The 55,529-nt window shown below is 41.4% G+C and overlaps 1 protein-coding gene across 1 annotated transcript; it reads left to right on the forward strand.

The window, feature by feature from the left end:
* The first annotated feature begins 23,091 nt into the window (after positions 1-23,091).
* Positions 23,092-23,964, forward strand: LOC148526491 (olfactory receptor 13C9-like). The gene has a single exon (XM_088470152.1). It carries the CDS (start codon positions 23,092-23,094, stop codon positions 23,962-23,964), a length of 873 nt encoding a protein of 290 aa, XP_088326278.1.
* The last annotated feature ends 31,565 nt before the right edge of the window (positions 23,965-55,529 follow it).

The raw sequence follows: 55,529 nt of genomic DNA on the forward strand, positions 1-55,529 counted from the left end.
CGTAGCTCCTCTCATTTTAGCTTCCTCTGCGGTAGCCCCTCCCACCTCCCGTTATGCGTCACAATTTGCGGCATCTTCCATATACTATCCTTAAGCTTTGCAGCAACCCCAATTTCTTTGCCTCTGCTTGCCTCCTCTGCAATTTTACCCCCCCCCTGCCGCACCACCTCTTCAGCCACCACTTCCACCTCCCATCCCACACACAGTGCCATTGCCCCCCGTATATGTACAGGCCCAGTCAGTTATCTCCTAATCGTGGCCCACACATTCCCCCTCCTGTTTTGGTCCTGTCGCATCCACCTGTAACTGCTACTTTGTCCAAGTTGCCGGTGCCTCACCCGTCTTCATCAGTTTTAGGTTCCGATGTTGTGAGCGGTCTATCCGGAGTGGTGTATGTTTGGTCCTTTGTTGCCCGTTCTGGGTCAAGACGAGTCGACCCCGGTGACCGAGACAGGGGAGGCGTCAAGAGGTAAAGCTGGCGAGGCGGTTCCTGGGCCATCCGGTTCTGGTGATTATGAAACTGCTATGTCTTTTTCTGATTCTTCTTCATCCTTATTACACTCTTCTGGTTCCCCTGCATGCCCCCGTAAGATTGCTAGAATGGTAGCGCGGCGTTTTGGCTAAAAAGTCAGGTTGCGTGCTAGGGAGGATGATGAGACAGGGGCTAAGGCGCAGGAAGCAGGTGCGGTCACAGTCCAATGTGCAACTTCTGCGGTACTCCGGGGTTTGCGTAAAAGTGTCAAAGGCAGGATTCGTAGAGGAACATTCGCGGACCTTTGGTCGCTCACGGTTGTAATGAAAAAGGTTTTCTCTAAGGCTAATAGGACGGGGGGCTTTGGTAGGATGCCTTTTGCTTCTTTAACACATGTTTAAGGGCATGCTCATTTCACGGCGTGTTACTTAGAGACCAGGGCGGAAGAGCATGTAGACACTATCAGATTTTTATTTATGATGCTGTGCATGTTCGTCCGGTCTCGCGATTTAGCGTGGCGCGAATATGACTCTCAATTTAGGAAGAAACATGATGGTTCTCTTGTCATTCCGTTTGGGTTTAAGGACGTAGAGGTATGGCGGGCATAGGCCACAAGGGAATTGGTCAAAGCTAGATATCTAATATGTTTGGCTTCTCTTACTAGATGGGTAAGGTTATATCCATGTAGGGAAGATGCTTTGTTTTGTTAGAAGGTTTTTTCATATGGTTTTCGTTTACCTATAATAGGGCCGTTGGTATTTAGACATCACAGAACTTTTGCTCCGCCAGGGATTTTCCGGGGGAGTTGAGGGATAAAGTGGGTGCGGAGGTTTTGAAGGGGAGGATGGAGGGTTTCTTTCCCTGTCCTCCTTTGCTTAACCTCTGTATATCCCCTGTGGGTGTGGTCACTGTAAGTGCCAGGTAATTTACGTTTTATACAACATCTTATATCCTCAGGGCTGTTCCATAAACGATGCCATACCTGAGAGTTGTTAAGGGTTGTGTATCAATCTTTCGATGATACTTTAGGCTTAGAGCGCATTTTTGCTCATGGCGCTTTGATGGCGAAGTTAGACATAGAAGCTGCATTTCGTTTGTTGCCTATGCATCCCGAAGCCATGCAATTCAGGGGTTTTCGTGGATTCCTATTATTTTGTAGATAAATGTTTGCATATGGATTAGCGGGTTTCCTGGGCTTATTTCGAGAAATTCAGCTCCTTTCTTCAATGGGGTCTTCATGCCGGTACAGGTCAGTCGGGCATAGCACACTATCTGGATGATTTTCTCTTCATAAGTCCAGGAGATAGTGACGTTTGTTCTGATCTCCTTTTTTCTGTGCAGGCGTTGTTCCAAGTTTTAGGGGTTCCTAGGGCTCAGGAGAAGATGGAGGGTCTGGTGTTTTGCTTATCATTTTTAGGAATCGAGATAGATACAGCGGCGGGTTGTTGTAGGCTACCGCGTGACAAAGTAGAAAAATTGCTGGAACTTATGGCAGTTTGCTCAGCAGCAAACTCAGTTAGGTTATGTAGAGTTCAATCACTTCTAGGTTCCTTAATTTTGCTTGCCAGATCATTCCCATGGGTAGAGTATTTTTCAGAAAATTGGAGAGGGCCATAGCCGGGTCAGCATGGCCGCATCAGCATGTTGCCTGTCGGCTGAGATAAAGGAGGATCTTCTACATCGAAACAGGTTTTTGTTACAATTTAATGGCAAACGTATTTGGTCATCACCTCCTGTGGCGAACAGCATATTGCAACTTTTTACTGATGCGGCGGGGTCGTCCGGTTTTTGGGATCTTTTCAATGGTGTAGGGTGTGCTGCCCCGTGGCCGTTTGATTGTCGCGAGGAGGGCTGGACAAGTAACTTGCTGCTGTTGGAACTGTTCTCAATTGTCATTTCAGTTGAACTCTGGTCCGCGCGACTTAGCAACTGTCATGTAATATTTTGGTGCGACAATCTGGATGTGGTTCACGCCAGCAGCAACCAGCGTTCATCCTCACCTTTTGTGTTTTCGTTTGCTTTGACATTTAGTTTTGCGCTGCCTCAAGGCTAATATCAGATTTAGAGCTAGGCACGTACCAGGTATATTTAATGAGATTGCTGATGCTTTGTCTCATTTTCAATTTGCATGCTTCCGAGCGCTTGTCCCGTCGGCTTCTGACGTTGGTTTGGTGTGCCCCTCGTTTGTGTGGCAGATCATCAGGCCAGCTTAGAGGGTTTGGCGTTGCAATCGCTCACCCCATTTACTTTCAGGGCTTACTCGGACGCTTGGCGTACTTGGTGCACACACATTGTGCACTTCTGGAGATGGAGGGTTAGTAGCCGGAAGATTTGATTTCTTCCTTTGTTTGGGTTAGATATCAACAAGGTAGATCCAGGGCTTCTACTGGGTCTGCTCTTGCGGGGGTCTCCTTCTGTTGCAGGCTAAAGGTTTTTCACTATCCCACCAGGTCTTTTGTACTAGTGAAGGCTGGGAGGGGTTGGGTGAAGGGGGCACCCTCGCGCTACTCCCGTGTACCGGTTTGAATTGCAGCTTTTGTCTGATTTGTTACAGTTATGGGGAAGATTTATTCTGATAGGTTTAGGCTTCTCCGTTTCGCCTTGCTTTTGCAGCTACATTTTTTTGGAGCTTTTTCAGGGTTAGTGAGTTGTTAGCTTTCAATAACGCATTTAGTTCCTTTGGGTTTTTGTTAGGATATCGCTTTTAGAGATTCGGCTGTGCCTTGCAAGCTTCGATTCTCTGAAACGATCCAACCGGAAGGGGTAAGTGGGTTACTTAAATCAGCATCGGGACGTGATTATTTGTCCGGTTCATTTAGCTTCACAGTACATGTTACGCCCGCCTCAATGGTTACTGCATGCATACCACACACCCCTCACTGAGTACCACTTCACAGGGGGCTTTAGGACGGGTTTAATGGAGTCAAGGGTAAATCCTTCAGATTATCGTACCCATTCATTTCGTATTGGTGCTGCTACTTGCGCTGCTCTATCCGGGGCGTCTGCAGAGTTTATTCAGCAGGTAGGGCGCTGGAAATCGGCTGCTTTTAGGAATAAGTGTGTTGCGGGAAGTTATAGATGCGCACCTTGCTTTAACCCTAAAATGTTGTTTACCCGCCAATCGTTGAACGGCTAGCGTTCAACAATTGGGGGTGTGAAGGGATTTTTTAATTTTTCCTCCCGTTAGCCATGATCTGGCCCAATTTGGTTCACGGGTAGGTTTTTTAAGTTTTTCTTCTTCACTCGGGTTCCTGTTTTCCCCACTTACATGCATCCCTGCTAGTCAGTTGCTATGTGTTTGATTAAGTTGTGTTGTTGGTCTTGGGTTTGGTGTGGTTCTCATGGTTAAGGTTTTCTCTTTTCCACAGATTTTGGAAAGGAGGATGGACAGGTGTGGCTTGTGGGCCACTCTTATATCTTTTGGGCGGAAAAACATGTGTTGGCCCAGAGTCAGGCCTGATGGCCTAGTGGTTTTAGTATTCGATGGATTGGTTTGATAGGATTGCGCGTTGAGTCGGTGTTGGCTTTGATTGTGTCATCAGTGTCGGAGTGGGGAATCCCAAAATTTTTAGTGTTGCATGTTGGAGGCAACGATGTGGGTCAGTTGAAAAGTGTCGAGTTAATTGAGAGGCTTCGTGAAGTTTTGGATGAGATGCGTTTGCGATGGCTGACTGTTCCGATGGTGTGGTCTGAAATGATGACTCATTTGAAGTGGAGTGAGGTGCATAAGCATGGTGCATTGGAGAGGGCTTGTAAGAAAGTGAATGGCGCGTTTACAAGGCATGTTTAGTCCATCGATGGAGTGGGATTTAGTCATGGTTTTTCTGGTGGGTGAGCTTGGGAAGTTTTATTTCGGAATGATGGTGTGCATCTGAATGCTTTGGGTACAGCTTTGTTTGTGAAAGGCTAGTTTTTCGTTTTGGGTGGCGGGCCAGTCTCTCTTAGGGCCTGGCTTTGGCGGGAGTACGCTGCAACTCAGTGGCTTTAGGTGGCGTAAGACAACTTTGTGGGGGCACTGACCCTCATTACCCCTGGCGAATTTGTCCTTCTCTGTACGGGGGGACCCAGGTGCTGGCTGTACGGAAGCACCTCGGATTGGCCCAAGAGGGAAGTGAGACTCTCACATCGTTAGTACGTCTAGAGGGAGGACGTTTAAGTCGTCCTCCGAGTATTTGATCAAGGTTGAAAGCTAGAACTGAGTCTGCAGCGTCTCTTGGCCACCCTGGTTAGGTTGATTGATTAATCTATAAATAAAAGCTGTGACCTTTTAGCCAAGCTCTGGTGTCTGTGTCTTTATTGATTTTATAGCCTAAGTTAAGTAAGCTATCAAGGTGGTAAGATATGTTGAAGCAGTAAACCAATGTAGATCTTAAGGAAGACGAAATTTGTATAGAATTGAGGATAGATAAGATTGCTGGTTTTCTGCTGGGTGTTGGTGTTTATGACAGCCTTGTTGCTGGGTAAAAGTGAGTATGTCAGATGGTTGGATTATCCTATGGGATTTGTTGAAAGGAGGAGTTAGGTTGGGACTATTTAAAGGGCTGCTAGAGCTCAGCCCAGTCTCTTTGTAGTGGATCTTCTTAACCCACCATCCCACCCATTTTGTTACGTTGTGTATAATAACCTTTCTTTTCCCTGTTTAGGGTAGGCACAGCACGGCGGGAGTACGCTGCAACTCAGTGGCTTTAGGTGGCGTAAGACAACTTTGTGGGGGCACTGACCCTCGTTGCCCCTGGCGAATTTGTCCTTCTCTGTACGGGGGGACCCAGGTGCTGGCTGTATGGAAGCACCTCGGATTGGCCCAAGAGGGAAGTGAGACTCTCACATCGTTAGTACGTCTAGAGGGAGGACGTTTAAGTCGTCCTCTGAGTATTTGATCAAGGTTGAAAGCTAGAACTGAGTTTGCAGCGTCTCTTGGCCACCCTGGTTAGGTTGATTGATTAATCTATAAATAAAAGCTGTGACCTTTTAGCCAAGCTCTGGTGTCCGTGTCTTTATTGATTTTATAGCCTAAGTTAAGTAAGCTATCAAGGTGGTAAGATATGTTGAAGCAGTAAACCAATGTAGATCTTACTGGAAAATTTACTACATATAGGTATCACTTATTTTTTAAATACTGTTTACTTAATGTTGGTACAGTGTGCGTGTGTATATACATATATATATATATATATATATATATATATATATCATGTTTTGGCAAAATCACCATCACAAGTTTTGTTTTCTGTTTTTTTTTTGTAAATTGATCAAAACAGCTAAAATTATTTGGGCCTGTTTTTGTTCCTACAGAATTATTAACCTTAGTAATCTTAATTTCCAGTCAATTTTGACAACCTCACAATATTGTTCAACAGAGCAGCGGCACAACCGTACGGCAGTTATTGCTGTTTAGAAATGTTGAGCAAATTAGTAATGTATTAGCAATCACCAATTGAACCAACTTGTAAGTGCTTTCAATAGAAAACAATATAACACAGAAATTTACTAAGAATCACATGTGGAATATCATTGCTCAAAAGTAGTAGTAGTAGTTAACAAACAGCAAAAAAAACAACCTAAACCCTGTGTAAAATAGCAACAGCAGAAGTGGATGTCCCCTACATTAGTCCACATGCCCCCAGCACATGCCTATTCTCAGTGCCCAATCTGTACCTTCCTCCTGGGGGCTCTATGTAACAGATGACTTGCACTCTGTGCCCTTGTAAAGCCCCAATCAATCAGCCTTTTTGTTGAAAAGCAGCATTCAATTCCTGTGCGGTACAGTGGTGAATACTTTGGGACACACAGTTAAATATTGAGCGGGTTGGATACAGAGCAGGTTGCAGTGTGGGTTGGATACAGTGTGGTGTAGACAGGGGCAGATTGGGAATTGAAGTGGCCCTCGAAAAATCTCTGAAAGTGGCCCCATGTATAACTATTTTGTAGTGGTGATTGTGACCTTTGTAGTGCTTGCCCAAAAAGGGGTTTTGACCTTGTTACAAGGGGTGTGGCCTAGTGTGAAATGCCATGCCAGCAAGCCACTCCTCCTATTTTCATCACACTAAGGGAATGCACAGTTCTCCGAAAGCTGCTGGGCATGCCCACAGTCTTCTTCTCCAGTGATACTGCACGCATGCGCATGGCATCTATTCACTGCTTGTTCAACTAAGCAGAGCTGTGGATGAGAGGGGGCCTCCCAACCCCCCACCACCACAGTGGGGGAAGCTCTGCCTCACAAGACAGTTATAGCCTCATCTTGCAATGTTAAGAGATTCTCCATGTGCTGCTCTGCTTTCTATGACATGTGCTGGTAGGCTGCCTTTCATGCAATTGCATCACTACTTGCAGGGCCAGTTCTAGGCCATGTAGAGCTTAAGGTAAAAAAAATCCCATTACTTCCCCCATTAAAAAAAAAGCCAATACTGTGTTTTGAGCATACTAAATAAAAATACTCCTTACCAATATGGTGGTGTCTCTGCAACGAGGAACCTCTAAGGTCATTAATTCTTTAGTCGGTTTTAACTCTTCATGTAGGAGATCACATGGTCTGGAAGATTCCTGTTTGTATAGAAATATATCTAATGCCAACATTATACAAAAGAGGTTCAACAAGGCTCACATTCCTTGTGTCACCTACTGTCCCCCGTGTCTCTCCAGCCTCCTGCCTTGCGCTCTACTGCTACCCCTTGAGTCTCTCCATGCTCATACATTTCTATAATCAACATTCTCCTATATTACACCAGCAGCACCATTAACAGTATCAGTACTTTTTGCACAATACTGGTAGTGCCCATACACCTAGGGGTAACCATTTATACAACAACAGTGCCAAACCCATATCAGCATTGTCCACACATTATTCTAACACATGTATCAACTGTGCTAATATGTATGGCTATACCAGCATTGCCCACAAACATAACAGCAATGCTCATATTGCTATACCAGCAGTGCCCATATACATAAAAACAATATACATTGCAGCAGTGCCCATATATACGTACTAGTACAGAAAATCCCCCTCATCACCTTGAGATAAATCTTCCCCTATTAGCCAGTGCAGCCTGGATGAAGCCTATCAGTCTTTAAAAAAAATGTCCTGCAGGTGCCGATGACAGTGCTGCCTGCAGAGTAGAATCATCTGTGCTGCCCGGTCTCCCGGCCAGCCCAGATTGTCCCCACTTTCTTATACAGTAAAATAATCAATGTGGAAGCTGATGGCAGCCCTTGGATCACTTAACTTACCTTACTGCTGGATGTGGACCTGCTCTGCCTGGAGTGTGGCACAATGTAGCTGCAGTTCTGCTGGGTGGGGACTTGGAGGACTCTCTTCTCATGTTATAGCAGGCAGGTCACTCTGCTTGCTGTGACATGCAAAAAATCCATGACTGGTGATGTGCTAAGGGGGTGGGGCCACATTTGACAAGCGGCCCCACAGACCAATTGGCCCACCTAAAATCTTCTTGCTAAAGATAATGGCTAATTCACCCCTAGGTTCACATACAGTGCAGGTACACATGCCAGCTCTAGGCTAGAAGTAATAGTCCATTTACTGTGGCAGGCAGGAGTGTCTGTGAGGATGATCTGGGCACTAGAGTGTACACACCACATCCTCAGCTGTGCCAGTGTGTGGCTACAGCAGCCTCTGGGCTGGATGAGAGTGCAGGGAGATATTGACTGAGAGCTGTGAGAATGGCTCTCAGCTAATCAGCTGTCTGCTCATAGGTTTCAATGGGATTGAATCCAAACATGTGAGATCCAATACTAGGAATATAGCATTTTGTCTTGTCTCCAGATCTGAACATGGCAAAGAAATCTGAGTCACAGCCTGGATCCACTCAGATTGGATACATTTGGGTGGTTTGGTTTCCTGAAAACCAAACTCGCTCATCTCTAATACTGTATAATATAATTATAATATATTTATATATACTGTATATAAACAGAAAAGGTACATTTTATCTTTTTGAACATGGTATTCTATTGTAAAATGTATTTTTGCTACAAAAAAAGGAGAAATGGAGGGAACAATGCACACCTGCAGTAGCCCACTCCAACTGATGACTAAAACACCAACTTACAGAGATAACTCTACAAGCAAAGTAGAACAGGCCAAGTAAAGATTGCACCTACTGCAGAACAACCACCAAGATGGCGCCAGCCATTTCCACCAGCAAATGCACCACTTTTTCCAAAGGGTGTCAACAACAACAAGAAACAGTATCAATTTCGATACAAAGGTAAACCAAGCAGGTGACAGTGAGATAAACAGCATGATGAACCCGCTGGACCAGCAAAAAGGAAGTAATAGATTTAGAAAGCTAACCTATGCTCCCCGGTACACTCCAATGCACCAATGTAGGAAGGTACTGAAATACTCAAAAAACACACAGAAGGCTGACTACCCCATGGGCTAAAATGTATTCATGTAAAACCCATAGGCCAATAACCCCATAAACCAGAAGGACTCCAGATGTAATTTAAGTAAGCAAATGCAGACTTCACATCAGTTTGAGTGAGCAAGCAGCAGGGCCCAAACATTTGATCATGGACAGAGGCCCTGGTTCAGAGCTGGACGCTATGACAGAGCGCTTGCTCTGAATCAGGGCAGGGCTATTTCTTTTTTAGAACGGCCTCCTGGCCGCTCGCATAGCTGTGGGTACCACCCACAGCTATAGCAAGTGGCCAGGAAGATGGTCACGATGGTCAAGACCATCATGACCATCGGGCTAGCGACGAGACCCTTGTGGTAGGGTCTCATTGCCGCAAGCCCCAGAGAGATTTCGGCTCAAACAGAGCCGAAATCTCTCCCACTGACATCACTCGTGATGTCAGTGGGGCCGGCCCCAAAGGGAGGCCTTCCCATGGGAACACCTCCATCTGGGCAACCACTCCCCCGGCCCGCCCACCAAAGGGGGTGTGCATCACTCAACATTGACAGCACACCCCCTTTGGTATGAGACCCGGAGCGACGGAGTGCCCGTCGCTATCCGGGTCTTGCGCATGCGAACGACGGAGCTGGCTCCATCATGCACATGCGCACTGGCCCACCATTGACCTGGTTGTGAGTGCTCAGCGCTTGTGACCGTGTCTGAATCAGGCCCAGAGTCTCTTCAAATGACTTGTACTTTACCCAATAAAACTCGGTTGGAATTGCATCATTGAAGGATGACCTAGGCAGATAATATGTTGAATGAGGTGAAACTTACCCTGGTCCTTCTTGGGAATAATACTAAATGGGGACAGAAATAAGTTTGGGAAGGGAAGAGAGTCAAAAGGCCCTGCTAGCACCTTGTCCTCACTTCTTTCATAACCCCATTCACTGGGCACCTGCAGGAAATTAAAAGTCAAGTGCAAATTCCTGGACCTAACACTGGATACAGGCCCTCATTCAGACCCACTCGCAAGCGGGCGCACGTACGTTAGGCGTACGTACAAAAATATTTAAATTCAATGGCTCGCTCGTATTTTCGTTCGCATCTAAAATTCCTCCCTAAACTCTGACGACCCCTCCTCTAACTAACGAGCGTACGAAATAGCGAGCGTACATCCCCGAAATGGCTTGAAAGGAACGCACGCACACGTATAAACAGGAAGTGGCCTTGTCAGATGTCGATTACCTGCTCCTTTATTCTGCCTACCTCCATCAATCGTATCATGCCAATCAATGTATCAATTAGCTTAATTGTTTTTTTTTTTTCAACACAATGCAAGAAACTTTACTCTTGTCCGTGTTTGTGTTTACCCGCAGAATACGTACGGATGAAACATTCGCTTTTATTGTTCAAAAAACATGTGAACCACAATTAAACAATTGTACTATTGCTGTGGATCCCCGCATATTTCCCTGGGTTGATTTCTTTATTTAAATTTGCTTACGCATGTCACTGCATCAAGCCTATCATAACTCTCCAGAGATTTCTGGCCCTGTCGAACACATGACTCATACACTAACCAATAAAACTGCTCCTGTTAATTTCCAAAATACATTAGCCAATCAGAAAATTTTTACACACTTTATCAAAAATGATTTTTAAGAAAAACACCATTGCCATCATGAGAGCCTCCGCATTCACCAGGCGTGAGCTGCTGGTGCTTACGAAGGTCATGGATCGCCGGATCACCAGCCAGCCTCAACCCATGACCAACCGGCAGAAGCGCTCCGCGTATGCGGAGGTACGGTCCCGCCTGCGGTCCTTCGGCTCACGCCGCAACATCGGGCAGCTGGAGCGCAGGTGGTCCGACCTGCAACGGCGAACGCCCCGCTTGCTGGCATGCTTTCGCATGCAGATCCTGGCAAGTAAGTGTTATGTATTGTGGTTTTAATGTTTGTGTTTGTGGGGCAAACTGCGTGTGCATGTTTTCCTGTCTGTTCTATTTATTATTTGTACTCATATCTGCGTGTGCATGTTTTCCTGTCTGTTCTATTTATTATTTGTACTCATATCTGCGTGTGCATGTTTTCCTGTCTGTTCTATTTATTATTTGTACTCATATCTGCGTCTGCATGTTTTCCTGTCTGTTCTATTTATTATTTGTACTCATATCTGCGTCTGCATGTTTTCCTGTCTGTTCTATTTATTATTTGTACTCATATCTGCGTCTGCATGTTTTCCTGTCTGTTCTATTTATTATTTGTACTCATATCTGCGTCTGCATGTTTCCCCTCTATTTCTGATTTTTTAATTCTACTGCTATTTTTTTTTGTTTTTTGTTTTTTTTTTAATTTTTTTTTTTGTTTGGTTGCCCGGATTTGTCCATAAACTAAACACAATTTCTTTGACATATTTTAGGGGGACAGCCAAGACTCCGCCGTCAACGTCCGTCCAGACGGCGTTCCCGCCCACTCTCCCCAACCCCCAGCCAACACTCCACCCCAAATCTTTCCCCTATTCCCCACTCCTCCCCATCCTTCCCAGACCCTCTCCCGGAAATGTCGGGCCTCCTTCCCCTCCGTCCCACTTCCCCCTCTCCTCCACCCACCCCTCTTCCAATTACCCCCTCCCCGGAGTCCAGCATAACTCCGCCCCATTCTTTGGGGAATGACGGATCCTCCGAGGAGGATCATGGAGGTTTTGCCGGAGCTCCCGATTTGTCTCCCGGTATGTTTTTTTAATTTTTTTTTTAAAGCACAAACTGTTTGTATGTAATCATGTGTCGTGCCTTTCTTCGTGTTTTTGTGGCTTGACTTTTGTTGATTGTGAAGGTTTGCCTTTACCTCTTCCTGGTGATTTAAGCATACACATATCATACCTGTGGGAATTTGTACCTAGGCCTTGTATTTTTGCCAGCCCACCCTTTTTATTTTTGTTTTTGGGTTTAGGAGTGATTTGTTTTTTTTTTTTAATTTTTCTGTGGATTCCCTATTGTTGTATTAACCCACACACTTTTCTCACCCACAGAGGAACAGAGGCGTCGGCAAGAGGTGGCGGATGTTGTGGGGCAGATGCGCCAACATGTAATCGGCCTTCTGGTGGCCCTCGACCGGCTGTCTGGCCTCCTTCGGCATTAGTTTTTTTTTTTTGGTTCTATTTTCCAAATAAATTTATTCAGACAAATATCCGTTGTGGCTCATTTTTAAAAACCAAAACCAAGATAGTTTAGCCTGACATAAGTAGACTGTTCCTGCAAGGATTTCCCTTTTTTAAAAGTTAGATTGTGTTTTGTCTTTGTATGTCAAACAGACACCAGAAACACATAACAGTAACAATGTCATTTCCCTTTTTGGGTGTAGTGTCAATTACAGATTTCTACATTTTACAGGTTCCTAGTTGGTGCGCAAGCTGCTTAGGCCAATCTTACAAATCCCAAGGTTGGGCCAGGCTTCCTTTGGGTGTGGGTTGGGAATCTGAAAACATATTTCAGTTTAGCTCAACTGGCGTCAGTACTGGATTACCCCTTAGTCAAATGTAACTTGTGTTAACCTGGTTACACTTGCTGTTAACGTCCCAAAAAAGGAAGACCATTTCACTCTCCAAACATTTATTCACAACATAACAGAGAAAACAAAGTGGTCACTCCCAAAAAAAGAACACAGTGATAAATTCAAATACAACACATACCAAGAAATAATTAAATAAAAACAAAAAATCAAGAACTGGTTGACGAAGGACCATGCCAACATGATTCCACAAACATGGCGTTGCAATATGGGTTCCAGAATATATGCCCAAAAGGACCAGATCCAGGTTTGGTAAGGGTAGCAGGAAGTAGTGAGCGTTGGAGTGCCAAAGATTATGTGAACAAACAGAAGATGGTGAGAAAAAAAACACAAAATTAGATGTTCGCAAACAAACACAAACACATTAGGTATAAACACTGTACTTTTGTTACAACTTACCTAAAAAATCAGGCCACCACATCATCGCGTATGGCCCCCCCACATACTGACCTACGACCAACCTCGGGGGGACCATCCTCAGGTAAGGCATCCTCTGGCTGCATTGGGACACCACTCCTTATGGCAATGTTGTGAAATATCCCACACAGGACCACAATTTTAGACACCATATCCGGCACATACATGAGCTCGCCACCAGAGCGGTGGAGGCATCTGAATCGGCCTTTTAAAAGGCCGATACAGCACTCCACCACTTGCCTGGTGGCTGTAAGTGCGGAATTATACGTACTTTGTGGCCCTGGTGTGGGAGCCAAATAAGGAGTGAGCAGCCTGGACATGCAAGGGTATCCACTGTCTCCTGTGAACAAAAAAAGACCACATCAGGAACACTGTGTATCAAGCTTAACATTGTTATGTACTAAAGGTCTCCACTTACCCAGAAGCCACGCATCACCAGCTTGTAGGTTGGTTAATTTCTGCCATATCCCTGATTGCCGGATGACGAAGGAGTCATGAGCACTTCCGGGTAATTTAGCATTCAGGGACAGGATCTGGAGGGAGGCATCACATACCACCATTACATTCAGGGAGTGATAGTGTTTCCTGTTTCTAAATATGGCCTCCAGCCGTGCTGGAGGCTGAAGTGGTATGTGAGTACCATCCACAACCCCTATGATGTGTGGGAAGCCAGCTATTTGGTAAAAATTGGCCTTGGCCACACTAAGGGCACCCATATCCAAAGGCATTTTAATAAAATGATGGAGGTGCTTGAAAAGTGCCTCCATCACTGCCCTCAGGATCCGGGAAAAGGAGGATTGGGAGATGCCCGCCACTATTCCCACCGTTGTTTGAAACGATCCTGAGGCACAGAAATGTAACACCGCCATAAATTGCGTCAGTGGTGGTATTGCTGTTGGACTGTCAATTTGCCGCTCAAGATCACTTTCTATTAATGAGAGAGTGTCTATGATGATTTTGGGAGGTAGACGGTAGCGTCTTAAAACCTCATCATCGGGCATTCCAAAAAGGGTGACACGTGTTCGAAATATCTGGGGCCTTGCATGCCTACGATGCCTACGCCTGGGACGAGTTTGAGGTTGGTCGTCTTCCGGGAGCAGGGCCAGAACAATTCGCCCCAGATCTACCTGAAATTCAAAGTTTACAATGTAAGGCTTTTGACCCACCCCAAAAGTAACAAAAAACAACTTAGCTTTCTGATACCATCCATAGCTGCTTACATGCCGGGGTATTGTCATGATACATATAAACTGTAAAAAAGCCAACAATGAGACTTCAAAAATTTAGAGGGTGTTTTTTTTGTTTAAAAATTGTTGCAAGCCAACACAGAAAATAGCGGAAACACACATTTGGCCATCGATGAAACGACATTGCACACCGTACGTCAAATAGGGTTCAAATGGACCCAAAAAATGGAAAAGGGAAAAGCAAAACTGGATTATATGATGAATAAGCCGTCAAAAATGCGGTAATTAATTCGCAAATGCAAGTCGCTACACCAACAGTCAAAAATGCGGTAATTAATTCGCAAATGCAAGTCGCTACACCAACAGTCAAAAATGCGGTAATTAATTCGCAAATGCAAGTCGCTACACCAACAGTCAAAAATGCGGTAATTAATTCGCAAATGCAAGTCGCTACACTAACAGTCAAAAATGCGGTAATTAATTCGCAAATGCAAGTCGCTACACCAACAGTCAAAAATGCGGTAATTAATTCGCAAATGCAAGTCGCTACACCAACAGTCAAAAATGCGGTAATTAATTCGCAAATGCAAGTCGCTACACCAACAGTCAAAAATGCGGTAATTAATTCGCAAATGCAAGTCGCTACACCAACAGTCAAAAATGCGGTAATTAATTCGCAAATGCAAGTCGCTACACCAACAGTCAAAAATGCGGTAATTAATTCGCAAATGCAAGTCGCTACACCAACAGTCAAAAATGCGGTAATTAATTCGCAAATGCAAGTCGCTACACCAACAGTCAAAAATGCGGTAATTAATTCGCAAATGCAAGTCGCTACACCAACAGTCAAAAATGCGGTAATTAATTCGCAAATGCAAGACAAAAAATGGACTTACCCAACTCGAATATATAAGATTTCCACAAAAAACTTCTTTGGGTCCGAAAACCAAAAAAAACTAAAAAAGATGAAATGAGTGTTAAACAAATTAACGAACCACAAAACAGAAGAATACACCAATTGGCCACAAATTTGAATGCACAAAACTTACCAAATCAGGAAAGGATGTGGAAAAAATGAAAAAAATGCGAACGGAAAAACCAAAGAAATGTAGCAAAAACAAACAAAAAACCAACTCTGCCAAATCCTCCAACCGCAAACAACCAAATCCAAACCACTTAACCGACAACACTCCAACAACCCCACCTCGACTCCACACACACCAAGCCATAAATAGTGTTTATTTTCCCGCACAAATTAAGGATGAATCATAGGGACGCACAATCAATGATGCGGCCGCAAACTAAGGACGCATGTATAAATACGTCACGAAATCACATAGAATTTCTGGATGATATCATGCTGGAAGCAGAGACATGGCTTCAAACCAGGGAAACAATGGTCAAAATTGCGGCGGTAAGGCCTTCATGCATTTTGTCTCCATGATTATTTTAAAACAAATATATTGGTCAAGTTGTGAAGTGGCTAAATCTGCATATTTACCCAAATAGGTGAGGAGGATGACATGGAAGAGACTGCTGGCCCCAGTCAACCCGCCAAAGCTGGCAAAAAAAAAAGGCAGCCACATTTCACAAGCAAGGAGATGGAGGTTTTGATCCAGAAGTGCGTTGACATCCTGCCCCAGGCAGCCAGGAATATGAGCCAAAGCCAGAAGTGGAGAATGTGGGAGGAGGTCGCCGTTGCTGTCAATAGGGTGGATGATTATGTCCGTCTAGCCCGGGATGTCAAACGGCGGTAAGTAAACACTTTCCCATCCTATAAACAAACCCCATTGTAAAAAAAAGGATAATGGTTCCAATTTCATTCCACAGATGGGCAGACTTCAAATATCGTCTCAAACAAAAACTTGCCGACAGGGCTAGGCATGCAAGGGGGACAGGTGGGGGTCCCACCCCTGTGTCATTGGAGTTGACAGACTTAGAAGAGATGGCACAGGGGTGTGTGCAGGCTGTGGAGGTGTTTGGCGTGTCCAACATGGATACGGACATGCCAGACTTTGCGGCTCCTCATGTTGGCCAAGGTAAGTCTTGTGATGTCACCAACTCAGAAATGCTATTGTGCCAATATGTAGATTCTAATGTGAGTCTTTTCTCCAATTTCCTAACAGAGACAGAGGCGGATGAGTCTGCTCCAGAGGGGAGCCTTGGGCGCAGAATTTCTGCTGGCTCTGCAGGGGAGGAACCAGTACATCCGGCTGAGGACCCTGCAGAAGCCAGTCCAGGGCGTGCCCCCTCGCAGGCAGTGGGCCTCCTCACAGAACTCAATTTTAAATCGGATTGCCATACGGAGATTCTGCAGAGGATGGACGCCAGTCTGCTACGGGTGGCTGAGGCCCTGGAGCAAAATGCTGCGGCCAACGTGACCATTGGTCAGGCCCTGGCGGAAAATACCAGGGCCAACATCCGCATCGCCGATGCCCTGGAGCAGCTCGTTCGCCAGCACATGGTGGAGCCGACCTCCCTTCCTGCCGGAACATCCGGATCCTCCACCTCTGGCACAACATCAGCCAATCCTCCAAATGTGCCTAGCCCTGTGCCTAGTCCAGAGGCCACAACATCTGCCTCTGGACAGGCCAGCCCGATGGCATCCCGGACCCGGTCTGGCGCCCACCCTCACCCAGCCAAACGGGCGAGAAAACGGTGACAGCAATGGCGACTTTTCCCACACTCCTTCTGTGCTTGGCTCATATTCCTTTCTGGTCAAAACTTCCCTCTCCTTTCTTGTGAAATGTTTTTAAATTTTGTATTTACGCTTATGTTAGTAGTTATGTTATATTTTTTTTTGGATCAAATATCTTGGCAACAAAAAAAGGCAATACAATATTAGGCCAATTTGTTTGTGTGTAAACAATAAATTAAAAACAAAACACTGACATTGTATTGTGACATTATTGTACAAATGGGTTACATTTAATCCTGGCCTTAAACGCAAAAACTGACCCTCTTTAAAAAAAAAAAAGGCCTCTTTAAGGAACGTTTAAAAAATCACATAGCGATGCAAATTCCACAGTAAACCAAAAAAAAGGGGAGCAAATTAAAAGATGATGACATTATTGTTACAATAGGCCAAATACCACCAAATTGTGGCCAAAATAAAACCCCAAAAATGTACGCTAATTGATTGTGTAATCATGACATTAGCAGCTCTGATTTCCACCTGCGTACGCTTTTGTGCTATCCCAATAAACTGCTTTCCAAACACATACCAAGCCGGATTTCAATCCAACACTAATTACTTTACTGACCAGCCGCGATTAATCGCTGCACCATCGTGGAGTCCCGGGACGGAGGAGAAGGCCATCGCCAATGTGGTCGAGTAATCCTGACCCTAAGCTGTGCGAGCATTTTGAAGGGAAAGCGGATGTTTCAGTGACGTATGAGACGATCCGAACACATTTGACGTTCGCATCTGCTAATGTATGTACGCCCCAAAAACGCCTCGCCACGCCTGCGTTTTTTCATCTCCACCCCCGTCAACACCCAAAAACGCCCTGTTCTGTCAATCACATTTGACATGTCACTTCCTGTACGCTATTTTAGGAACGAGAGAAAAAATGCTCGCAATCTGCCGTACGCACATGCGCAGTGTAACACCGACGCATGCGCGGTTAGTCAACATCGGAACGCAACGAGCGTACTGTTGTTAACGTGCGGCTCTGAATGAGGGCCACAGTTCCATAAAACCTTCACTAAACCCAACTTGTAGCAACACAGCATCATTGGCCTTTGAGTACCACAACAGCCAATGTAACATTGCTTCAACTTGACTCGGCATAGGGACTTTACTTAATAGGAAGGGGAGGTGCTGACAACCTTGTCAGGCCAGAGGGCATCCTACTGCATTCCTTAGCAGAATTTAAACAATTGTATCGGATGTAGCGGTGTTGAAAATTAAACACAAGGTCCACTGCGCAGGTCACGCTATTAAAAGCAAAGCACTTACCCCATACAGGCACATGTAGAAGAGTGGAGAAAACCAGGATGACAAGTGGAAGACGCATCTGAAATCTGGCTTATGTAGTTGGATTGATCCCCTCCAATCGAACATCAAAAGCAACTAACCAGAGAGCCTAGACTCATCATCCAGAGGGAAAACAGTAAAATTATGAAAGGTGCCCTGCAGTCAAGATCCACTGAGCCAGCAGGAGAAATAGGAGCAGGAAAATTGCATAACTACTTCAGGAGATGGTTGATTTGGGACACAAGATAGAGGTAGAAATCACATAACCTGTGCTTAGTAAAAGAGTCCACCTATGTATGATTCTTAGGTACCTTTCAATCCACTGGCTAACAATATATCATGTGGCTCTTTAAGAAAAGATCCTCTCATAGGACGTGGTTTAACTGAAAACAAAATGAGAGAAAAGTGCATATAGTGAAGCACAGTTTAATATACACAAACATGAAACAACAAAAAATTAATACAATTTAGCAGCATATGCTCCTCTAGATGAGGTGTCCCAAATAGACATGAGAATTGCAATTACCAGGTAGGCAGTACAAATGAGCATGTAGTATGTATCTCTCAGTGGAAGTACTGGACATTCCGGTGGGCACTGCTCACCTCACCATCCATCCTGCTCTGCAAGACCTCCATCTGTACGTGGTATGCATCGTGTCCACCGACGCATTTTGACCCCTTGTTCTGGGATCTTTTTCAAGGTGAGTTTCAATGGTCAATGCTGCTCCAAGTTCCCTACAGTCCTTAAATACCGAGCCAATCCAATCACCGTGCCACCACTGCAGCTGATCCCTACACTACAACGTCAATGATCCTTTGCGGCGTCGAGCACGTGTTTCCTGTAAATCTTACATCATATCCGGATTCTCCGTGATGTGAGTTTATGGTTCACATTTCCAAAGATGGACAGGACACTGTATTTCCCCGGTTGCGTCATATCCGGTCTTGTTCTCTGGTGTTTATTATTGTTGTCATGGTTACATATCCAACTCAGAGACTTACACTCCTTTTTTGTTATGTCCGGAGACACAATATACAATCGTGTTATATCAATCCATGTGGAGACAGGTTCCATATTTTGGTCCTCAGTAAATCAAACACAATGAATTACTAACATATAAAAACAATATTTGTAAAATCATTAAAATTGTAAATTTAATAAAAGTGCAAAAGCATTCCCAGAAAAGACTATAAAGTGCAGATATGCCAAAGTGGTGCAATAGTGCAAAGTTCTTACATGTATGTGCAAAATAGTGCAGAGACAAAATCATAGAAACCATTTGACCTCAAAATCGAGGTTTAGGCCCCCCGAATCCAGGGTTCTTAATTCGAAAATATTTCTCATCTCAGCTTTAGCTAATTGTTTGGCTAAATCTTTTCTCCACCAGTGGCCTTTGATGTTCTGTAGGCCCATAAAGCATTTTATCTCGTCTGCGTTGCTATTATGGTGTTTTTTAAAATTACTGGAGAGGGCAACAGTTTCTAACCCTTTGCAAATATTTTGCAAATGTTCCACAATACGGACCTTTAAAGGTCTTGAGGTCCTGCCAATATAAAAGAGATTGCAACTAGATCCTATTGCATAAATTACACTTTTTGTGTTGCACGTTATTAAATCTCTTATGGTATAAATCTTCCCATTAATATTGGCTTCTGTAATTTTATTTTTTCCATCCCCTTTGATCCCCCTACGTCCCAAAAAAGCCCCATAATGATAAAAACCTTTAGATGTAATCGTCCCCTTATTTTCATTTCTGGGTAAAGCACTGTTCACTAGGTGAGAACCTACATTTGGGGCTTTTCTATATATGCATCTAGGTACTTTTGGTAAATGGGGACCAAGTATCGGATCCTTTTGTAATAATATCCAATGTTTACGTAAGGATTTTTGGCTACTATAAGAGGTCACAAATGCCCATTAAAAAGCTGAGGACTTGGTCTTTGTTTTCCTTATGTTATTCTGTATTTGTCCTACATCTTTGATTGTCTGCTCAATATCATTGGTGTTATATCCGGATGCTACAAATTTTTCTTTCATCTCATTACCTTGTACTTTGTAAGTATCAGGATGGCTACAGTTTCTTTTTAATCTTCTGAGCTGAACCCCCAGAATTGAAAGTAACCAATTAAAATGATGACAACTATCCACTCCAATATAAGAGTTAGAGTCTGTGGGTTTTGAATAGTTCATAGTATGAATAGTACTATTGTCTACCGACACTGTAATATCTTAAAAATCACTGAACTGGCACTCTCTAAAAAAGTGAATTCAATATTCAAAATGTTATTAATGAGATAATTAAAAAGTCCTTTAAAAGAGTGCTTCCACCTCTCCAAATAAAAAAAAACATCATCTATATATCTTGACCAGGACACCAGATTCGCTCCATAAGTGTTATGATTCCAAATATAGACATTCTCCCATTGGCCCATAAATATGTTGGCATAGCTTGTAATGAACCTGGTGCCCATCGCGGTCCCCACCTTCTGAAGATAAAAGACCTCATTAAAAACAAAGTAATTATTAGATAAAATTAACTGGACTCCTTCAATTAAAAATTTTTGTAGGCCAATGTCCAAATCACTCTCTCTCTCAAACATCTTGTAATAGCCTTAATACCATTCTGATGGTCTATTATGGTATAGGGACACAAGTTGCTGTGGAAGGAGCCCCAGATGAGGAGAGGCATGCCCCAAGGCAAGGTACAGAGACCCAGCATGTGCAACCAATGGGGTATGTGAGAAGCTCTGTCAGCTGACAAGGATTTCCTGGCCTCTTTTGTGTATCTGTGGTGGCCGGTTACATGACCCCATGGTCACTCAGCCTGCCCTTGTGATTGCAGATGATCCAATGCTGTGTCCTTGGATGCACTTTGGATCACTAATGCATGCAGGAGGCAAGATACCTCCTGCTGCATTATCATAATAGTGCTAACACACCTGCAGCAAATCAGGCCCTATGTTTGTGTCCCTCTTTTTCCATATGGATCAACTTGAGGTGACTTTGCTGCATAGTTCTCTATGACTATTGATTGATTAAATCTGGAGAGCAATGATAGGTAAAGTTATGCCTTACCAAATATGGTTAAGGTTAATAGCGTGGACAAACATACGTTTCTTTCTTCCTCACTCTCTCTGCATTGAACTTGTATTGAGTAGGGTATTAGACCTACTGTAAAGCGAGCTATTTTACTGTTCCAACTCCTCTGAAATGATGACAATCAGGAGGTATTATTTCCATTATTGCTGTCTCTGAGAATGAATACACCTGCTAAGTGTGTTCCTGCCCTTGCTTTGAACTTTAACGGGTGGTGCATGGCAAATATTTCCAAAGCACCTCCTGTCAGAAAGCTCCCCATCCATTACTTTAACACCCCCTCCAACTAGTCAGCATCCAGTCTGTACCTTCAGTTAAAGATTTAAATATTGCTGCAGCTCAAAGCAGTCAGTGCCCTTCACTGCTCCCAGATCGATGATAAAGAGGCCAGATTGTCAACTTGCACCCAACCTCTGTCTCCTATTCACCCTCCACTAGTGACATGCTCACTCAACACTAAAGAGCAGAACTTTAATAATTAGTTATCCCACACTGTCAAGTATCAATGTCCTCTGCTCCTTGTGTGGAACCAACCTCTCAGCCAGCAGCCAGGTAACACACAATAGCCATGTGACGCTTAGTGATTTTCTCTCTCTCTATATATATATATATATATATATCCTGATGTTTGGCTCTTCCTTCCCACAGGAGACATGCACTGACATACTAGATGGTGTCTGGAAGTATATCTCCGGGATCATCACCTTGTACTGTGCTTGTAAGAAGAAATTGAGCACAATAGCAACCCAATTTTTGGAAGCTGTGGCAGTAAGAAGATTAAACCGCTACATTATAGAAGTACAGAGATAGAGAAGATAAAAAAGGGATGGAGATTCATGGAGGAGATGGAATGGGTGGAGTTGAAAGGAAGTGAGTGAACAGAGACATCCTGAACACAGCCCATTGGTGTCACTATGAATGACAACATATTGCCAAGGCTGGCCCCAATTATGACAGCATCCAACTCCAGCCTCACCACCACAGGTAATAGTTAGCCCTGTCCCATATATAAGAGGGCAGATCCAACTGGCAGTGAGGCCCACCAGGCTCCAAGTTAGACCAGTACAAGGCTGTCCAAGGCTCTTTCATGCATCAGATCTTCTCTGTGCATCCACAAAGTGGCCACCCAGTTGCCACCCAGAAGTGCCCATTTATGGACTTCTATGGAGCGAATTGGCCACTCTCTGCCAGAGCAGAAGCACGATGAGGCAAATACACATCTGCAAACACTCTTTGAATGCATTCACTTTTGAACTCAATCAGGCCCAAAATGTCTTATGGAACCACAAGTAGTGATACCAGCAATTGGGGACACAGGTGTACCAATCATGTACATTACGCTTATATCCATCATTATTATTAACTGTTGCCATAATGAAACGTATATGAATAATTTGTTTTTCTTTGTTGTTTAAGGTTAGTTTGCATTTTTTAAGGTGTATGTGCACAAAATGTATGCAAAATGTTTTGAAACAAATATGTACATTAAAAGGAACCATTTCATTTTTGGAAGATTAGAAAATAGTTCTAACGAATGATATCATGCTCGAATTGTGTAACATTTATTGAAAGATGGGAAAATATAATGAAATTAATCTCTACAGAGTTATGTGTTTTACCTCTGGGATTTATATGTCTCAGTTTCTGGGAAACATAAAAAAGCAATGCAAATAAATACCCGAGACATACTGTAGTGTCCTTACCCAGGAAAATTCTAAGAGCTGAAAATAACTGGCCTTACCTACTGTTTATATACTGTCCATTTCATAGCACTGTAAAACAGTGTTTATTTTGTAATTGAAAAAATAAATATATATATATATATATATATATATTTTTTTTTTTAAAATGACATTATTCTTTGCGTATACATTGCCACATTGTTCCAAGTTAACATAATGCTCTTCAATTTATATTTTGTGATGAATTATCCCATACCCAGCTTACTCAATAACAATGGCATTTAATAACCTGACATGAGAGCTAGAATTCCACATTCTTGGCTTTTCTGCTCTCATGACTGCCCCTATTTTGTCATTTTTAATAATACTTGTCATCTACATATTTAATGTGCTTGGAAACTCTCTAATCATTGTGGTAACTAAGGTGGACCCTAAGCTACACAAACCTATGTACTTCTTCCTGAGCTGTCTCTCACTTGTTGACATGTCCTTCACAACAGTTACTTTACCCAAAACAATGGAAATATTTCTGTCTCAGAAGAAAACCATTTATTTTGCATGTTGTATAACACAGATGTATTTTTTCTTAGCAGTTGGAGTAACAGAGTCTTTTCTTCTTACACTAATGGCATATGATCGCTATCTTGCCATTTGTAATCCTTTAAGGTATAGTTGTATCATGACAAGCAGAATCTGTGTCCTTATGGTTACAGGTTGTTGGATGAGTGGTTTGCTCAGTGTTCTTCTTCCAGTCATTCTAATCTCCAAACTGACATTTTGCCAATCTCATACTATCAATCACTTCTTCTGTGATGTTTCTCCTGTTATTCAGCTGTCCTGTAGTAACATATATAATCTAGAGATGTTTATTTTTGTTACAGCTGTTATTGTGATCCTAGGAACATTTTCAGTCATAGTCTTGTCCTACATACGTATTTTAGTGAGCATTTTGCGCATAACAACATCCAAAGGCAGGAAAAAGACATTTTCAACATGTTTTTCACATGTTACGGTTGTTCTTATTTATTATGGAACTATTATATTCATGTATGTACGTCCTAAGTCCAAAAGTAACTTAAATATGGATAAGCAAACAGCAGTGTTTTATTCTGTAATTACACCGACTCTAAACCCCCTTATCTACAGCCTGAGGAACGAAGAAGTTAAAAATTCACTAAAGAAATTAGTCAAGAAAAGGTTTATTTGAAGTTCATGAATTTCATGTGGTTGCAGTTTTTGGAACACATTATAAAATACATCTTTTCCACATTTGAAACATCAATTATGCTCCATTTTATAATGAAAATAATGCAGTAGAAGGATTAGGATTTATTTGATCACAAGGTTTGCGCTAATAATGGTTTTAGTTTCAGGCTAATCACATCACTGCATTAGCCCATCATGCAATGAAATATCCCTCCCCTGGGAGCCCTTACTTATGATACTATGGCTCATGAACCTGGCACAGTGGATACAATCCAAACAATGTTTTTAAAACAGCTTAAAGCATTTTTGTCTTGTGAATTATGGATCCCAGGATTCTCACATTAAACTGCCTAGGTATGGAGTATTGCATAATGTATTGCATCCTAGTGCTTGTAGTATTGCAAGTGCCAGCATAATCAGACTGCTAGAGCTTGCTAGCACTAGTTTAACCAGCATGCCCTGGAATTCAGGATCTGTTGGGTTCTGTAGTTCACTACAGAAAATTACTATAATAAAACCCCCACACATAATGCCATTTCAAACACTTTATTAAAAATAAATCTCTTCCACTCAGATCTTCTCTTCGCTAATTTATACTGTTGCTCACTGAATTCTTGGGGGGAATCATCTTTCTAGGTAGTGAGAATCCACATGCAGAAAGAAAACCACGTCAGATGATGAGTACTTGATCCCATTGGTGCCGATCCTCTGCCACATTTGTAATAAATCAGCTTTGCTATGATTGGTCAGATTATGGGAAAGCTGCCTTGAAGTCAGCTACAAAGATTTCTATTGTTAAAATGTATCAATGGAGCTCCTATGAAGACCCTTGTCATTGGGAAGCAGCCTAAATGTTTTTGGAACCTATTACATTAGCCCTTTCGATAAAACCAGATCTACTAATGGGCTTGTAACATCTTCTTGGACTTATACTAATATTTTTTTCACATCATACTGGTGAATGTTAATTCTAGTGCTTTGATAAGTGGTGTTGATCCCGCAATAGGTAATTATATAAACAAACCACCGTTATCTGTGCAGTATTTTTGTAAAACACTTTTTAGAAAGTTGGAAATCAATAAATATCATCTGTGAAACAAATTTGTTTGCTGCGTTATAAGAGGTTTTAACAACTATATAGTTATATATTAGTCACTGTAACTATGCATAACTATTGTTTCGGGATGTACATGTATATGATTAATTAAAAAATGTAATTATCAGTGCAGTTGCACACTTTTGCAATTATGTAAGCATTTAACCTGTCATGCTATAATTTTCCTAATGATTAGGTTAGTCTATATGTATTTATATACTACCTTTCTAATTTCATCCTTCAATGTTTGAATGGTTATTGAAATAAAAAAAAACAATATAAAGACAGTAAATTTTCTAATTCTAAATACATTTGAAGCAAAAATAAATGTTTTTCCAATAGATAATATAAATACAGTGATCATTATAACTAAGAAGGTTAAACATGTAGTTAATTTATTCAGTAAACAATCTTAGAGACAGCAGTATAATCTCACATCCCATGAATGTCAACTATCCATGAAATTACTTAATTATTCCAATCATTTTGTTAAGTTTGAGCCAAAAAGTCAGAACATAAAAATAGAACTTGTCGCTGACTTGTTTAACTTTCTCAAAGACATATACAGCAATATGAAATGCTGCAGCGGCTGTAATGGGGAAGAAATACTGTTCCTCAAATGGTAATGAAACACAATATAACAAGCGCAGAGCTACTGTAACTTACATATACTGTATTTATTAAATTAAAAACAAAAAATTACTATACAATAAGATGTTAATTCATTTTTATTTTTAATACGATTGATGACAAAAAATGGGTTATAGATTATTCATATTCTTAAAAAAAGTATAATCTAATGAGTGATGTAGATTGTTATGTTCAATTGTCATGTAATCCTACCATATATTTTAAGACATTTACAAATTATTTTGTGTAGATTTGTGAACAATGGCTCAATTCTTAGTTTGAGGTTCTGTATTTTAACCTTAAACATCTATTATGAATAAATAATATTCCACGCTTACCCCATATGTGTCACGCCTGTTTGTCTGCCCCTCCATTTTAGAATGTAAGCTCTTTCGAGCAAGGCCCTCTTTCCTCTTGTGCTTCTCCCTACTGTATTTTCATTTATCTTTTACTCCCCACTAGGGCAACTAACACTTGGCTGCTTATGTGGGTATAAAGGTCACTAATATAGCAATGTTTATTATCCTTGTCCGTGTCCTGCTTTGTATTGTATTGTATTCTAAGTCGCTGGTTACTTATTTGTTTATGTACTTTGTAAGGCGCTGCGGAACACTTGTGGCACCATATAAATAAATGATAATAATAATAATAATAATAATAATAATAAATAAATTGCAAGTGAAGTGACGAAACATTTCATAATTTCTCTCCTCTGAACTGAAGACACAGAGAGCTGGCTTGATTCATATCAAAGATGGATATATTCTATTTAACAGCCAAGATTGTTAGCAGCAGCTTTTTCAAACAGAATATCAACAATACAAGTTTTGTGAGATGGTTTTTCATACTATAGACCTTGCGGTAATAGAGACTGATTTATTGAGGAGCAACAAGAACTATGAAAATCTTGTTCTTAATTCTTATCTCACTCATAGTGATTGAATGGAATTGTTTGTTATTCTAAAACATCATGCTTTGATGAACTGTCTTGGTGCTGCTTGATATACATATATCTGACATTAAGGGACCTATTCATCAAAACATAATTATCACTTATGATAATTATAGTTAGAACTTTCTGCGAGTTCAAAGTTTGGGAGGCATTCATCATGCCTCCTGCCCTAAACTTTCACTTCCAATAAACTGCTGATTCTATGAAGTCAGTTTTTTGGAAGTGAGAGACTCCTCTCCTGCTCTTCCAGTCTGTCTTCAGTTTCCAGTGCCTGTCTTCAAGCTGCGCATATGCAGCTTGAAGGCAGGATATAAAGAGACTGCTGCAGCAGAAGAAAAGAACCTCCTTCCCCGCCTATCTGTCCACATGGCCGCCTACCAACCCCGCCTGTGTCTGGGGTTTATTCTGTGTCCAGAGTCAACTCCAGCCCAAACTGTTTCCCCCCCATTCTAAGCAAAGCTGCTGCCTCCGCCAGAGACAGTTCCCCCCACCTATCTGCCCGCACACCTGAATTCCCCTCCATCCACCAACCCTGCTAGTGTCATGCTGCCACTGGAGACTGTGCGCTTCCCCTGCCCCACTCAGACCTGCAGCCTTGTGCAGGTCCTCAGGTCCACAGAAGGAGAGCTCGGGGACTTAGGAGGGAGCAGGTTCAGGTAAGAGGACACAGCAGGTAGGAATCTTTTCAGATCCCTGTGCTGTATTGGATGCTGTACGCCATCTTAGAGTGGGGTACAGCATCACTGGCAAGTTCCAAAAAAATACTTTTTCGGAACTTGATAAATTACTGTACGTAATTTCCACATCCCCATACTATAATATTGGGAATGGAAATTATCGAGGGGACAGTAGTAACCAGAAATTATCAATGATATCTCTTGCAGTACAAGAATGATCAATTACCCTGGCACTTAATTTCTACAAAAATAGGTGAAAATCATAATTTCACCTACTTTTGTAGAAATTAAGTGATGATGAATAGACCCCTAATAATTAATTCTATAATTGCCAGTTTTAAAGTGGGATTTATCAGATAAAAGGCCTCCGTGTATAGCTATAGCATTCATATTAATCTTCAGCAGACTTTATTTCAGTTTTTATTTAGCCTGCATACACTTAGATTTGTATAGCATTTAGCATATTACATTATTAGCTGTTGTGTATGGCGATGCCTGAGTCTTTTTTTTATTTTATTCCCTTTTATTTTTTTTTTAGTAATGCTGTATTAACTGAACAATTATTTTGTAATGTGGTTTGACATATTTTTTTTACAAATGTTATATTAAATGAACAAATATTTCTTACACCAAAAACCTAAATGTGAGTAAGCACAGAAATAAAAATAAAAATCCAAAATAACATATTAAAATAGATAAGAAGAAGAAAAAAAATAGTTGTTTCTATTTGGAGATATATTTGATGACTTGGTCTGCTGCTAACTTGACTCAGCTGATGTCTTGATGATAACATGCACAATAAGATAAATTATATTGCAATATATTAAACTACTTATTGATTCTAACAGTTTTCTTAACAATAGTGTTTGCTTGCAGCATCGCTCTTGTGGATGTGTGTTATTGCTCAGAGGAACTAATTTTACAAAGACAGTAGTGGCATTCAATATTGTGATGTATATTTTATATTGTAGACATTGTTCGTAAAATGTCTTTGTAAACAATATTTGCAGTTTTTACTTTAGGCATTAACACAAAAAGATACTTGGGGCTACTAACTTTAGTCAAACAAATCTTATCTCGCAGATCTAAAATCCGTTACTACTTAACCTACAATAACACTGAAAGGTTGCAAGTTATGTGAGCAGAAACTCTGATATGTAGTATTTGTCTAGGTGTGCCATCTACTGGATTGATGTGTATACTGCAACTTCATGAGTTAAGATAAGCTGCCTGATTTAGTGCTTAATATATAGTTGGATTTTCCTGTGTAATAGATCTTGAGATATATAGCTATGTATTTCTATATTCATACATATATAACTGTTTGTATTTGGGGTGTGCAATATATGTATATAAATTATATAAATATACAATCCAGAAATCCGGCACTAACTGAAATAAATAATTACTTTACATCATTGCCAGCAAAAGCATGTCAAATGCAGAGATGCTGTAACTATAGAATGATGTATACGTGGCACTCAGAGGTTTCAATAATACACACAATGCTGTCTTCCTGTCATCACCATTTCAATGTCAGAGCATTTTCGCTGATGCTCTGGTGTCTCCCAAAGGTGGATTAGTTTATTTGGTCGTTGCTTCTCTGCGTTGCCAGAGCACCCTCTAGTGATGAGCATCTGGTACTGTAAGATATTTAAATTCCTCTCATCACCTGACTTTGTAACATCAATCTGGCATCAATTCTGAATTGCCCAACAAATATAAACTCACTCTGCGCATAATACTGGTGTCAGTGTATTAAGTCTCCTGGTTGTGCTTTAGTGTTACCTCTTACTATTTTATTTTTTCCTGTGTACTGGCCCCAGCTAATTTACCTTGTTCTTCTCCTCTGCTCCTCTGCCTGTGACCCCAACAGTGGCCTCCTCCTTATTTTGCACTTCAACCTGTGTCCCCACCTCAACTTGTATCCTCGTTTTGCACTTCAGCCTACGTACCCTCTGCTTTTTTGTACCTTTGTTAGTGACCCTGACCTTGGCTTGCCTGACCATCCCTCTGTCTGATTATTCTGTATCTTGCCTGGACTCACGCAATTATGTCTGGGGGCAGCTAGTGGTTCATGACCTGTGGGTTCGCCGGCAGCAATTCTCATTCCACCTTGAGGCAGTTATTGGAGAAACTGGGGTCCATTAGACTCCATTCTCAACTCTGCCAGAGCAGACCTTGGTGTGACTGCACCCTTTTTGCCTGATTAAGAATAGGACATAGTAGCAATGTTGGATGTAAGCTGACAATCTTTTCATTCTGCACGTGTCAAGTCACATGGTGCATGTCTCTCAATGGTTAACACAAAGATGCAGTCCAAAATTGCTTGCATGTCTATGCAATTTTGGTGAGGGTGTTCCTGGTAGGTAACAGGGGGGTGGCTAGCCAGACTAGGGAGTGTTGCTGTCCACTGACACTGACCGTGGTGGTCATTTTCAGGCAGTGAAATTGCACCTGCCAATGGGTAGGTGCAATCTCCAATGATACATCCGATGGTGCATCTTAAAGCAAAGCAGTAGATTTGTATAGCAGTGGCTGGGTGTCTTAGTAGGAAACCCATCTCAACTACTTAAAAGGATGCAGATGTGGCTGCAGTAGTATCCACTTCTGAATCAGGCCCTGTATCTTTGAAGTGTGATGGTATACTCTAGCACCAAAACAGAATATAGATGCTGCTGGGTACTTCCCTTCTATGAAAGCTAAAGAAGCATTTTTAATGTCATTAATCTATGGACTGGACATCTTCCTTGTGGGAGTGGGATGATCCATTGCTGCCTAACTCTTCTGCCATTCTGGATATCTTCTGCAAGATCTTTGATGAGCCCAGATGGGTGTTGTCAGCTGCATTGGGTCTTCTCCTTTTACAGACATCATAATGATGGTGAGCACATCCTGAAGAGGATCAGGATACCAATGTCGGCATCCCGACCCCCACCAGGTAAGTATGATACTTAGCCCGAGGATGGGGGGGGTTAGGGTTAGGGCCCAGAGGGGGGTGGAGATTAGGATTAGGCACCCCCTGCAAAGGTTAAGGGTTAGGCTATGGGAAGGGGGGCTAGGATTAGGCACCATTGGGGGGAAGTTACAGTTAAGCACCCCCTGGGGAGGGTTATGTTTAGGGTGTGGGAAGGGGGGGTTAGGGTTAGGCATCATCGGGAGTAGTTAGGACTAGGCACCATCGTGGGTAGTTAGGACTAGGCACCCACCAGTTTAGGATTAGGCACCACCAAGGGAGGGTTAGGGGGAGGGTTACGGTACTTAGCACCTATGTCGGGATTTCACTCCATTGGCTTCTGGCATCACATTTTGAACCGACAGGTTTCAGCTGCTGGCATATCATACCCAACCCAATTTGCCATCCAGTTTTGTACAATGGCTTCTGAGCTGAATTGGAACAATGAGTTCCTAGTGACTATTTCCTGGCTGGTTCTCAATGCAGAATCAAATATGAGTTGGCCTCCAGAGAATTGCCCACATTCTTGAATTAGTTAATTTCCCTCTGCAACAAGGTGGATCTATGATTTAGGAAAGGGAAAAAGGAAAGCTATTCTGCATGCTGGTTCAAACTGGCTCCACTGTACTAAGCTCCTTTGGTATGGTATCACAATCATCTTCTCTAACTAGCTCTGGTGAAGAGCCCATGCAGATAGTTGCTCTAAGTTGTCACAAGCAAACAATGGAGAATCACTTTAAAAATCTGTGTCTGTATTGTTGAGTCTAGTTAGTATAGGAGAGGCTATTCTAGGTTTTGTATGCAACTCTCCATCTTTGAGTTCATCCACTCAGTTTGCTATTCATGTATCCTTAGTTCTGCATGAGAAATTTACTCAAGATTCTGCATTCCTTGATTCGGAATCAGCATAAATTTTTTATCAGCACTTCACTTGCTGAAAAAATAGGCATTAAACAATGCTTCTATTGCAATGTATTTGTCAGATAGGCATTGATGGGTATACACTTTTGGAAGGTGTCATTTGTTTTCAGACTGTGCCATTAATTATGCAACTTCGGACATTGCATGGAGAAACTCTTACCTTCCTAGTCAATGTTGAAGCTGGATAATTGGCTGAGACTTAAATTGTAAAATTAATATCTGCACAACGCCATTTTGCATTGTCCGCCCAACACCATCTTGCGGCGCCTACACGATACCTTCATGTATGGCGCTATGCTATGTTATGATTATTAGCGTCGTGCGTCTGCCACTGCCCCAGGTTAAAAGTCCCCATTATAGAAATACGCACACTTATTACTACATATTATATAAACAACCCCGCAAAGCACGTACCATGGTGTACTCCACAAACACGTAGATGCAAAATGCATACTAGTGTCTTTTCTTAATATCCCCACACCAACACACTGCATACTTACACATAAAGGTTCCCTAGCATTAAGGTTAATATTAGAGGTTTCACTTGTTATCAATTATGTTGTGAAATGCAGGTATTTGATATCTAGGGTTTAGTACATGATAAGCAGACTGTGTTTGGTGCTATTCTAAACCACTGTCTATTTGCAGATCTCCAGTTCCATCGGCAAGGAGATCGCAACATGCGCCTGCGATTTATGAATTATAGAGAGTTAGGTATTGAAATGTACTCTGTAATGTAATGTTTACTAGCCAGTTTAGACTTGTTCTTTGGCGGGAAAATGCACACAAAGAGCTGTTGGAGGGCTGCACTGCAACTGTACAAACTGACCTATGAACTACATCGTAACAGAAGAACCAAGAAGAGGAACCAATGGGATTATGCCAACTCATTTCCATTGTATTGCCACTCTCTGTAAGGGTATATATACAGAAGCTCTATTTCCAGAATTCAGTCATCTTCTTTCTGTTGACGGAGGCTTCACCTTTGATGCTGGGAAATCTGGATCCAGAGTGCCTGCTTATGTATCGACTGTACCTTGTAATTGTATAACCTTTGCGCTAATTGTATTATAGATCAAGGTGTGTAACTATATGCTTTTATGTGAATAATATCTTTTTGTGCTTTGGAACCACAATCAAAGTCTGGAAAGCAATTATTTATTGTGTGACTTACAACAATAATAGTTGGGGGCTCATAGAGTGGATTCACACTACCAATTCACATGGTAACACATGTTTATCGGTGTCTCACCAAAGGGTGGAGGCGCCATATGCAGGAAAGAACGTACTGCCTTCAAAAACCTGCTACCACTTGATGCTGAGAGACCACTATCTGTTATTGTGTGAGTTCAAGGAGTGCTGATTAGAATCCCGGGACAAGGAAGGAAAAGTTTGTTTTCTTTGATTGTTAAAGTTTTGCGTTAGAGGTAAATTGCACAATAGCGTAGGCAGTTATTTTACTCCTCGTTCATGCACACGGACCATATCGCCTAGCAGGAAAGTGGTGCATAGCGGGAAGAAGCGAGCGGCTGAAGCTTGTTTGAATTCACTGCAGGTAGAATAATTTACAAAAGGCTGTTATTCTGCTCCTCATTGTGCAAGCCAACTGTAACGCCTGGCGGGCCGACTGTGCATAACGGGAGGGAGTGCGTGAACGTAGCTCTCTAAAAATCGTTCACCAATCAAAATTCTCTAGAAATTGCTAAGCGTTTTCTTAGATGGGTGCGAGGCAATCTCTTGTAATGGTCGATGATGTGCTGCTAATGGATGGGCCGCTTGGGTCGGCCAGGTATGTCATGTTTAAAAAGTATGGTGCATTTGCTACTGCATACTGCGACATATTGGTCAAGATGACCAAGGAATGTAGAACACCTTTTCCTAAGATTGGTAGCTTTTACTTTGGAGGTTCTGAATAATGTTAGAGAGAATATATGTTTCATGAAATCTCTAAAGAAAAGGGTAAAGTTTAATGACTGTTTAAAGTTGTGGCAGCATGAGGGGAGCATGTGGCTTAGCGGTGTGCATGTGTGCACGATGCAAGGGAGTGCGCACGCAAATAGCGTTGTGTGTGCGCCGCAAAAGAGGGCGCATGCACGGCAAAGTAGTGTTGCTGAAGGTAATGTTAGTAGTGCATGCGCACCACCCTATGTGGATGTGGGTGAAGGTACAGTCGATCTCAAAAATCATAAAAATTTAACAAGTAACTTGTACCCTCTCCTAAGTAACTATAAGGAACATGTTTATGATGCAGATGATGAACCTGTTGTAATGTCAGCTCTTTCCCATGTTGCCCAAATGTTAAATGTACCATCACAGCAAGCACAGGTAGCTGCCCCGCTAGTACCAGAAATGGAGGTAGCCCCACCAGTCCAGGAAGTATTAACACCCGCTGCATAAGTAGTGGAGGTTGCTAATACCATATGTAGTAGTAATAGGCTGAACCCTCAAACAGGTAGCAAGGCCAAAGGTAGCAGTGTGGCAGGCATCCATCCCGTCCGGACAATAACTGTTCCCAATGGGAATCCGGACGCACAAGGTATAGTGGCCACAAGGGATGTAGCGATGCATTGTCCATGGACAAGAGCTGAGCTGCATTCCATAATGACAGATTTCCCTGACCCTAGGAAAGAACTAGCAAAGTGCCAAAGATTTGTAAAGGATTTAGGTAATGCTCATTAGCCAACCAACAAAGATTGGCGAGTGCTATTACGGGCATGTCTTTCACACAATACCGACGTTAGAAGTTTATCACAGCCTGTGTATTGGATGGAGATGGTCCCATATCTGATGAAGGTAATCAGGACAACATAGCCCGCATTGTCAACCAGTTGACCATATATTTCCCAGTAGTAGTTAACTGGATTAAGATTTTTATGATTAAACAGATAGAGAGTGAGTCTGCAGCAGATTATTTCACCAGAGCACTGCAGACTATTACACAATACACAGGTATAGAGGATATAAAAGACAACACCCACCACAGGGAAATGACAATCGCTGTGCTTATGGATGGTCTTAAAGACACTCTAAAGGACAGGGTTCAGACCTCACTTCCTGGTTGGAGGGGAGTTACGGTAGACACACTCAGGGAATCTGCAATTGAACATGATAAAAACATCCTTAGGAAGAGAGAAATGCAGAGCAAGAAACTAATGGCTGTTAGTATTCAAGATCTGGAAGAAATGCAAATAACATTGCAGCACCCTTATCACACACAGCCACAATATACTCATCCCGTACAACCTCCAAACCCTTATCCCCATACACAATCACAATCTTTTCACACTCCCCAACCACACAACAGCAACCTTTCAATACACGACAACCACGAAGGTGTTATAGATGCAACAAGGAGGGGCACATAAGCAGGTTTTGTAAAACTAGACAGTGGGAAACCCCAAACCAGGGAACAAGCTCCAAAAATTCCCCAGTACTCATTAAAACCAGAGGTAGAGTTAGGGGTGTATCCCATAATTGATAGATTGCTCCAGCAGGGGATCTTATCCGTACAGCAAGTGTAGCCAACAGTCCCATTTTTCCAGTGAAGAAGAGTGGTGGGAGGCATTACAGGCTAGTACATGACTTTAGAGGGGTTAATAAGGTAGTTGAGAGCCAATTCCCTGTAGTGTTGAATCCAGCTGTCATCCTTATGCAGATTCCACCATCATCCGCAACCCAATTTACTGTCATTGACCTCTATTCTGCCTTCTTCTCTGTCCCTCTTCATCCTGACTGTCAGTACGTATTTCATTTACATACAGGGGGGTACAATACACATGGACACGATTACCCCAGGGCTTCATAGACAGTCCCAGTATCTTCTCCCAGGCCTTACACGACTGTTTGCAATCTTTTCAACCTGCCAATGGATCTGTTCTAATATAATATGTAGATGATTTAGTGTTGTGTTCTGATTCATTTATGTCATGTTTAAATGATACTAAACTACTGTTGCTTCATTTCTCACAGACAGGACACAAGGTTGCTATGGACAAATTACAGCCATGCCAGTCCAGGGTTAAATACTTGGAACACTGTCTAACACAGGGATTATGACATCTGACTACTGACAGAATCCAGGCCACACAGACCATGACACTGCCACAGGACCAACAGCAAATCCGTACCTTCTTGGGAATGTGTGGATACTGCAGAATGTGGATCCCAGGTTTTTCTATTTTGGCTTTACCATTACAGGAGTTAGTCTCTTCTTCAAAGCCCGATCGTGTCATACACACAGAGGAAATAGAGCAGGCTTTCTTTAACCTTAAGGACAGTCTGACAAGAGCACCTGCATTGGGAATACCAGACTATGAAAAACCTTTTGATTTATACTGTACGGAAGCTAATGGTTGTGCAGCAGGTGTCATCACACAAAAACATGGTGATGCCAATAGACTCATAGCATACTACAGTGTACAATTGGACACTGTGGCAAGATCACTCCCAACATGTTTAAGAAGTGTAGCAGCAACTGCTCTATTGGTCAGTAAGAGTGAGGATGCAGTATTAGGCCATGGTATAATTGTTTATACACCACATTCTGTATCTGCTTTGCTGAATTCTGCCAAAACCAGACATGTCTCCTCAGCTAGGTTCACAAAATGGGAACTAGCTTTAATAGCACCTGCAAACATCACCATCAAAAGGTGCAGTACATTAAACCCAGCAACGTATTTACCATATGTGCAACATGATGCACAAAGGGTGGAGAGAAGTGAGTCGCTAGCGAAAGGTGAGTTCTGCAGGTATATTGATGCACATGATTGTATGGAATATTTGAATCAGACCTTTACTGCAAGACCTGACATATGTGATACACCTTTAGAAAATGTAGATGTGACATTTTACACGGATGGGAATTGTCATAGACAAACTGACACTGGAGAGTTATGTACAGATTATGCTGTGGTAAATGATGAGGACGTTATAGAAGCCGAACCCCTTGGTCCACCTCTCTCGGCCCAAGTGGCGGAGCTGGTGGCACTAAGAAGAGCGTGTGAATTAGAAAAAGGCAAATCTGCTAATATCTACACTGACTCTAGGTACGTCTTTGGGGTAGTAGATGATTTTGGTGCTCTATGGTGTCTGAGAAATTTTATGACAGCAGCAGGCACACCATTCGCACATGCAAACCATATAAAAGGACTATTGACAGTGATTAAAATGCCGAAGACAGTGGCTGTCATTAAGTGTAAAGCCCATACATGTGAGGACGATCCGGTGTCACTTGGCAACAATAGGGCAGATGAAGCTGCCAAATGGGCAGCAGGTTTAAAATGTAACATGCCAATTAACCAAATGATGATGTTCCAAATGATTGATATGCAGAAATTCATTGAGATGCAAAATGTGTGTTCCACTCAGGAAAAGGCAGTCTGGAGATCCAAGGGATGTGGGCAAGAGTCCTCAGAACTCTGGAGAGATGGACAAGGTAAGCTGGTGGCACCCAAGGCATGCTACCCAAGCTTGGCTGAGGCAGCACACGGTATGACTCATCTGGGAAAGCAAGGTATGTGCAAGTTGGTAAAAGCGTACTGGTGTGCACCGGGTTTTTCTTCTCAAGCAGAAAATAGAGCAATGTCCTGTTTGACCTGCTTGAGGAAAACCATTGGGAAAATAATCCCTACCAAGCCATATCACATCCCTCCGACAGACGGACCTTTTCAGGTAATGCAAATTGATTTTATCCAATTACCAGCCTGCAGGAATTTCAAGTATGTATTAGTGTGTACAGATGTGTTTTTTAATTGGGTTGTGGCATATCCAGCTGCCACTAATACTGCTGTGTTTACTGCTAAAAATATTGTTCAGGAGTTTGTATGCAGATACGGTATCCCTAGAATTATTGAAAGCAATAGGGGTACTCATTTCACAGGTGATGTCTTCCAGAACATGTGTAAGTTGATGGGTATTAATAGTAGACTTCACACCCCTTACCGACCACAAGCCAGCGCCAAGGTGGAGAGGATGAACGGTACTATTAAAAATAAACTGACTAAGATCATGGCAGAAACTGGACTAGGATGGCCAGAAGCCTTACCACTATCCCTTCATAGCATCACAACAACTCCCAGACCCCCTCTCAATCTGTCCCCCTTTGAAGTACTGTTTGGTAGACAACCTCATTTGATTATAAGTTCATAGGAAGATTAGAAGAGTAACAACGAGGTTACTGTAAAGTATCTTATAACAATGAGTAAACAGTTGAATCAGCAACAGCAGAAACTTAAATTGTTGTCACGTGATAAGCCAGAAACAAACTGTCATGATGTTGAACCTGGAGAATTTGTAATGATCAGAAATTTCTTATGTTCAGGTTGTCTGACAGATTGGTGGGAAGGTCCGTATCAAGTGTTGCTGATAAGTACAAACTCCTTGAAAGTGGCAGAGAGAGATACCTGGGTCCATTCCACTCACTGTAAGAAGGTCAACCAACTGGTGGAGAGACAAGGCGGAGTCGAGGCAGATAACGTAGACCTGTCAATTGCGAGTCTGAGGGTTAAAAGTTGAATTGAGACACCTGAGCTAAAGAAATTTGTAGATTACTGTTCCAGCAATGGAGTGGTGTGCTGTGGTTACTTTGTGTCTTCTTCCAGAGTTTTCATCATCCTAGTTTGTTTCGGGATTTCTGGTTTCTGTGATGGAGGACAGATGACAGAGAGGGGAGCTGATGATGATATCGATGGAGTGGAGTTGGGAGAAGGAGTGCTAAACCAATCGGGGGAGGATCTGACCAAACTCAGTACAGTAATTGCTAAGAGATCTGTTAGCCTGGAAACTCGGAGACAGTGTGAAGGTTTATCGTCTGAGGAATATTGTATTTGTGAGTTTTGTGGGCCCCTAGTTGATGAGAAATGTACCCAACAGTGCCAACCTAAGTATAATTAGTATTGGGGTGGGTATCCTTTAGAGGATTATTATACTATGGTGGGCAAAGTTTTAAACCAGACTGACTGTTGGGTGTGCTCTCATGTACCTCAGGAACAGCATAATGTAGGGTTAGTGCCATTTCCATTAAATGTCTCTGAGGTCTTAGAATTGCAACAAGGGAAGACACTGGATGGAAAATTTCTTTTGTCCAAACCACCTCATTTCAACCTCCACCAGTACCAAGTGGATAGATCACTTTTGTGTTTGAACATCACCAACTTCAATAAACCAGGAAGTTGGGAGGTGACTGGGAATAACCAGATGATGACCTTCTCACTAAGAGCTGATAATGAACCTATACATTTTGAACTTTTACACTCAATTAGGTTAGGTGGTAGATACTTTCGGTATTGGTATACACTTAGTGACACCAAAGAAATGGTTGGTAGGGAACCAGAAGGGTATTGTGCCAGGGTTATACAGCCAGAAATGTGTGTTAGTCAGATGGGAGAACCTGAGAGAGAATCATTTGCTAGGGAAATGTGTGTAATGATTATGATGCATTCTATCCCTTATGTTCTCCCCGATGATGTGTATTTTATATGTGGAAGAAAAGCGTATAATTGGCTCTCTCTGAGTTCAGAAGGTTTATGTTACCTGGGAAGGGTACTCCCAGAGGTTATGACCCTTACACATGGTGAAATGCTTGGTATTCATAAAAACACACCATCACCATATCTTCACACACAGTATGAACACAGAGACAAAAGAACATGATACCTGGTGATGTACATAAAGCCACACAGTTGATTAGGAAACAACTAGCTTTCAAGTTTTAGTAGCATTGGATCCCACCAGGATTGCTCTGGGTACTTTAAATTTTAGATATATTCAAGATCTTGCTAAGTTAATAGATAATATCACTGAGATGTATGATGACACGTTCAGGTACACAGGTAAGGAGTTACAAGCATACAAGAAAGAACTGGTGCAACATAGACTAGTATTTAACAGCTGTCACTAGAGGGTACTGTGTGACCCTAGCCACCCAATTTGGTGTAAAGTGTTGCACATACATCACAAATAACACTAGTGATCCCAAGGAGGTGATAGACCGGAAGATGGATGAAATTCTGCAGCTGAAATGGGAATTTTGGAAGAACCATAATGCTTCAGTGGCTGAAGTAGAGGAAGAGGTAGAAGAGTGGTTCTCTTGGCTGAACCCTGTAAAATGGTTCTCCAGTCTAGGAAAGTGGGTCCAGGAAATGGTTGCAAGTATAGGTAAACTCCTGATCCTCATATTGGTTGTCATCTTAGTAATTTGGCTTTTTTTTCCATTTTTAATTGTTTGAATTGAGATCCATCCACTCAATTCATTCATACATTTTTTTTTTCATGCTGATTTATAATTGTTTATTATTCATCTTATATTGTCTGCATATGTTCAAACCTGTCATTTTTCTTATATGTTTTTATATGATATGAGTCATCTATTGATTAACCAACTAGGTTGATTTTATATATTTATTACCGATTGATCTCAGCATATCAGGTTGATTTATTTTATTAATACTATTAAATATATCATTTATATACATCTGCCTAGTGACAAGATATTTAATACATGAATTCTTATACACACTGTATATCCATCCTTTTCTACCATCACACATAGTTTGCGCTATCACCATTTCCTTTCCAGAGTGTGATAGCATATGGTTTGCTATCAAAGGGTGGACTGTCGAAGCTGGATAATTGGCTGAGACTTAAATTGTAAAATTAATATCTGCACGATGCCATTTTGCGTTGTCTGCCCTACGCCATCTTGTTGTGCCTACATAATACCTTCGTGTATGGCGCTATGCTGTTATTATTAGCGTCGCACGTCTGCCACTGTCACTGCTTAAAGTCCCCATTATACAAATACACACACTTATTACTACATATAATATAAACAACCATGCAAAGCACATACCATGGTGTACTCCACAAACACATAGACACACAACGCATACTAGCGTCTTTTCTTAATATCCCCACACCGACACACTGCATATTTACACATAACAGTTACCTAGCATTAAGGTTAATATTATAGGTTTCACTTGTTATCAATTATGTTGTGAAATGCAGGTATTTGATATCTAGGGTTTAGTACATGATAAGCAGACCGTGTTTTGTGCTATTCTAAACCACTGTCTATTTGCAGATCTCTGGTTCCATCGGCAAGGAGATCGCAACATGCACCTGCGATTTATGAATTATAGAGAGTTAGGTATTGAAATGTACTCTGTAATGTAATGTTTACTAGCCAGTTTAGACTTGTTCTTTGGCGGGAAAATGCACACAAAGCCGTTGGAGGGCTGAACTGCAACTGTACAAACTGACCTATGAACTACATCATAACAGAAGAACCAAGAAGAAGAACCAATGGGATTATGCCAACTCATTTCCATTGTATTGCCACTCTCTGTAAGGGTATATATACAGACACTCTATTTCCAGAATTCAGTCATCTTCTGTCTGTTGACGGAGGCTTCACCTTTGATGCCGGGAAATCTGGATCCAGAGTGCCTGCATATGTATCGACTGTACCTTGTAATTGTATAACCTTTGCACTAATTGTATTATAGATCAAGGGATGTAACTATATGCATTTATGTGAATAATATCTTTTTGTGCTTTGGAACCACAATCAAAGTCTGGAAAACAATTATTTCTTGTGTGACTTACAATGCTAAATAAGCGACATTTGGGTATAAAGATTATTAGGTATTCATATCAACTTGGATTGTGGGACAGGAAGAGTGCTTCTTGGGGTTCTGATTGTCATGGCTGGTGCCATAAGGAAGTCTTACCCTGAAATACAGCATCAGTCAGTTTTTCTGACAATAAATTCCTCCACGGCATCTGACATATAATGATGTGTTTAGTAAACAGTAAGCTGAAAAGCTTCCTCATTACAGGCTGTTGGACTGCCCAATTGATTTGGTCCATAGAAAATCACCCCCAATGGTACAGGTATATCCCTTGGACATTTCTTGGATCTCAGGAAGTGACAACTACATAATAGAAAAATCTGTAACTTTGATATATAAGAGAATCTTGCTCTCCTGGATTATTTTTTGTTTGGAAACAAGTTTGTGGTCTTCAACCATTCAATTACTGAGGTCTAAATGCTATAACTATAAAGAATAAGGATCCTCTACCCTTTATCTATAAAATCTTTCACCACCTCAAAGGGGCCAATGTTTTTACTAAACTGGACCTGAGGGGCATCCAATAAGGGACAGCCATTATAACTAGGTAGTTTTGCCATTTGGCTTAAGTAATGATTCAAATGTTTTCTAAAATGTTATGATTGAGATATTCAAAGATCTTCTTTGCAATAGTGTGGTCATTTACTTGGATGACATCCTGATCTTTTTCAAGTGTCTCATTGCCCATCATTTACATGTTTAAGAAGTATTACAATGTCTGAGGAGTAATCAATTGTTCTGCAAGCTAGAATAATGCAGTTCCCTATTTGAGGTACATACAGTATTCTCTGGGCAGAGCCTACAAATGGATCCCAAAAAGGTCAGGGCTATTCTGGACTGACCGTAGCCTTTGGGGTAAAAAGTTACCCAGAAATTTTCAAATTCACAAATTATTACAGACAAGTTATCAAAGAGAACTTGTATGTCATTGCTTCCATCACTGCCAATCCTAAAGGCTGCCCAAAAGATACGGTTCAAGATTTCAAAAAAATTAAACCAAGCCTTTTTATCGAAATGCATTTTTAATCATACAGATGTTTTAGCATTTTTCTGAGGTGGATGTTCTTTCTTTTACAGTCAGGACAGTATTATCTTAATGTCAGTCTGATGGGAGAGTCCACTCAAGTCGATGTTTCTCAAAGAAATTCTCGCCATCAGAAAAGTACTATGGAATCTTTGGTTATAAACTTAACTGAGGAATGGCATCATTTTCTGGCGGGAGCAAATTTACCATTTACAATCTATACAGACCATAAAAATATTCTGTATATAAAGTCTGTATAGTGATTGAATCCACAGCAATTAAAATAGGCATATGATTTCTCCCACTTTGATGTCAACATTATATTCCATCCGGGAACTAAGAATGTGAAAACTGATGCACTTTCCTGTTCCTTTGAAACATCTGACAACAAAAGTGTCCCTGAGGAAAAACACTTATAGTCTATGTGCACGGAATATGTTCAAGACTTTCCGAGGTGCCTTCCAAGATGAGACCTTTTTCGGATTACAATTTATCTCAAAAAGATAGAAATACTGCCGTATAAATAATCGTATATGGCGTTTGATGTGTAAATAATTCTTACTTACACAGGGCCGACTCTGAGTGGAGTAACGCCCTGTGCGATCATTGAAAAATGTGAACATGCTTTCGTATTGTCTACATTTAAAGACACACAACAGATTACAGTAGTTGCAAGTTTGGAGAGGCATGATTGCAGTCAGCATTAGGAGGAGGTGCTGATGCTTATAGTGCCATGTGGAGGTTTTTTGGGGTACCTCCAAGGTAAGTTAGCTCTCAGCTTATATATGTACTGTTATCATGCAGTACATCAATTGTAATTATATGACCCAGAGTGGGTGCTACCATTATGTAGAAATAATTATTTTGGGGTAAGCATTTGGGAGTGGGGCCCCCGGGGGGGTTCTGACTGGGCCTTTCTCATGGCATCACCAGTTAATTCACATAGAATACTTTCATCACTTCTCTATTTTGTTTGTACATTATTTATGTCATTTTAATTCTTTATCATCTCATTAACACTTATTGATTTATCTTTACACATCTTTTCTTTATACTTCACTATCACCTTTTTCCCCTTTTTCGTTTGATGCCCTGGGGATGGCCCTTGGTTGGAATTGTTTTGGGGTGCCTTGCTTCTTGGACGTGAACCCCTTAATGCTAGGGACGCCAGTATAGAGGAGCCTTGATGATTGGCCTGGCGCTTATTTATATATTTGCAAATGTGTGTAACTAATACCTCTAAATCTCTATTATCATGTAGGATTTAAGTATTGTTTTTGCTGCAGTGTGCTGGGGGGCAAATCTCTCTTTTTTTCTGTTTCTGTTCAGATTACAGTAGTTATTCTTCTTTTTCCATTCCATTTCACAGAGGGATATTCCTAATTTGATCTAATATGTGGAAACATTTTGAGACCTCATTTGCTTCCCCTTGACTGTCTAGAAAAATGGTATCACAAAAAAAAATGTTTAATTCTGTACTCTGAGAATAGGTCACATCATACTGAACTGGCACCAAATAACCAAGGTATGAAATTGGTTATAATGGTGTGCTGAGTCCAGCAGCTGTCACAAGTAGGGAGTCAGGACCTCATTCAGAGGTGGTCGTAGCAGCCGCACGGTCGTACGGGCTATGACCGCAAAATCCAAAACGGAAGCGATCGTACGGCTGGTCGATCGTAAACAAAGTGACGCCCATTCGTTAGCATTGCACCTCCTCTAGCTACCGACTGATATGATCGAATGATCGAGACAATCGTAGTCAGGCACTGTCAGTCGCTGTATGCTAATTATGTTGTGATGGTTGCGGCCATATGTGTTGTATTGATGGTCACATGTCATGTTTACATGGACTATCGAACAGCTTGTTATTAGCTTGTTGTCAATTATGTAATTAAGAGTGTTTAATGCTTGCTGTTCTTTTTAACCAGCTTTTTCAGTTTGTCAATAAACTTTATTGATCATATTTTTTATTTTTTTGGTTTCCCCGTTCTTGTGTATTTAGTTTGTTTCGAATACAAAGTAATGTTTATTATCTTTGAATGTACTGTTGATATTTGTGTTAACTTTAAAAATGCATTTGCATTTGCATTTTGCGTTAGAATCATTTGCACTCTTAGGTTTGCAATTGCACAGTGCGTGTTTTAACCAATCAAATCTGTCCTTTTTTTTGGTGTCACATGATTAATGGATTGTCCAATAGTTTTTTATTTTATGAAACTGAGTAAATATTTTAGCCAATCATCTTTCTTTTACCCCATGTATATTTCATGTTTTCTGTAAAAACTGCCATTGCCATCATGAGAGCCGCGGCCTTTACACGTTGTGAATTGAACATCCTGGTCAATATCCTGGACAGGCGCCTAACCAACATACCGCCTCCCATTACCAACCGCTTAAAGCATGCGGCCTATGCGGAGATGAGGAGTGCCCTTCGGCGTGCGTTTTTTTGCCGCAATATTGCACAACTTGAGAGGCGGTGGTCGGATTTGCGCCGCCGGTCGCCAGTCCTTTTGTCCAATTTGCGGGCGCTAATACGCCGACGTAAGTATGCATTTGTGTGGCGTTTATCTCAAGAATAATCGCCAGGAAGGATGTCATGTAAATGTATATATATATATATATTATATAAATGTGTGTATCAACATGGTTTCTAGGCAGTGTCCTGTATTTGACCTGTAGGAATACAAAGCTTGGAGGAGATTTGTCTTCCTGGAACCAGGCATCTAGATAACCATCTCTTCTCTCTACAGGCCATAAAGTTTGGGGAGAGATACATCCTTAATGCAGATGGTCAGACCTGGTCAAGCCAGGTCATGGGATATAAAATCCTTTAGGAGGGAGATGACAGGAATGTAGGGCCTGCTTATTGGTTTCTAAAGACCCCTTCACACTGTTTCAAGAGCCCCTACTTCCTATAGACAATATGGAAGGGTGTGGCCGATTTCTTAATGCCCAGTGTACAGCAATGAAAGAGTGAAAAACCCAAAGGTGGGGGCTAGTGCAGCTGTGAGGGTATAACTATGCATCTCCCTCAGTGATAAGTGTTCTTGTGCCCAAGGAGAGTCCTGACGACTGGCCAGAATCCAATGCTCCTGTGTCTCCTTCACGACAGAGTCTAGATGTAAAGACTCTGGGTTCTTTTTTAATTTTTAATTCCTTTTACTTTCTGAAACCTATTTGTGATATATTTGTATTGTCCATATTTGTACTACCTTTTTCTGTAATCAATAACCTTGGAAACATTTTTCGGATTAAACATTCTTAATCCAGTGTATTCTCTGTGTTCTTGTCGAATTCACGAGCCTGTGAGGTCAAAGCTACATACCTATATGTAAGTGAGTGTGCAAATTGAGATTTGAGAGGAGAACCTAACGACTCCCGTTAACTTCGTTGGTGGTGGCAGAATCGTGTTAGAGTAACCGCACGTGCTGAGGTAACCATAAGTCACTGGTGGCGATTCTCAGATTGAGGTATTTGGAGAATCGGCTGGCTGGTCATGACAATTTGTATAAATGATTAAATTAGAGGACCCTTAAAAATGTCTGTACCTTTTCCAATTTTTTTCCTAAATGTAAACAAACACACATGTATGTTGTTCCTATTGTCCAGAATGTATAAAGTGTACTTGTATTGTGTAGCAGAAAGTGCAAATTAAATTAAGATGTTAACCTTTTTTTTAATTTTAGGCCAACAGTGGAAACGGAGAAGGGCCCTCAGAATTGCCCGCAATGCAGGGCCCAACCTGCAGCCCTCACCTTCCCCATCCGCTCAACCCAGCCCTCCCTCCCCACCACCATACTCCCCCAGTAACCCTCCCTCTTCCAATACTCCCCTAGTAATCCTCCCTTCCCTGCCCACTCATCCCAACTCACCCCTCCCAAACCTGAGTACTCATCCCAAATAACCCCTCCCTCAGAAAATTTCCAGCCATTTTCCCCTCCCACCATCTCCAGCGGTAGCTGCCCCGGCAGGCTCTGATGTTATGTTTTTGTATTTTGAAATTTTTAACCATCTTTTTTTTTTTTTTGTGGTGGTGTTATCCATGTTGTTTTTTTAGCTGTTACTTTTTTTTTTTTTGGGTGTGTGTTTGTTTTCATTATCACAGTATGGGTGTCATAATCAGTGCACAGTAATCATGGTACTCAATGTTTTGTGGTTATGTTTTGTGGCTGTATTTTTTTTGGATGGGCAAAAATTTTTGCCTTTTGGGGTTTTCTAAATGCTTATTAATTTGTGTACATTTTTTTTTTTTAATTTGTACTTTAAAATAAAAAAAAACATGTCACAGGTCTTGGGAAGGTGATAGGAACCAGACTAACCATGTTAATGTTGTGTACAGTGTGTTTAAAAAGTGCTAAGATGTAACTTCATTTGGAAAAGTGATGTTAGCCACAGCAAACAAACACATTGTACTTTTGGATTATCAAGAACATTCTAGAAGTGAATACGTGCAGTGTGTTTTAATGCTATGGCCATCATGACTTAGGAATACACCTCCCAGTTGATTTCAAATCATCCTAGGGTTTTTTTATTATGCCACATAGTTAGGGTTTCCCAGTGTTTTCAGACATTAAATGTTTCAACATATTAATAATGTTGTGTGGAGTAAACTTTATAACACACCCTAACATCATTGTGTCCACCCACTGTTTGGGACATTGAATAATGTTTACTGTTAAAATGTGGGTCAGTTTTTAGATGTTTTTAACCTACAAATACATTTTTATGTCCACAGATCTAACAAGCATACTTGGAGGCATAAGAGAGGAGCTCTCTCGAGCAGGTGGGCATCTTCTGGAGGCCTACTGCTGCCTACAGCGAATTGTGGGGAGTCTGCAGCATTTTTAGGGTTTTTTTTACATTTGCACATTTCTAAATGTTTTCATTTAAAGTAAAGTTTGTGTTAAAAAAACATTTGTCCTCTTTTTTTAAACAAATTAAATGATGTAATTCTGCATTTCAAATAGTTTGCTAACAAAGCTGGGTGCCTTCCCATAGTGTAACTAATTCTAAAATGTATTTTTTAACCTTAAGAACATTTGCAGTAATGTTTTGCAGTGTTTTTTTTGGGGTTGCCCTACATTATCCACCTCAAAATGGGATTCCAAAACAATGTACACCAAACCTTTTTTTTTAGAAAAAATTTATTCAATAACAAACATGTTGCCAACATGCTTTTAATTGTAAAAAACATTTCATAACAGAATAACAAAAATAAAATGGCCTCAGGTGTTTTTAAAGTAAATATCTTGCTTAGTCAGACATAAACAACAAAAGGTAAACTCCAACATAATATTTCTATTTTTTTTTTAAATATCACAAATTTCAACAAAATTAACTAAACATGTGGTGGTATATCTGGATAAATTATGTTAGTTGTCTAAAAACAGTACAGGGTATTGCCAATAGGTTCCATTAGTTTTTCAGTTTAGGAAAGTGTTTTTTTTGTTGGAAAAAAAAATTAGTTTCACCTTAAAATACATTTGCTCTAAGTGTAAAATATAAACTTAATATAAAAATGAATACCTAAAAAATCTGGAAAGCACATAATCGCATCTGGCTCCCCGGACAGCATCACAACACCTTCCTCCAGGGGGCATCCTCTGGCTGCATAGGTACTCGACTCCTTATTGCGATGTTGTGTAAAATCCCACACAGGACCACAATGCGAGAAACCATATCCGGCGAGTACATGAGTGCACCACCAGAGTGATGGAGACACCGGAACCGGCCCATTAAAAGGCTGATACAGTGCTCCACCACCTGCCTGGTGGCAGTAAACATGGCATTATATTGAGTTTGTGGCCCTGGTGTGGGATTCAAATAAGGAGTCAGCAGCCAGGGCATGCAAGGATATCCACTGTCACCTATTGGAAATGGGACACCATAAGTTCTACAAATTTTTAAGGAAACCACATTTACACTATTACTATAGCTACATACTGGATTTATACTTACCAAGAAGCCACACGTCACCAGCGTGCAGTGTGGTTAATTTTGGCTAAATCCCTGAATGCTGGATCACGTACACATCATGGCTGCAGCCCGGAAATTTGACATTCAGGGAGAGGATCTGGAGGGAGGCATCACATAGCACCATTACATTTAGCGAATGGAAATGTTTTTGGTTCCTATAGATTTGTTCCCTGCATGCAGGGGGCTGAAGTGCTATGTGAGTGCCATCCACTACCCCTATGACGTGTCGAAAGCCTGCAATCTCAAAAAACTTCTGCTTTACCACATCAAGGGCTTCCGTATCCAAAGGCATACTACTAAAATGTGCTATATGACTGAAGAATGCATCTAGCACACGCCTCAGGATCCATGAAAATGAGGGCTGGGAGAGGCCATCCACCAGCCCCACAGTGGTTTGGAAGGACACTGAGGTGCAGAAATGTAGCACCGCCAACAACTGTGTAAGTGGTGTGATTGCTGTAGGAATGTTAATCTGACTTTCTAGATCATTCTTTATTATTGAAAGAGTGTCTAGGATAATATTTGGAGGCAGGCGATAAGTGGTTAAAACCACATCATCAGGCAATCCATAAAGGGTGACACGTGTTCTATATATCTTGGCCCTTGCACGCCTCCTATACCTATGCCCAGGAGGAGGAAGGTTGGTGGGGGGCAACATGGCCACTATTAGCTGGCCAACATCGCTCTGTAAAGTTTTAATTTTAAAAAATTAGTTGTGGTGAGAATGTTTTTTTCAAAATTAAAAAAAAAATACTTAGCTTAGTAATAATGGTGCATATTCTTACAGGGTCTGGAACCCCTACAGGTGTTGTTTGTATTCCGAATAATTGGTTTTTTTTGTAAAAGTAAAAAAAAGAATAAGTCATACACAAGTATATTACTACTATTATTGGTAAAACAATCATTAACTTGGAAATTGTACAATATAAATAAATTACAAAATCACTGTTTAATTTAAAAAAAAACAGCCTAAAACATTTGTAAAATCGAAAAAATCAGCATAAAACCCTTTAAATTTAAAATCGACAAACTTGTAGGATTAAATAAATAGACACTTACCTGGATCCAGTACAAACTGGCCTGTTAAACGCCTAAACCAAAAATATAAAACATGACTACAATTGTTGAAAGAATGTTTGTATTTTTTTTTTTTTAATAAAAAAATGAAATATGCTTGCAGTAGGCTGAAACACTTACTGGAGTCTGCAAACAACATTGTTATTTTCCACAACAAAATACACAGCCGCTAAAGCACACGAAGTAACCATTTTTTTTAAATAAATAAATAAACAAACCACACCAAAAAAAAAACACACACCAAAAAAAACAGAAAGCACAAAAATTTTATAAATAAATAAATAAAGCAACACTGAAAAAAAAATTTAAACCAAAAAAAAAATAAGCACAACACACACAAGCACCAACTCCAAACACTGTAAACACTACAAATCTGTTCCAGCCGCAAAAATAACTCCAACTACAACCCACAAGTAAGGGACCATTTGGCTTTGCCTTAAATAAGGGCACAAATAACACATTGATTGATTGAATGATGCAGGCAAGGTGTGCATTGTACGTAGGCAAATAGGGATGCACGGGTAACCAATCCAGAGATGCGATCACATCTCGCCCAATCCAAGCAGTGATTGAATAATGCAGGCAAGGTGTGCATTGTATGTAGGCAAATAGGGATGCACGGGTAACCAATCCAGAGATGCGATCACATCTCGCCCAACCCACGCAGTGATTGAATAATGCAGGCAAGGTGTGCATTGTACGTAGGCAAATAGGGATGCACGGGTAACCAATCCAGAGATGCGATCACATCTTGCCCAACCTATGCAGTAATTGAATAATGCAGGCAAGGTGTGCATTGTACGTAGGCAATAGGGAAGCATGGGTAACAAATCCAGAGATGCGATCACATCTATCAATAGTCTTCACAAGCACTAGTCTTCATGCTCTCTCACAAGTTTTAAAAATGGCAAGCAAGGAGCATGGTGGCCAGAGGCAAAATGAGGCAGGTAAGTTTGAAATACATTTTTAAAAATTGTCAATAACAGTTCATATGTTCCAAAAATGCTATATTTGGAAATAAATAACAACAACTTATTGTAGGTGCTGTGAATCCAGTACCACCACAAGAGGAGGAGGAGGCGGGGCCCAGCAGGCCAAGGCCCAGAAATCCTCCGTTTTCGAGGCTAGAGCTTTAGACATTGGTGACCATGACAATGGATAACCTTGTACATGCCCCAAGAATTATGGGGGCTGGAGCCAAAGAGAGGATTTGTGAGGAGATTTCCAGGGTTGTTAATGCTGTGGGGACAACCCACAGAACCATGAAAGTCATAAAAAAAGGTAAGGAAATTATATTGTGAGTGTACTGAAGTCAAAAGCTAGATATTAATATAATAAACTAACCCTGAAAAAATGACAATTAACATTGTCAGATGGACTGATTTTAAATAACAGCTGCGGGGACAGGTGGTGGTCCCATCCCTGAGGATCTGACCTTGACGAGGTTTGAGACGTTGGCTCAGGGATGTGTGAAGGAAGAGGAGATAGTCGGTGTGTCCACTATGGACACTGACATGGCTGACTTCAACGCTCCACATGTTCAAGAATGTAAATATTTATTGTTTCGAAAACGTATAAAGCTAAAGCGTGTATGCGTTTAAAAAAAATTCAAAAACAAATTTTTATATTTTTATTTCCAGACTCAGAGGAAGTAGTGCCTGCTCCTGAGGTCAGCACAGATGGAGACTCTGCAGGGGAGGATCCAAGTACTCCATCTGGGGACCCTGTGGAGTCTACTCCAGGGCAACCAGCGGAACGAGCAGTGCCTCTCCTCACCAGATTGGTCTCCCAAACTCAGGAGAACAGATGCGTTCTCCTGAGGATGGAGACCACTCTGGTGAGGGTGGCAGTGGCCCTGGAGACCATTGCTGGGGCCATGGATCGTTGGGCCAATACCCAGGAGCAGGCAAACCCACCTGCCATGATGGAGTGAGACTCCCTTCCTCCCAGGACCACCACCTCTGGCAGCCCAACAGCCACCCCCGCAAGTATGGAGAGCCCTATGCCTAGGCCAGTGGAAATACCATCTACCTCTGTCCAGGCCAGTCAGCGTGTTACATGCCAGTCGGCTGTCCGTAGCTTTCCTCTTCCTCCGAGCCGGCCAAAATGACGCAAGTAGCGTCTCCTCCCTTACCTCTTGTCACCAATGTCTCAAGCTCTTTTATAATTTGCCTTTTTTTTTTTTTTTTAATTTGTTTTATTTTTGATTGTTTGTTTTTATTTTGTGCAAATGTTGCCATAACAATATGAAAAATGATTGATTTATGGCTAATTACAAAAATTAAACTAAATGTTATTTTCAAAATGTCCATATTTGACTATATCAATGTATACATGGTTTAAAAAGTATGGTATCTGAAAAGACTGCAACGCAAAACACAGTGCTATATGTTTTAAAAAAGGACAGAAAGAAATAAGTTAAAAAACCACAAATAAAAGAGTTGTGTAAAGAATTCCCTAATGCACACGCAAGTGAAATAATTTACAAGGTAATTAGCAGTGTTAATAGTTACAATGCACAATTCTTAGCTGCTTGGTTTGTGTGGTTCCAATTAGAAACATCACAAGTAACATTGGATTAACGATTGTACTGTTGTGGCTTGCGGATGCTCCTTGCCTACCTTACCATGGACGATCATCCTGTTCGTAGAGTGACGTTGTCATGCTTCCGAAATTCATGGTCATACGAAGCAGATAATTTATGGACTCCCCTAAAATGCCTGGAAACGCTGAAGAACGCCTCCGTTTGCAGACCACCACCCCCATATACACCCACAAACGGACTTTCCTGTCAATCAACTTTCGCAAGCCACTTCCGGTTCGGAAGCCCTACGACCGACAATATTTAGCATCGGTAGAGCTCGTACGCACGTGCGCACAACTAGCCATGCGCAGGCGCAGAAAGAAAAACATTGGATGCGTACGACCGTGCGGCCGCTATGACCGCCTCTGAATGAGGTCCCCAGTCCTTCAAAGGATCAATAGCATAAAATGGAATGGTGGTAGCACTAAGATATCATAACAATAAATCACAGTTTCCAAAACAGTAACTATAAAAATCAATTAACAGACTGATATTTAATAATCAATTAAAATAATATACATAATATAAAACACTTATGCAAGCCCACTGGGTAAAAATAATAACATACTGTAGTAGAGTTTAAGCCGTAAAATAGTATAATAGCACCCGTTCCTATGTATACCCTCGGTGTAGTAAGTCCCAATAGCAATACAGTTGCTCCTTATGTGATAGGCAATAGTCCAGTTAGCAATTACAATTACTAACAATTCACCGATAGAGGGATGGTATGTCTACAGTGTAGTTCTCAAATAGCACGGTGATCAAATAGGTAATAGTCACTTGTGAGCCAAGGAGCTGAGTGAAGCAGCATAATATGGGCAATATGAGCGAAGGTTGGTCCAGGCGTTCCACAGCAAGTCTGCAGTTCATCCAGCGGATATAGCATAAATGAGGTGTCTCTGACACATTTTTCTGCACCCCAAGGTCAGCTTTATCCGGATAGCTGCTATTCGAGGACTACACTGTGGACATACCATCCCTCTATCAGTGAATTGTTGCTAATTATAATTGCTAACTGAACTGCTATGATCTTTTTTTACCCAGTGGTTTTGCAGAAGTGTTTTTTATTATGTATATTATTTTAATCTATTATTAAATCAGTCTTTATATTGATTTTTATATTTACTATTTTGCTAACAATTTATTGTTATGATATCTTAGCGCTACCACCATTCTTTTTTTATGCAATGAACTGGCACCAATATGATCTTAAAATGATATAACTGCCTGTTATACTTCACTGTTGTTGTACTTCAGAAGAAGAAAATAATGTTTCATGAATGGTTTGATGTGGTTTAAGGGCCTCATTCAGCTTGGATCACAAGTTTGCAATCGCACGCACCCGCACATTGCGAAAATATACAAATGATTGCGATTGCAGCACTATACCAAGACGCCCACCAACTTATAAAGCCGCCCACTTCCCAGTACATACATCTGCAAGTCAGCAAAAAGTCAAAAACATCATTAATATTGAGTAACATCGGACCCAACTGCAGAGTTGTGGTTGAGCTTGACATGACTCACAACCTATGAAACTTCCTGTCGCCATGTAGACCCCTGGCTGCATATGCCGTCACTGGGGCTTAATTATGCATACCCCTGTAATGGCGTTGAAATGCACAGGCACACCTTCATTCCTTTGAGCACCCCCCCTCTCCACCCCCAAATGGCACTTCCTGTCAATCATTTTTCAGTGACTTTGCGTGTCCGCTGCGTTTGCTTTAGCGGTCCAGCACCGGGTTCATGCAGGCACACTGTGGTGCATGCGCAGACTGCAAACATTGACCTGGTGCATGTTGTGAACGCAGACTTGTAAATCAAGTTGAATGAGGCCCTCAGTTCCTGACAATCAGGTGCTAAAATGGACAGGTAATGGATAAAAAGTTAAAATCAATAAAAAAAGAGCCTTCACAAATATGTTTAATTATATATACAAAGATAAAGGATTTTAATGATAGAGTAAAAGATTTTAGCTGAGATAATTGAATATTCAATCTTTTTAGTTATACCATAGGATTGCATCTTGTACAGCTAGAGTAAAATGATTAATAGTAAAATGCACTATAATTGATTTTTTAACATAATATCTCCCTTTCCTTATTTTTGTCATATTGGGATAGTCTCTGCACTCTCAAAAATGTTGGTTGCTCAATGCTCTATAAACGTGGATACTAAATTACTGAGAGAACCCAGTATATATGCCATCTAATTATTGGTTGGAAGTTGGAACACACAATTATATTAAACCACTCACTACTGGTCTTTCATTATAAATTTTTAATAAAGCTTACCAGCATGTTCAGATCATCATTATAATCATTATTTATTTGTAATGCAGCAAAAAACTCTGAACACAATGGGTATTGCAAGAGATACATAAAAAACAAATAAACATATAACAAATACATGAGGGTATTATTATTATTATAATTTATTTATGGCACCACAAGTGTTACACAAATTGTTGACCAGTTACTTACAGAACAATACAATACAGGACTTGGACATGTATAATATACATTGCTACATTAGCGACCATAACACCCAGATAAGCAACAGAGCTTAAGCAACCTAGTGTTAGATGCTCTAGTGGTGAGTAAGAAGTAGATGAAACTAAAGTAGGGAGAAGCACAAGAGGGTATAGGGCCCTGCTTGTAAGGGGAAGCAGAAGCAGTCAGGAAGCAGACGGACGGAATCCTGACCGCCGGCTTCCCGGATGTCTAATCCCAGCAAGTTTTAAATGACAGGCGTCGAGATCCCGACGCCTGGGGAGGCTTAGGGGCTCCTGGGGGTGTTAGGGAGGGTTAGGTTTAGGCTAGGGGACGGGGGGGTCAGGGTTAGGCAACCCCAGGGGGAGGTTAGGGTTAGGCACCCCCCCGGGAGACTTAGGTTTAGGCAGCGGGTAAGGGGGGGTTAGGATTAGGCACTTAGAGGAGTGTTAGGGTTAGGCACTTAGGGGGGAAGTTAGAGATAGGCACCCCTAAGGGAGGGTTAGGGTTAGGGGGGTTAGGTTAGTTTATACTTACCTTTAGTGCAGTCAGGATCTTCACCTCTGCTGGGCTTGCCCTGTCGGGATCTGTACCGTGGACGGCGGTAAATCATGCCGTTCCCCTCGTAAGAGCTTACATTCTAAAAGGTTGATAATGAAGGCAAGGCAGAGGGTGAAGAAAGACCCTCCAAAGGGTTGACATAGTAGAGGTCTATTTATTAAGCCCAAAAACATGATAGATCCTCAGAACATGGGTGTTTTCAGAGTATTTTACATTTTTGAGCATCAATGGTATTTACCAAAGGTGAACCACAGCAGATATCTGTTACAGTCCCAGTCTTTCTGATAATAAATCCAGTCTCAGTAGGATTCTATGGTGACTGGGAAAATGCCACATTTACCAAGTCTGAAAAGATAAGCTTTTCTTAGCTTAACCATGCTGAATTCCTCATATACAACTAATACCCCATTCCTCATATTATTGTTATTATCCTTTATTTATATGGCGCCACAAAGGTTCCGCAGCACCATACACACTACATAAATGAGCACACAAGAAAAACAGTAATAGTAGTACAAAACAATGCAGGATAAGGACATGGTTTATAAACATTGCTGCTTAGCACATGCAGCAGGGCATTAACAACCAAGTGTTAGGTGCCAATTGGGGAGTTAGCAGTACATGATAGTATAAGTAGGGGAGGCAAAGCACATGAGGGACGAGAGCCTTGTTCGTGAGACCTTACATTCTAAAGGGGAGGGGCAGACAGACAGGGGCGAGACAGATGGGTAGATAGTGAGGAAGGAGCATGGAGCAGTTGGTTAGGATATATGCCGCGGAATGTGTATGTTATAAGATGACATTGTGTTAAGTCAAAATTAAGTCCTTCGTTCATCTATCTCTATGACAAAAATAGATTTTATTTATGTGTTATTTGCATGAGAAATGTAGAAAATAAAGCAGTTGCCCTATAATTTTTGTCTGTTACATTTTAGCATCTGAATACATCCAGCTAAAAATGTGGCTATATGGGACTGCCCCGCCATCC

Source organism: Taudactylus pleione, unplaced genomic scaffold (genome assembly GCF_031769625.1).
Source record: "Taudactylus pleione unplaced genomic scaffold, aTauple2 ptg000095l, whole genome shotgun sequence".
NCBI classification, from domain to species: domain Eukaryota; kingdom Metazoa; phylum Chordata; class Amphibia; order Anura; family Myobatrachidae; genus Taudactylus; species Taudactylus pleione.

Excerpts from the sequence above, each read along its gene's own strand:
- LOC148526491 (XM_088470152.1), top strand. The coding sequence starts at position 23,092 with ATGACTGCCCCTATTTTGTCATTTTTAATAATACTTGTCATCTACATA.